The sequence below is a fragment of the Rhinatrema bivittatum genome, chromosome 2 (assembly GCF_901001135.1).
Source record: "Rhinatrema bivittatum chromosome 2, aRhiBiv1.1, whole genome shotgun sequence".
Lineage (NCBI taxonomy): Eukaryota > Metazoa > Chordata > Amphibia > Gymnophiona > Rhinatrematidae > Rhinatrema > Rhinatrema bivittatum.
This window is the reverse complement of record NC_042616.1, coordinates 7,963,519-8,034,480: the sequence shown is the minus strand read 5'-3', so window position 1 is coordinate 8,034,480 and position 70,962 is coordinate 7,963,519. Positions and strand designations below refer to the sequence as shown.

Here is a 70,962-nt window from a genome sequence, read left to right as displayed (position 1 = left end):
CAGGAACTAGCAACTAGCTTACTCAGAAGAGCTGACCTGTTGCCGAGGCGAAGAAAGGAAGTCTGGGGTGGCCTTAAATAGGCCTTGGCTGATGATGTCGGGTTTGGGGCCAGACCGAGGTTTCCCACCGTGGCCCCTTTAAATGTCGTGCACCTAAGGGGGTGGAGCCCCCCCGAAGAGATCGGTGGCATCTCCCTCGTGGTGAGGACGCTGCGGCAAGGCCATGGGTGCGGCCCACATCAGATTGGAGAAGGCAGCAGAAGAAGCCGGCGTCTGCCGGTAAGGGAAGGGGAACCTGGCTGCGGTGGCCCCAACAAATGCTTTCTCTCATACAGGCTCCAAGTCTCACATGCTCTGTCTCACACATGCTCCCATGCTCTCTCTCTCATAAAAACACACAGGCTTCTCACTCCCATACTCTCATACATTCACACATAAGCTTCTCACTCCCATACTCTCATACATGCACACACAGGTTTCTCACTCCCATGCTCCTCTCTCATACATACACACACAGGCTTCTCACTCCCATACTCTCATACATTTACACATAAGCTTCTCACTCCCATGCTCTTTCTCTCATACGCACACACACACAAGCTTCTCACTCCCCATGCTCTCTCTCATACGCACACACACAGGCTTCTCACTCCCATGCTCTCTCTCATACGCACACACACACAGGCTTCTCACTCCCGCACCTTGAATACTGTGTACAATTCTGGTCGCCGCATCTCAAAAAAGATATAATTGCGATGGAGAAGGTACAGAGAAGGGCTACCAAAATGATAAGGGGAATGGAACAACTCCCCTATGAGGAAAGACTAAAGAGATTAGGACTTTTCAGCTTGGAGAAGAGACGACTGAGGGGGGATATGATAGAGGTGTTTAAAATCATGAGAGGTCTAGAACGGGTAGATGTGAATCGGTTATTTACTCTTTCGGATAGTAGAAAGACTAGGGGACACTCCATGAAGTTAGCATGGGGCACATTTAAAACTAATCGGAGAAAGCTCTTTTTTACTCAACGTATAATTAAACTCTGGAATTTGTTGCCAGAGAATGTGGTTCGTGCAGTTAGTATAGCTGTGTTTAAAAAAGGATTGGATAAGTTCTTGGAGGAGAAGTATATTACCTGCTATTAAGTTCACTTAGAGAATAGCCACTGCCATTAGCAATGGTTACATGGAATAGACTTAGTTTTTGGGTACTTGCCAGGTTCTTATGACCTGGATTGGCCACTGTTGGAAACAGGATGCTGGGCTTGATGGACCCTTGGTCTGACCCAGTATGGCATTTTCTTATGTTCTTATGTTCTCATATGCACACACACACAGGCTTCTCACTCCCATGCTCTCTCTCTCATACGCACACACAGGCTTCTCACTCATGCTTTTTCTCTCATACACACACACGCACAGGCTTCTCACATGCTTTTTCTCTCACACACACGCGCTTCTCACTCATGCTTTTTCTCTCGTACACACACACAGGCTTCTCACTCTCATGCTCTCTCTCTCTCATACACACACAGGCTTTTCACTCTCATGCTCTCTCTCTCTCATACACACAGGTTTCTCACTCTCATGCTCTCTCTCTCATACATATATATATATCCACACACATGCACACAGAGATGCTTCTTACTCCCATTCTCTCTCTCTCATATACATACACAAATACACACTCTTTATCAGGGCCTCTCCCTCTCTTCCATGTCTCCTTGCTGCAAGGACTCTTCTCACGCCGCTCAGGATAAGCTCCGCGACGGCCTGGTGACAGCCGGGTCATGCAGGATGAGTTTCATGATGGTCCTGTATCAGGTCTCTCTTCTCAGGCACTGGGTAACTGAGTAGGTGAGCCTGAACGCAAAGTGAATGGGTCACCTGTGGCTACTCCACTAGTCAAAGGCCCAGAGACTTCCCGAGGATAGATTCAAGGGCACTATTAAAGGAATATTTGCACAGAGCAGGTTTAGAGAGGTGAGAAATTATAGGCCCAGAAGCAGATAACATCTATGAAGCCTCAGCCATTTTAGGGCAGCAGAAGAGCTGGTCATGAAAGAACTCAAGGGGGTCCTACAGTATCCAAGAGCACTCAATGTCGGTTTAGGGGTCCTTTCCAGTAGGAGGGCTGTTACAAGGAGTGGACTTTTTTTTTGGTTACATAGAAACATAGAAATGACGGCAGAAGAAGACCAAACGGCCCATCCAGTCTGCCCAGCAAGCTTCACATTTTTTCTCATACTTATCTGTTTCTCTTAGCTCTTTGGTTCTATTTCCCTTCCACCCCCACCATTAATGTAGAGAGCAGTGATGGAGCTGCAACCAAGTGAAATATCAAGCTTGATTAGTTATGGGTAGTAGGGGAAGTAACCGCCGCAATAAGCAAGCTACACCCATGCTTATTTGTTTTACCCAGACTGTGTTATTCAGCCCTTATTGGTTGTTTTTCTTCTCCCCTGCCGTTGAAGCAGGGAGCTATGCTGGATATGCGTGAAGTATCAGTTTTTCTTCTCCCCTGCCGTTGAAGCAGAGAGCTATGCTGGATATGCGTGAAGTATCAGTTTTTCTTCTCCCCTGCCGTTGAAGCAGGATATGCATTGAAAGTGAAGTATCAGGCTTATTTGGTTTGGGGTAGTAACCGCCGTAACAAGCCAGCTACTCCCCGCTTTGTGAGTGCGAATCCTTTTTTCTTCTCCCCTGCCATTGAAGCAGAGAGCTATGCTGGATATGCGTGAAGTATCAGTTTTTCTTCTCCCCTGCCGTTGAAGCAGAGAGCTATGCTGGATATGCGTGAAGTATCAGTTTTTCTTCTCCCCTGCCGTTGAAGCAGAGAGCTATGCTGGATATGCGTGAAGTATCAGTTTTTCTTCTCCCCTGCCGTTGAAGCAGAGAGCTATGCTGGATATGCGTGAAGTATCAGTTTTTTCTTCTCCCCTGCCGTTGAAGCAGAGAGCTATGCTGGATATGCGTGAAGTATCAGTTTTTCTTCTCCCCTGCCGTTGAAGCAGAGAGCTATGCTGGATATGCGTGAAGTATCAGTTTTTCTTCTCCCCTGACGTTGAAGCAGAGAGCTATGCTGGATATGCATTGAAAGTGAAGTATCAGGCTTATTTGGTTTGGGGTAGTAACCGCCGTAACAAGCCAGCTACTCCCCACTTTGTGAGTGCGAATCCTTTTTTCCACATTTCCTCTTGCTGTTGTAGCTTAGAGCGATGTTGGAGTCACAGTAACCATGTGTATGTTTATTGAATAAGGGTATTGTCTCCAGGCAGTAGCCATCATTCTGGCTAGCCACCCACTCTTTATTGACGGCCTCTTGATTTTATGGATCCACAGTGTTTATCCCACGCCCCTTTGAAGTTCTTCACAGTTCTGGTCTTCACCACTTCCTCCGGAAGGGCATTCCAGGCATGCACCACCCTCTCCGTGAAGAAATACTTCCTGACATTGGTTCTGAATCTTCCTCCCTGGAGCTTCAAATCGTGACCCCTGGTTCTGCTGATTTTTTTCCTATGGAAAAGGTTTGTCGTTGTCTTTGGATCATTAAAACCTTTCAAGTATCTGAAAGTCTGTATCATATCACCTCTGCTCCTCCTTTCCTCCAGGGTGTACATATTTAGATTCTTCAATCTCTCCTCATAAGTCATTTGATGAAGACCTTCCACCTTTTTGGTCACCCTTCTCTGGACCGCCTCCATCTTGTCTCTGTCTCTTCGGAGATACGGTCTCCAGAACTGAACACAATACTCCAGGTGAGGTCTCACCAAGGACCTGTACAAGGGGATAATCACTTCCCTTTTCTTACTCGATATTCCTCTCTCTATGCAGCCCAGCATTCTTCTGGCTTTAGCTATCGCCTTGTCACATTGTTTCGCCGACTTCAGATCATTAGACACCATCACCCCAAGGTCTCTCTCCTGCTCCGTGCACATCAGCCTTTCTCCCCCCATCGAATATAGTTCATTTGGATTTCTTCTGAGATATAGTTACTGGCTTGGACAGGAAGCTACTGGGGGATTCCTAGCTGCACAGGCCTCTGTATAGGAGATGATGTCTGGAATAACTCCCGCTCTCTGCCTCCATCCCTCGATGGAACCTACCCTCATGTCTGGACTGGTCTGGCTGCAGCCAAGAAAAGGAAATTAGCAGGTCTGGCCTGTTTTCACCATAAAGATGAAAGAAAAGAAATAGATGCCTGTAGTCTTAAAACAATCCTTTATTGCAGTGGAGACACAAGGGTAGCCCGACTCTGGCCGAGTTTCGCCGTTTCAAAACGGCTGCCTCAGGGGCTTACAATAATCTTCTTGAATTCATTAGTTATATATGGACTAAGAATATAATGTGATCATATAAAGAGCTGTATGATCTCTTATGTTGCGTCTTGAAGCATTCCCGATAGCAGAACTCCACTAGCAAAGGCAAACAGCATTTGAAATATTCAGGTGGACTGAAACGTACGCATGCACGGTCAGAGCAGAGCGAGGCTGTATTTTGTAAACTGCGCAGCTCCCATCGCACAGTTTATAAAATGCTGGGCTGCATCTCTGCGCCTCCGTTTACATGCACACAGGCAGTAATCCTCCCTGAGCCCAATTTTAGAGCGGCAGGTTCACCGCAGAAAATCAGCGGGAATGTGCCCATCCTCCTTGCCTGGCGTAGAGACGCACAGTTACGCGCAGACCCCGCATTTTACCAAGGCACAGCCGTAAATGATGTCCCTCCCTATCTCCACCCTGGGGACTTTTCTTTCAAGCATGCGAGAAACTGCTTCCGCGCCCGTACCTGGGGCGGTTTTCCAAAGGCCTCTGCCTACGTGGAGAACAGCATTTTCCGTGCACACTACTGAATACTCAGTCCATACTGTGCATTTTTTTACAACTTTATGTGCATAGCAGCCGCACAATTTTCAGCAGTCCCTCTGCTCCATACACCTTGTACCGTTGGGGGTAATATTCAGCCAGATACACCTACCTGGGTAACTTTGGCTGGATTTTCAGTAGTACAGCTGCACCACTGGGCATCCGCGAATGTCTTAAAAGATAGCCAGATAACTTTATCCAGATAACGTTAGGACTACTCGACGGCACAACCAGAGTCTATTACATTAGCCAGATAAATCTTATGGCTAACACTGATTACTTATTTATTTAATTTATTTAGAAGTTTTTATATACCGATGAACGTTGGGAACATCTCATCGGCTCACAATAAACGAAATGCAGAACAATGTGCATAAAATTAAGTAACTGAAGGATGATAAATCAAAATGTACGAGAATAAACTTCAGAAAGGTAGAATAAATATAAATGTAAAAAAGAACAATTTACAAAATATATGGCATAAAATAATTATTTACAATTTGAGACTTATAGAAGAAGTCGGGGGGGTCGGTGGGCTGTGAGGGGGATTCTTGTTTGAAGAGGCAGGTTTTCAGGTTCTGTTTACATTTTTTAGGGCACGACTTTTTTTTTTTTTTTTTTTTAATCTGGCTAGCTTAACCCTGCCCTGGAACAGCCTCCGAACACCCCAACGTGTTAACGAGTTTATCCAGCTCCACCTTAGCCAGATAAAGGGGGGGAAATACTAAAAACGGTCAGCACTCAGCTGCTGCACGCTGAGATCCCCACTTAATGGATTTTAGCAAAGACATCGGAAGAGGAAAAAACTTTCCGCTTTGTGTCTAATAGCTTCAGCCCTGGACAAAGCTGGGCGGGTGGGTGCACGCAGCAGACGATTCTGTACGTTTCCCAGGTTCCAGGGGGGCAAGAAGAAACCCAACCCTCCTTCTCATTCAACCAGCCTGCAGGTTATTTAGCTTTTTATAAATCATACGTTCAGATTTTATTTATTGATTTTTATTTACCGATATTCGTGGTAACATCATACCGGTTTACAGCATGATAATAATACATTAAAGTTAATAAAATACATCAATATTAATAAAATATACATTAGGAACATAGAAGTAAATCAAACTGCACTAAAAAATAAAAATAATTCAAATTATCCTAAAAATCCTATGCCAAGATTTCACAGCTGGTCCCACCGAATTAAATGCACACGTTTGTGAAATGGAGGACCGACAAGGGGCACAGGTGAAAGAACCAAGGGGAGTGGTGTTTTTCCAGTATTTATTTATTTATTCATTCTTTCTCATAGAGCCCTCACACAGAGAGACCCTGGCCGGCGCGGTGTGCAGCCTATCAAAACCCAGACAAAAAAAAAACAAATTAAAAAAAAAAAAAACAAAACCAAAAACTTTGTTATTTCCCAATACAAAAAAACAGCAATAAAATTGTTAACCCAATAAAAACTATTACACTTCAATCTAACATGGGAAAAGCCATGATTCCGTCCCTTTCCAAAAGAGCGGGCAATTTAACGCCATCCGCCGCTCTTTCGGCGCCGAGTTCCACAGTTCTGGTCCTATAACCGAGAAAAGGCACCTGCTGGTTGACCTTCGATACCGCCTTCAAGGTCAGTACTGTGAACAAAATCTCTGGAGCGGAGCGAAGGCATCTCCTAGGAGTATAAATTTCTACCACCCGCTGTGCGTAGTTTGCTCCCCGACTTCAGACACTTTCTACATTAAATTCATGATCTTAAATTGTACTCTTTGCTCCTCTGGAGGGCATCCATAGCTGCCGAGAGCAGCAGAATGCAAGCAGATGTCGTTCATCCACACTCAAGCTAAGCGACCCTTATGAAGAATTTAAATCCAGTTATAAATCTGTAACCAACAAGAAGCCACTGCAAAGATGGTGGATGCTTAGTGCTGGGGTGGAGCTGGCACAGCCCACAAGGCAAACCCCCTAGGCACACAGCGACAGCTGGCAAATGTACCTTGGGACGAGGCTGGTCAGGTGCTTCAGCCCCCTTGGGATCCGGGGGCCGTTGGGACTTAAGGTGGTAGTCCCTCAGGGTAAAGAGAAACAGCCCGGGGGCAAGCGCGGTCGGGACAGGCAGCAATCAATGAGGTGCCGGGTGTGCTGGCTAAAATCTCAGTCTCTCAAATCGACGGCTGCTGCTCCTCTGAATACTTGCATTGTGTCAAACACAGCTTCTTTCTGGAGTTCACAGGAGGTAATGGGTATAGGCCACGTCACAAGGTGAGCTTGCAAGTTCCTTTCACTCAGGCCAGTGGCGCCTAATACAGGGCAGACTATTCCTGATCTTCATGCATGTTATGACCGTCAGCCATGGGCGGCCATGGTTGACCCAACTCACATCCTGCCATGCCTGACCCTTTGCTCCAGGTCAACTCGCGGCTCTGGCCAGCCATTGTCGCCACGCTATTTCTGGTCCTCTCTGCTCCACATGGCGGCTGGGACACCGCCAACCCATGCTCCAACTCTGGGCCTTCCTAGGCGTGCATGCACAGCATCTGTTCTCTAGTTAACGGGCCAAAGTCGGGAACTCCTGGCTGTCCCCTATTGATGACATCATTTACCTTGAGATATATAAGCACCTCCTTTGGCCTACACAAACTGACTTGGCAATGAGTTCTCTGACCTCTGGTGTTTATTCCTGTTTCTCCAGACCCACGATTCCTGCCTTGGATCTCCACCCTCTGACCTGAACTCTAGCTCGGGTACCCATTCCTCGGGGGCCTGCTTGCACTACCATCTCCAAGACCTTGTCTCCATGCTTCCCCGTTCCTCACCAGAGGTCCTATCTGCTCACGCCCCAGCTCCTCGGGGTAACCGCTGCCTTGCCTATCAGAGATCTCGACTCTACACTTCCCCGCTCCTCAGGGCAGCATCTACGTCACTACGCCAGAGACTTCGACTCTACGCTTCCCCGCTCCTCGGGGCAGCATCTACGTCACTACGCCAGAGACTTCGACTCTACTCTTCCCCGCTCCTCGGTGCAGCCTCTACATCGCTTCACCAGAGACTTCGACTCTACGTTTCCCCGCTCCTCGGGGTAGCCCCTTCGTCACTACGCCAGAGACTTCGACTTTACGCTTCCCCGCTCCTCAGGGCAGCCCCTTCGTTACTATGCCAGAGACTTCGACTCTACGCTTCCCCGCTCCTCAGGGCAGCCCCTTCGTCACTACGCCAGAGACTTTGACTCTATGCTTTCCTACTTCTCGGGGCAGCCTCTATGTCACTACAGCAGACACTCTGTTGCTACACTTTCCCACCCCTCGGGTCAGCCCTACATTGCTTCTCCAGAGACTCTGTCTCCGCACTCCCCGTGGCTCGGGGCCTGTCCTGCACACCTGCGATCACGTGGCAGTGACGCAGGATGTCTCTTTCTTTACTGAACTATAGTTGTGGTCCCTGCTGCAGCTGGCCTTGCCTCCTGACGGTGAGAACCTGTGGTGTCCTACCCCCTCAGGTAGCATCAACCTCCACCTCGGGCCAAGAGTCCACGAAACCCACAAACCTAACACTGCAACATTTCCCTTGCTCTCCAGTTCCATTTCTTAATATTTGTTGATTTATTTCTCTCTCTCTGTGCTGCACAGAATAATCTCTTGATCCTGACATTTCCAAGAGCGATGCTGTTCTTGAGGTTTTATTCTCTACCTTTTTTGCACCAAGCTTTTCATCAACAGGAGATCACAACTTCATTCTTCAACAATTCTCTCAGGCTCGTGATCCCAGTGCTTTTCTGTTAGAGTTGTTATAGTGTTACACAGTTCCCAGTAGATGAGCGGCCACCGTTGTACCTCTCTGTATACAGGACTTCTGACGTCAGCAACTCACACCCAGTGATGTTATAGCATTACACGGTTTCCAGAGGATGAGCCATTTCACCTTGTTCTGCCTCTCTGTATACAGGGGTTATAAGATCATAAGAACATGCCATACTGGGTCAGACCAAGGATCCATCAAGCCCAGCATCCTGTTTCCAACAGTGGCCATTCCAGGCCATAACAACCTGGCAAGTACCCAAAAACTAAGTCTATCCCATGCTACTGATTCCAGTAATAGCAGTGGATATTTTCTAAGTCAACTTGATTCATAGCAGGTAATGGATTTCTCCTCCAAGAACTTATCCACTCCTTTTTTAAACAGAGCTACACTAACTGCACAAACCACATCCTCTGGCAACAAATTCCAGAGTTTAAATTGTGCATTGAGTGAAAAAGAATTTTCTCCGATTAGTCTTAAATGTGCCACATGCTAACTTCATGGAGTGCCCCCTAGTCCTTCTATTATCCGAAAGAGTAAACAACTGATTCACATTTACCCCTTCTAGATCTCTCATGATTTTAAAGACCTCTATCATATCCCCCCTTAGCCGTCTCTTCTCCAAGCAGAAAAGTCCTAACCTCTTTAGTCTTTCCTCATAGGGGAGGTGTTCCAGCCCCTTTATCATTTTGGTTGCCCTTCTCTGTACCTTCTCCATTGCAACTATATCTTTTTTGAGATGCGGCGACCAGAATTGTACACAGTATTCAAGATGCGGTCTCACCATGGAGCGATACAGAGGCATTATGACATTTTCCGTTTTATTAATCATTTCCTTTCTAATAATTCCCAATATTCTGTTTGCTTTTTTGACTGCCGCAGCACACTGAACCGACGATTTCAATGTGTCATCCACTATAACGCCTAGATCTCTTTCTTGGGTTGTAGCACCTAATATGGAACCCAACATTGTGTAATTATAGCATGGGTTATTTTTCCCTAGATGCATCACCTTGCACTTATCCACATTAAATTTCATCTGCCATTTGGATGCCCAGTTTTCCAGTCTCACAAGGTCTTCCTGCAATTTATCACAATCCGCTTGTGATTTAACTTCTCTGAATAATTTTGTATCATCTGCAAATTTGATTATCTCACTCGTCGAATTCCTTTCCAGATCATTTATTAATATATTCAAAAATACGGGTCCCAATACAGATCCCTGAGGCACTCCACTGCCCACTCCCTTCCACTGAGAAAATTGTCCATTTAATCCTACTGTTTCCTATCTTTTAGCCAGTTTGTAATCCACGAAAGGACATCACCACCTATCCCATGACTTTTTACTTTTCCTAGAAGCCTCTCATGAGGAACTTTGTCAAACGCCTTCTGAAAATCCAAATATACTACATCTACCGGTTCACCTTTATCCACATGTTTATTAACTCCTTCAAAAAAATGAAGCAGATTTGTGAGGCAAGACTTGCCTTGGGTAAAGCCATGCTGACTTTGTTCCATTAAACCATGTCTTTCTATATGTTCCGTGATTTTGATCTTTATAAAACACTTTCCACTATTTTTCCTGGCACTGAAGTCAGGCTAACTGGTCTGTAGTTTCTCGGATCGCCCCTGGAGCCCTTTTTAAATATTAGGGTTACATTTGCTATCCTCCAGTCTTCAAATACAATGGATGATTTTAATGATAGGTTACAAATTTTTACTAATAGGTCTGTAATTTCATTTTTTAGTTCCTTCAGAACTCTGGGGTGTATACCATCCGGTCCAGGTGATTTACTACTCTTCAGTTTGTCAATCAGGTCTACCACATCTTCTAGGTTCACCGTGATTTGGTTCAGTCCATCTGAATCATTACCCATGAAAACCTTCTCCGGAACGGGTATCTCCCCAACATCTTCTTCAGTGAACACCAAAGCAAAGAAATCGTTTAATCTTTCTGCGATGGCCTCATCTTCTCTAAGTGCCCCTTTAACCGATCATCAAACGGTCTGTCCAACTGATTCCCTTGCAGGCTTTCTGCTTTGGATATATTTTTAAAAGTTTTTACTGTGAGTTTTTGCCTCTATGGCCAACTTCTTTTCAAATTCTCTCTTAGCCTGTCTTATCAATGTCTTACATTTAACTTGCCAACATTTATGCATTATCCTATTTTATTCTGTTGGATCCTTCTTCCAATTTTTGAAAGAAGATCTTTTGGCTAAAATAGCTTCTTTCACCTCCCCTTTTAACCATGCCAGTAATCGTTTTGCCTTTTTTCCACCTTTATTAATGTGTGGAATACATCTGGACTGTGCTTCTAGGATGGTATTACTCGGTGCTGTTAAAGCACGTTCCAAGGTCACTTTGAGGAAGGTCAGCTTGGCACATCTTTACCAGGCTAAAGGTAAACATATACTCTGCAACCCCAGGAACCCGCCCCCTGCCTCCCTCTCTCATCCCCAAACAGTGGATTCAGAGCAGAACTGGGATATTTCAAATACAACTCGCCATATAAAAAAAGATATTCTGATTCTGGTGCTCTCTCAGTAACAGAAACACAAACTCCCTTACTACCAGGCACACTGTAAAATACAAAACCTAAAAAAAATAAATCCACTCAGCGCATGCGTAGCAAACCTTCCATCCCATTGCAACACTAACTGCAAGAACTCAAACAGCAATAGCCCTTCCTATGAAAAGGCAGCAGTGCAGCACTAATGCATATCCCACTGAGAATGAGAAAACGCAACAAAGAAGCTCGATACAAATCTTGACCTACTAATAAAATATCTCACTTCAGTCACACATACAGATCCGACCTTCCCCAATCACAGAAATTATAAATGTGGAGACAAAAACTGGAATGGAAACCTCAAAAAGCCACTCCGCGTGCAGTGCAAAACTGGAGAGCTACAAACAGAAACATCATCATTAGCCTCCAAGTTCAATTCCCTTGTTATATGTAACTTTGCTTGTCTCGGCCTTCTTGTTTGGTTACACTTGTTAATCCCCCAAGTTCCATGTAAACCGGCCTGATGTGAATCTCATTCATGAAGTCCGGTATAGAAATAGAAATAGAAATATATTAAATAAATAAATAAATAAATAAATACATCTCCTCCTACACTAAGCAAAGCGCAAAGATAGAAGAAATGCACATTTCCCAAACTGAGATATTATGGCTCTCGCACCCCGTCACTCCCCTTCCACACCTCTATCATCCTTCACTTTTCCCAAATACTCCCTTTCAATCATCCGCTCACACCCCTGCCCAGCATTCCCGACCCCCCACATCCTCTTCCCTGTGCTCCCTCTCTCCCCTGTTTGATTCTCTCTACCCCCTTCATCTCATCTCCCTCTCTGCCCAGCTAACACCACCCCCCATTTCCCACCCCTTCCTGCTCGGCAGCCCCCACATTCCCTCTCCATTCCACCTTCATCTTCCAGCACCCCCAACCTCTTTTCCCCCCACCCTCCACAGGGTGACGACATCAGCAGCAGCATCGCTCCCAGACTCAGCAGGGGAAGATTGAGTTTGCGTCCCATCAGGCCCAGAACAGCAGGCGCTGGCAATGTCTCGCTCCGATCTGGGTGAAGGAGGAAACAGCCTCCCACTGAGCCAGAAAGAAGAGAAGAAGGAAGTGAGAGGAGCCTCCCAATGTAAAAGAAGTCAACCAACTCCCACCCAGGCTGATAAGGAGGCAGCCATCTGCTGTCCTGCGACACACCACTGTGTCCCGACTCACCAGTTGATAACCACTGAGTTAAAGTATAGTTTGTCACATTTTCATAGTTTATCTTGTGCATTTCAGGGAAATGCATTATCCAGGAGTGAGAGTGCTATCAAATTCCACTTTATACTTAATCCATGCAATATTGCAGATGCATGGGGGCAGGGAGACTACAGCCAGCCATGATGGTTTTGGTGTTTTAATAAGGTCACCTTCTTTCTGAAGCTTTTCCCACATTCATTGCAGTGAAAAGGTTTAACCCTACTGTGCATTCCCTGGTGTTTTATCAGGGATGAGAAGTCTCTGCAACTCTTCTGGCATTCGCTACACTGGTAAGGGCGCTCACCGGTGTGGATTCTTAGGTGAACTTTAAGGCTAGCCTTCGTAGAAAAGCTTTTTTCACATTCAGAACAACTATGTGGCTTCTTGCCTACGTGGATCCTCCACTGTATACTCAAATATGCTTTGTTAAGAATGTTTTTATTACATTCAGTACATTTAAATTGTTTCTCTATCATATGGGCCCTCCAGTGACATTCCCGCTGAGATTTTACACCTAATTTTTCATCACACTGAGAAAAGGTATGGGGGTTTCTTCCTCATTGTTGGTGGCTGATGATGCTTTCGATAGTGAGACAGTACGAGATCCTGGCGACTGAACATTTTCCCACATTCAGGACATGGAAATGGTTTCTCTCCTGTGTGAGTTCTCTGGTGAATGTGTAGGCCTTCCTTTCTTGTGAAAGCTTTATTGCATTCTGTGCATGGAAAGGCTCTCTCTCCGGTGTGGGTTTTTTTATGCCTATTGAGCTCTCTACGATTACAGAAACGTTTCTCACATTCACTGCATGGAAAAGGTTTCTCTCCTGTGTGTGTTCTATGATGTGCTGTTAGATGCTTTTTTAAAACAAAGCATTTCCCACATTCAGTACAGTTAAATGGTCTCAAACCCATGTGGAACTTCTGGTGTTCTATTACTGAATCCTTACGAGTGAAACTTTTCCCACATTCAGAACATGGATATGGTTTCTCTCTTGTATGAATTTTCTCATGTTTTCTTAGATATTGCTTCCGTGTGAAATATTTTCCACATTCTGAGCACGAAAAGGACCTCTCTCCTGTGTGGCTTTCTTGGTGAGATAGTAAGCATGATTTATTTTCAAAGCTTTTCCCGCAGGTGTCACACAGAAAGGATTTCTTCCTGTTCCTCTTTCCCTGATGGAGTTCAGAAGTCATGTGATCACTGTTATTACTTTGGAAGGCTCTCTCTGCTCTCGGGTGTCTCTGGTGCTCAGGGATGTCTGTGAGCTCCCTGTCACTTCTCTCACACTCGGTGTTTTCATCCGATGAGTCTCTTGCAGGGTCTCTCTGCTTCTTCTCTGACTCCTGCCAAATTCTCCTCGTCTCTCTGCACTCAGGACCCTTGGAAACATTGGCATTTTTTGCATGCAGTCTCCATTTTATGGAATGTTCTCTATTCTCCTCTTTTATCATTTCCTGTGCCACCTTATTATCTGTTGGATATTAAAAAAAAAAAGGCATTAATGAAGCATTAGTGACTACAGAACGCTTCCAGTGGTCAGGAATCAAGCTTTGTCAGGACACATAGAATGACCTCATAGGATCCGTGTGAGAGAGTAAATGACCGTTTTACATTAACTTGTTCAAGACCTCTCATGATCTTAAAGACCTCTATCATATACCCCCTCAGCCGTCTCTTCTCCAAGCTGAACAGCCCTAACCTGTTTAGTCTTTCCTCATAGGGGAGCTGTTCCATCCCCTTTATCATTTTGGTTGGCCTTCTCTGTACCTTCTCCATCACAACTATATCTTTTTTGAGATGCGGCGACCAGAATTGTACACAGTATTCAAGGTGCGGTCTCACCATGGAGCGATACAGAGGCATTATGACATGCTCTGTTTTATTAACCATTCCCAACATTCTGTTTGCTTTTTTGACTGCTGCAGCACACTGAGCCGACGATTTCAATGTGTTATCCACTATGACGCCTAGATCTCTTTCTTGGGTTGTAATTTCATTGTGTAATTATAGCATGGGTTATTTTTCCCTATATGCATCACCTTGCACTTATCCACATTAAATTTCCTCTGTCATTTGGATGCCCAATTTTCCAGTCTCACAAGGTCTTCCTGCAATTTATCACAATCTGCTTGTGATTTAACTACTCTGAATAATTTTATATCATCTGCAAATTTGATTACCTCACTCGTCGTATTTCTTTCCAGATCATTTATAAATATATTGAAAAGTTGCCTATCTTAATTGATTATAAGAACATAAGAACAAAAGAAATTGCCATGCTGGGTCAGACCAAGGGTCCATCAAGCCCAGCATCCTGTTTCCAACAGAGGCCAAAACCAGGCCTCAAGAAACTGGCAATTACCCAAACACTAAGAAGATCCCATGCTACTGATGCAATTAATAGCAGTGGCTATTCCCTAAGTAAACTTGATTAATAGCAGGTAATGGACTTCTCCTCCAAGAACTTATCCAAACGTTTTTTGAACCCAGCTACACTAACTGCACTAACCACATCCTCTGGCAACAAATTCCAGAGCTTAATTGTGCGTTGAGTTTAATCGGAGAAAATTCTTTTTGTCTTAAATGTGCCCCATGCTAACTTCATGGAGTGCCCCTTAGTCCTTCTATTATTCGAAAGTGTAAATAACCGAGTCACATCTACTCGTTCAGGACCTCTCATGATCTTAAAGACCTCTATCATATCCCCCCTCAGCCGTCTCTTCTCCAAGCTGAACAGCCCTAACCTCGTCTGTTGTCAGAATGTTTCTTCTATATCAGTTACTGGATGAAAGCGACGAGTCCCTGCAATGTTCTCTTATGCTAAAGCCCAACGTTCATATCAGCCGCCTCCAGTTCTGTGTAATGAAACCTGCTGCAATGTATCAGGGGAGTCTGTGGTTCCACCCTCGTTCAGGAACCTCTAATCCCCCCTTCAGCGGGGGGGGGGGGGGGGGCACCTACCTTCTCAGCCCCAGAGAACCACTGGGCACACTCAACTGGGAAGGTGGAATTAATTCTTGGAGTCTGTGGACCCGCAAGGCCAAACTGGGATCAGGAAACCTTAAGAAAACACAAAATGTCCAAACCACATGCACCACAAGAAAAATAAAGTTTACTTCAAAATTAACTACACAGGCAAGGTCTACAAAACTTTCACAAGTCAGCCACAGCCAAATGTTGCAGGAATGAGTTAAAGTCACAAAACATCCCGTCCACACTCTCTCAAAGAGAATTTTCCCCAAAATGGATCTTCTCTTCACTTTCCCAGTCCCCAGAAGCAAGCCCAACATCTCTCGTCATCAGTCCCAGTTCTGACAGCTCGGGATTGTCTCCAGGACAACTCATCCCCCGATCTTAGATGGACCCATTTTACCCATCCCTGGAGATCACTGCTGCTGGCTGAAGAGGGTCAGTGAACCTGTGAGCTTTATTCCAAGTGCATCTTTCTGTCCCACCCACCCACATGCAAGCAGATTCTTGGATTTATATCTTCAGACGGATGGCTGGTGTTACTCTGTGCAGATGGCACCTTTCCAGGACAGAGCCCAGGTCACCTTTAATTCAGAGGCTCTTATTCCATTTAAAAGGACAAGAGACATTTTCACACACGAAACCAATCAGGGATTGATCTGAAACGAAGGAGTGACCCAACCCTTACCAACAGATTAAACGTCCTCTTGCAGACCTTTGACAAATTAACATTAAATACACCATATAAATGTAAGGGACTTTAGGTTACGCATCCTTATTCCCCTAGCAAGCTAAATTAACTAAGAGCACAACAAATTTGAGATAAAGGCAGCAGTCCAGCAGCAAGAGGGGGGCTTCCCAGTCTTTTGCATCGAGTGTCACATGTATGATTTTTTACCCACCGGTGAGAAGTTGTACATGTGCAGGCGATGCAAAGAGCTCCTGGCTCTCAGGGAACGAGTCCGATCTCTGTAGGCTACAGTGGCAGGCCTGGAGGAGCTGAGGCAGACAGAGAGGTATATAGATGAGACCTTCAGGGACATAGTAGTCAAGTCCCAACTTCAGACTGGCAGCCCTGGTGCTGCCTTGGAGGAAGAAGGTCTCATGATGGGAGAGCATCAACCTGGTGCAGCAGGAAAGGATCCTGTAGCAAGGACCTGCTCTCCAGGTGATGCATTGTCCTTTCGCACTGAGGATATCTCCCCAAGGCCTACTGCCCAGGAGGGAAGGGTTAGGTCGGCTGTCATAGTTGGTGATTCGATTATTAGGAATGTAGATAGCTGGGTGGCTGGTGGGCGTGAGGATTGCCTGGTAACAAGCCTACCTGGTGTGAAGGTGGCGGACCTCACATGTCACCTAGATAGGATTTTAGGCAGTGCTGGGGAGGAGCCGGCTGTCTTGGTACATGTGGGCACCAGTGACATAGGAAAATGAGGGAGGGAGGTTCTGGAAGCCAAATTTAGGCTCTTAGGTAGAAAGCTTAAATCCAGAACCTCCAGGGTAGCATTCTCTGAAATGCTCCCTGTTCCACGCGCAGGTAACCAGAGGCAGGCAGAGCTCCGGAGTCTCAATGCGTGGATGAGACGATGGTGCAAGGAAGAGAGATTCAGTTTTGTAAGGAACTAGGGAACCTTTTGGGGAAGGGGGAGTCTCTTCCGAAGGGATGGGCTCCACCTTAACCAGGGTGGAACCAGACTACTGGCGCTAACCTTTAAAAAAAGAGATAGAGCAGCTTTTAAACTAGAACAAAGGGGAAAGCCGACAGTCGCTCAGCAGCACATGGTTCGGAGAGAGGTATCTTTAAAGGATACTAATGATGCATTAGAATTAGGGCATCCCGACAGTGAGGTTCCAATAATTAGAAAAGTAGTCCAGGTTTCTGTAACTAAAAACTCACCTGAGCTAAAACATTCTAACTTATTCCTATCAATTAAAAAGCAGAATGAAAATACAAACAAAAAACAAACTTTGAAATGTTTGTATGCTAATGCCAGAAGTCTAAGAAGTAAGATGGGAGAATTAGAATGTATAGCAGTGAATGATGACAGACGTAATTGGCATCTCAGAGACATGGTGGAAGGAGGACAACCAATGGGACAGTGCTATACCAGGGTACAAATTATATCGCAATGATAGAGAGGAGCACTCGGGAGGAGGTGTGGCGCTTTATGTCCGGGATGGCATAGAGTCCGACAGGATAAACATCCTGCATGAGACTAAATACAAAATTGAATCTTTATGGGTAGAAATCCCTTGTGTGTCGGGGAAGACTATAGTGATAGGGGTATACTACCATCCACCTGGTCAAGATGGTGAGACGGACAGTGAAATGCTAAGAGAAATTAGGGAAGCTAACCAAATTGGTAGTGCGGTAATTAATAATAGGAGACGTCAATTACCCCAATATTGACTGGGTAAATGTATCATCGGGACACGCTAGAGAGATAACGTTCCTGGATGGAATAAATGATAGCTTTATGGAGCAATTGGTTCAGGAACCGACGAGAGAGGGAGCAATTTTAGATCTAATTCTCAGTGGAGCACAGGATTTGGTGAGAGAGGTAATGGTGGTGGGGTCACTTGGCAATAGTGATCATAATATGATCAAATTTGATTTAATGGCCGGAAGAGGAACAGTGTGCAAATCCACGACTCTCGTGCTAAACTTTCAAAAGGGAAATTTTGATAAAATGAGAAAAATTGTTAGAAAAAAAACTGAAAGGAGCAGCTACAAAGGTAAAAAGTGTGCAAGAGGTGTGGTCATTGTTAAAAAATTCCATCCTAGAAGCAGAGTCCAGATGTATTCCACACATTCAGAAAGGTGGAAAGAAAGCAAAACGATTACCGGCATGGTTAAAAGGGGAGGTGAAAGAAGCTATTTTAGCCAAAAGATCTTCATTCAAAAATTGGAAGAAGGATCGAACAGATAATGCATAAATGTTGGCAAGTTAAATGTAAGACACTGATAAGACAGGCTAAGAGAGAATTTGAAAAGAAGTTGGCTGTAGAGGCAAAAACTCACAGTAAAATCATTTTTAAATATATCCAAAGCAGAAAGTCTGCGAGGGAGTCAGTTGGATCGTTAGATGATTGAGGAGTTAAAGGGGCACTTAGAGAAGACAAGGCCATCGCGGAAAGATTAAATGATTTCTTTGCTTCGGTGTTTACTAAAGAGTATGTTGGGGAGATACCTGTACCGGAGAAGGTTTTCATGGGTAATGATCCAGATGGACTGAACCAAATCACGGTGAACCTAGAAGATGTGGTGGGCCTGATTGACAAACTGAAGAGTAGTAAATCACCTGGACCGGATGGTATACACCCCAGAGTTCTGAAGGAACTAAAAAATGAAATTTCAGACCTATTAGTAAAAATTTGTAACCTATCATTGAAATCATCCATTGTACCTGAAGACTGGAGGGTGGCTAATGTAACCCCAATATTTAAAAAGGGCTCCAGGGGTGATCCAGGAAACTACAGGCCAGTTAGCCTGACTTCAGTGCCAGGAAAAATAGTGGAAAGTGTTCTAAATATCAAAATCACAGAACATATAGAAAGACATAGTTTAATGGAACAAAGTCAGCATGGCTTTACCCAAGGCAAGTCTTGCCTCACAAATCTGCTTCACTTTTTTGAAGGAGTTAATAAAAATGTGGATAAAGGTGAACCGGTAGATGTAGTGTAATTGGATTTTCAGAAGGCATTTGACAAAGTTCCTCATGAGAGGTTTCTAGGAAAAGTAAAAAAGTCATGGGATAGGTGGTGATGTCCTTTCGTGGATTGCAAACTGGTTAAAAGACAGGAAACAGAGAGTAGGATTAAATGGACAATTTTCTCAGTGGAAGGGAGTGGGCAGTGGAGTGTCTCAGGGATCTGTATTGGGACCCTTACTTTTCAATATATTTATAAATGATCTGGAAAAAAATACGACGAGTTTGCAGATGATACAAAATTATTCAGAGTAGTTAAACCACAAGCAGATTGTTGTGGTCCCGGTCGCTAGACTTGCGACCGGGCCCTTACCTTCCTCTCTCGCCGCGGCCTGCAACGGGGTCCAGTGTTTTTCGGCCCTACCTGGCCTCTCCGCGGCAGCGTCTCCACAAGGGAGACACCGCCCATCCCAGGGGTACGCACGCGCGAGGGAGACCGTTTTAAAGACTCAACTGCAGGAAGCTCTGGCCTGCCTCCTTGATGATGTCAGACGCCGGCAAGGTATTTAAGCCCGGCGTCTGGCTAAGGATGTTGCCTAGCAACGAGGTTCTCTCCTTGGAGGCACCAGTTGCTGTGTTCCTGATCTCACTCATCTTCCAGACTCTTCTTGGCTTGTCTCCTTCGTTCCTGTTCCCGGTTCACCTCTGATACTCCATGTCTGTCGCCTGTCTCGACTCCTGCTCCGTCCTCGCTTTGGTCTCGCTATTGCCGCCTAAGTCCCAGAGGTCTGGATCCTCAAGGGCTCCTCCCGGGGGGGGGGGGATCTCAGATCTCCAGGGTGAAGATTCTGTTCCTGCGTTCATCTTGCTACTGCCTCCTGGCCTGTCTCATCTCCATGGAGCTCTCTCTTCCAACCATCTTCCTCCACCAGGTCGGCCCAAGGGTCCACTGTCCAGTCCGTAACAGTTTGCAACACAGATTGTGATAAATTGCAGGAGGACTTTGAGAAACTGGAAAATTGGGCATCCAATGGAGAAATTACTTACCTGATAATTTCGTTTTCCTTAGTGTAGACAGATGGACTCAGAACCAATGGGTACAGTGTACTCATGATAGCAGTTGGAGACGGATCAGATTTCAATCTGACGTCAGCCCCAAGTACATATACCCCTGCAGGAAGTGCAGCTCTTCAGTATTCTCCTCGAAAAGCATTGTGGATATATGTGTGACTGACTACTTGATTAACTTGAATAACTTCATAACTGGGTTAAACTTTATAACTTGGTTAACTTGATCTGGTCGAATTGGCAGTAGCTGGAGACCACCAGTGCCTTCAACCGGAAAACATAGACAACCGGCAGGGTGGGTGTCCTAAGTGAAGGAAGCAGGGCTTACCCTTGAATCATTCGAAAATTCCATGAGTAACGGCAGCCAAGGGTGGGACGCTGAGTCCATCTGTCTACACTAAGGAAAACGAAATTATCAGGTAAGTAATTTCTCCATTTCCTACCGTGTAGCAGATGGACTCAGAACCAATGGAATGTATAAAAGCTACTCCCGAACCGGGTTGGAGGCTGCCCATGACCCACTTAGAATAGTCCTTGCAATTGCCATGTCCTCCCGAGCCTGAACATCCAGGTGGTAGAACCTGGAGAAAGTGTGGATGGAGGACCATGTCGCCACCCTGCAGATCTCTGCGGTTGACAACATTCTGGTTTCTGCCCATGACACTGCCTGGGTTCTAGTAGAATGGGACTTGACTTGTAGAGGCGGCGGTTTGCCTGCTTCTACGTAGGCCGCCTTGATGACTTCTTTGATCCAGCGGGCTATGGTTGCCCGTGAGGCCGCTTCCCCTTGTCTCTTCCCGCTGTGAAGAACGAATAGGTGGTCCATTTTTCGTATGGGTTCCGACACTTCCAGGTATCTGGATAGAAGTCTGCCGATGTTGAAGTGATGTAGACTTCGAGCTTCTTTCGAATTCTTAAACTCGTCCGGCGATGGTAGCGAGATGGTTTGGTTGAGATGGAAGTGTGACACCACTTTGGGAAGGAACGAAGGAACCGTGAGTAGCTGGATGGTTCCCGGGGTGAGTCTGAGGAATGGCTCACGGCAGGACAGTGCCTGTAGTTCCGAAATGCGGCGGGCTGAACAAACTGCCAGCAGGAATGCTGTCTCCAAAGTCAATAGACGGAGAGACAGTCCGCGGAGGGGCCTGAAGGAGGCTCCTGCTAGAAAATCCAGAACCAGGTTGAGGTTCCAAAGAGGTACCGGCCACTTTAGTGGTGGGCGATGTGTTTGACTCCCCTCAGGAAGCGTGAAACGTCCGGGTGAGAGGCTATGCTGTTGCTCTCGGTGCCGTAGCATGACAATGCGGCCACCTGTACCTTGATGGAGTTGAGGGACAATCCCTTCTGTAGTCCGTTCTTTAGAAATTCCAATATCGTGGGAATTTTGACTGAGCGTGGTATGATGTCGTGGTCTTCGCACCATGCTTCAAATACTCTCTAAATCCTAATGTACGTTAAAGATGTGGAGAACTTGCGGGCTCGGAGCAGGGTGTCGATTACAGCCCCCCCGAGTATCCGTTCTCACAGGCAAGCCCTCTCAAGGGCCAGACCATAAGAGAGAATCGAGCTGGGTCCTCGTGGAGGATCGGCCCTTGTTGGAGCAGGTCTCTGTGTGGAGGCAGCGGCAGGGGGGTCCCTGCCAGTAGTTTCCTCATGTCTGCGTATCAGGGTCTTCTTGGCCGGTCTGGTGCCACCAGAAGTACTAGTCCCCTGTGTAGCTGTATCTTGTGAATGATCACGCCCAATAGGGGCCACGGCGGGAAGGCGTATAATAGAGTCCCCTGTGGCCAGGTCTGTACCAGGGCATCGATCCCTTGGGACTGAGGTTCCCGCCTGCGGCTGAAGTATCTGGGTAGTTGGGCGTTGGACCGGTTTGCCAGGAGGTCCATGTCTGGTGTTCCCCACTGGCTCACTATTTATTTATTTATTTATTTATTTTAAGTTTTTCTATACCGGCATTCGCAATAGGTATCGCATCATGTCGGTTTACAATTAACAAGTGGATAGGTAACAAAACTCGGTAAAAAACTAACATTTATCTTAATAATAATAATAATAGTTGTAGTAATAATAATGATAAAAATGATAAAAAACATTAAACAAGAGAAGGTTAAGGAATGCAGTTACAATAAAACAAGGGAGTAATACAACTTGGAGCATAGAAAAGAAGCTGGGGATTAAATAGAGAGAACGTAATGCTGCGGTCGACAGCTTCCATTCTCCTGGGTCTAGCCTTTCTCTGCTGAGGTAATCCGCCGTGATGTTGTCTTTCCCGGCGATGCGGAAGGCCGAGATCTCCTGGAGATTTACTTCCGCCCACGCCATTAGGGGGTCTATTTACAGAGACACCTGTTGGCTTCTGGTTCCCCCCTGACGGTTGATGTAGGCCACTGTTGTAGCGTTGTCTGACATTACTCTGACAGCTTTGTCTCGGAGTCTGTGACCGAACCGTAGGCAGGCTAGTCTGACTGCCCGTGTTTCTAGGCAGTTAATGTTCCATCCTGACTCTTCTGCGTTCCACTGTCCTTCGGCGGTTCGTTCCTCGCAGTGTGCTCCCCATCCTCGTAGGCTGGCATCTGTGGTGAGCAGGATCCAGGTCGGTGAGGATAGCCTCACCCCCTGGCTTAAGTGGCCGTCTTGTAGCCACCAGCGTAGTTGGGTGCGAACTCTGCCAAGGAGCTGGAGACATATGGTGTAGTTCTGGGACAGTGGATTCCAGCGCGATAGACGTGAGCGCTGTAGAGATCTCATGTGAGCTCATGCCCATGGCACTACATCCAGTGAGGATGCCATCAGACCTAGGACTTTCAGGTAAGCCCATGTTGTGGGACAAGGTTCGCTCAGCAGGATTTGTAACAGGTTCCTCAGTTTTGATCTCCTTGTGGGAGTCAGGCTGACCCTATCTTCCTTGGTGTCGAATTGGACTCCTAGGTATTCCAGAGACTGTGAGGGCTGCAGGCAACTCTTGTTTGTGTTGACCACCCATCCAAGGCTTTCCAGTAGAGTTTTGACTCTGTTGGTTGCCTGGTGACTTTCCTCTGGGGATTTTGCCCTGATCAGCCAATCGTCTAGGTAAGGGTGTACGAGAATTCCTTCCTTCCTCAGTGTTGCCGCCACCACCACTATGATCTAGGCGTCATAGTGGATAACACATTGAAATCGTCGGTTCAGTGTGCTGCGGCAGTCAAAAAAGCAAACAGAATGTTAGGAATTATTAGGAAGGGAATGGTTAATAAAACGGAAAATGTCATAATGCCTCTGTATCGCTCCATGGTGAGACCGCACCTTGAATACTGTGTACAATTTTGGTCGCCGCATCTCAAAAAAGATATAATTGTGATGGAGAAGGTACAGAGAAGGGCAACTAAAATGATAAAGGGGCTGGAACAGCTCCCCTATGAGGAAAGGCTGAAGAGGTTAGGGCTGTTCAGCTTGCAGAAGAGACGGCTGAGGGGGGATATAAAAGAGGTCTTTAAGATCATGAGAGGACTAGAACGGGTAAATGTGAATTGGTTAGTTACTCTTTCGGATAATAGAAGGACTAGGGGGCATTCCATGAAGTTAGCAAGTAGCACATTTAAAACTAATCGGAGAAAGTTCTTTTTCACTCAACGCACAATTAAACTCTGGAATTTGTTGCCAGAGGATGTGGTTAGTGCAGTTAGTATAAGAAAATTATTCCTTACCTGCTAATTTTTGTTCTTGTAGTACCATGGATCAGTCCAGACGGTGGGTTATGTCCCCCGTCCAGCAGATGGAGTCAGAACAGACTTCGAGGGGCGTAACCACATAAACCAGTACACCCTCTGCTGGAGCTCAGTATAACGTATAGCAAAGCTCGATTAGACCAAGAACAGTCTGGATCAAGTTTACTTAACCATGAATTAACCGGCGAAGATAACAATAAACAGCCAACTAGCGGCAAAACGGCCAACTTGTAGGGAGCTGTGAACATAGATAAGAAAATTGAGAGATACAGGAGACATCTACAGTAAGCAACCCGAGCAAGAGCAAAGATCCCAGAGTGGTGGGCGTCTGGACTGATCCATGGTACTACAGGAACGAAAATTAGCAGGTAAGGAATAATTTTCTTTTCCCTGTACGTACCAGGATCAGTCCAGACGGTGGGATGTACCCAAGCTTCCCTAAACCAGGTGGGTCCCTGAAAGCCCTGCTTGGAGAACCTGGTCGCCAAAGTGCCCAGTGGCTGACGATGCCAGGTGTAGTCAATAATGTCTCGAGAAAGTGTGCAGCAATTTCCATGTTGCTGCCCAGCAAATTTCCTGAGAGGAGACGGAGCGAACTTCCGCCCAGGACGCAGCCTGTGAGTGGGTCGAGTGAGCTATGACGCCGCGGGGCGGAATCCGTCCCGCTCCAATGTAAGATGCGGAAATGGCATCCTTTAACCATCGCGCAATCGTCGTCTTCGAGGCCTGTGACCCCTTCTTCAGACCTGACCAGAGCACGAACAGATGATCGGAGACCCGGAAATCATTAGTAACCTCGAGGTAGTGGAGCAACGCGCGCTTGACGTCCAAATGACTAAGGGACCTTGGTTCGTCGGGACCAAAGGCAGGAAGTTCCACCGTCTGATTCAAGTGGAAAGACGAGACCACCTTCGGGAGAAACGAAGGAACGGTGCGAAGGGAGACTCCCGAATCCGTGAATCGGAGATAAGGCTCCCTGCAGGACAATGCTTGAAGCTCCGAGATGCGCTGTGCTGAACAGATGGCTACGAGGAATATCGTCTTGAGGGTGAGGTCCTTAAGAGTCGCTCCACGGAGCAGTTCAAATGGCGAACCTGACAAGGCACGAAGCACAAGGTTGAGACTCCAGGAGGGACAGGGATCCCTTACCGGGGGTCGTATGTGCTTGACACCCTTGAGGAAACGTGCGATGTCCGGTTGAGGAAGGAGAGAGCCGTCCCTTTGAACAAGGGAATTCAGGGCCGCCACCTGGACCCGAAGGGAATTATAGGCAAGCCCCTTATCCAGGCCATCCTGAAGGAACTGGAGGTTCAGTGGCACCGACGCCTCCGTGGACCGAACCCCCTGATTGGAACACCACATCTCGAAGACCCTCCAGACTCGGACGTAAGCAACTGAAGTGGAAGATTTGCGGGCCCGCAGCATAGTCGAGACTACCGCCTCTGGGTAGCCTCTGCATCGGAGGCGACGCCGTTCAAAAGCCATGCCGCAAGACAGAAGAGTTCTGCCTGCTCAAAATATACCAGGCCCTGGTGTAACAGACGAGGGAGATGTCCCAGTCGAACCGGACCGTCTACCGCCAACTGTAGAAGGTCTGCAAACCAAGGCAGACGGGGCCACTCCGGGGCGACGAGAATCACGGCTCCCTGATGACTTTCTATTCTGCGAAGAATCTTGCCCACCATGGGCCAGGGAGGGAAGATGTAGAGCAGTCGGTGTGCCGGCCACGGAAGGACTAGGGCATCTACTCCTTCCGCGCCGCGCTCTCTCCTGCGACTGAAGAAGCGGGGGGCCTTGGTGTTGAGGGAAGTCGCCATCAAATCCAAGTGCGGCGCACCCCATCGGCGGACCAGAAGGTGCATCGCTTCGTCTGAGAGAGACCATTCTCCGGGATCCAGTTGTTGACGACTCAGGTAGTCCGCCTGAATGTTGTCCACCTCGGCGATATGTGAGGGCCGCGATCCGGACTGAGATGGATCTCCGCCCAATCCATCAGGAGCGTCGACTCGAGCGAGACATGCTTGCTCCTTGTCCCTCCTTTCCGATTGATGTAGGCCACTGTGGTGGTGTTGTCTGAGAGAATCCGTACCTCTCTGTTCCGCACCAACGGAAGGAAACGGTGGAGCACCAGACGTACTGCCCTGGTTTCCAGGCGGTTGATCGGCCACGTTGCTTCTACCGGTGACCACGTCCCCTGCGTGGCGCTTCGGTCGCAGACGGCGCCCCATCCCACGAGGCTGGCATCGGTGGTGACTACCACCCAATTGGGCACCTCTAGGGAGACGCCGCGAGCCAGGTTCGACGGAGCCAACCACCAATCCAGACTGTCCCTGGCGGTTGGTGGAAGTGGTAGGATCGCTTGATAATCCTGAGATACTGGTTTCCATCAGGAGAGGAGAGCCGCCTGTAGGGGACGCAGATGCGCAAATGCCCAGGGCACCATATCGATGGTGGAAGCCATCACGCCCAACAGCTGAAGATAATCCCAGGAGGTGGGTTCTGGCAACGCAGAAAACCGACGTACATGTTCCCGCAATGATTGAGCCTTGTTTGGGTGTAAGAACACCTTGCCCTGATGCGTGTCGAAGCTGGCCTCCAAGAAGTCCAAGCGTTGCGAGGGCACGAGGGAGCTCTTGGAGAAGTTCACCACCCAGCCCAGGGAGCGGAGAACCTGGACGACCCTGGATACAGAGGACTGCCCGTGGCTGAAAGACTTCGCACGAATCAGCCAGTCGTCCAGATAGGGATGTACAAGGATGCCCTCCTTCCTTAGGGCCGCCGCCACTACAACCATGATCTTGGTGAATGTACAAGGTGCGGTCGCCAAGCCGAACGGGAGTGCCTTGAATTGAAAGTGCTGACCCAAGATCTTGAAGCGGAGAAATCGGCGGTGAGCCGGAAGGATGGGAATGTGCAGGTAGGCTTCCGTCAAATCTAGGGAGGCAAGAAACTCTCCCTGGTGTACTGCCGCAATCACTGAGCGAAGCGTCTCCATGCGGAACCGGCTGACTTGCAGTGATTTGTTGACCTCCTTCAGATCTAGGATGTGCCGAAAGGAACCGTCCTTTTTGGGCACGACGAAGTAGATGGAATAATGGCCCAAGCCCACCTCGCCGAAGGGGACGGGAGAAATGGCTCCTATGTTCTGCAACCGATCCAGGGTTTGTTGCACTGCCGCTCTCTTGAGATCCGAGCCACAGGGGGGAGAAGAGAAACCGGTCCCTCGGAGGGCGGACAAACTCCAAGGCGTAGCCGTTCTTTATAGTGTCCAAGACCCACTGGTCCGCGGAGTTACGCACCCACTCCTCGTAGAAATCCGCAAGCCGACCCCCGATTCTGGGAGTGGGGGAGTGGGCGACTGGCATCATTGGGTAGACTTTGGTGGAGGGTTTCCCTGCCCCGATCCGTCGTGTGTGGATCTACGCCCACGAAAGGACCGCGGCCAGGACTGGGATCTGGAGGAGGCTGTCCGAGACCCAGACTGCCTTTAAGACCTGTAGCGCCGCTGCGCCCTGGCTCAGGCAAAGGACCGTGAAGGACGTTGTCTATCCTCGGGAAGCCGGTGGACTGCATTCTCCCCCAGGGACTTGATGATTTGATCCAAATCCTCTCCAAAAAGAAACTTGCCCCGGAAAGGCAGAGAGCCCAGGCTCGACTTGGAGGAGGCATCCGCCGCCCAGTTGCGCAGCCACAGTAGCCGCCGAGCCGCTACTACCGAGACCATGGACCGCGCCAGCACTCGGAAGAGGTCATTAAGAGCATCAGCCCCATAGGCTATGGTGGATTCCAGGCGATCCGCCTGGGCGGTCTCTTCGGGCAGCAGGTCCTGGGAAGTGAGGAGTTGCTGAACCCATCGAAGACTGGCCTTTTGCGCAAGCGAGCTACACATGACAGCCCGCATCCCCAGGGTGGAAACTTCAAAAACCCTTTTGAGGAAGATTTCCAGCTTGCGGTCCTGTGTATCCTGCAGGGCCGCGCTGCCCGTGACCGGAATCGTCGTCCTCTTGGTAACCGCCGAGTCCACCTTGGGAACCTTAATGAGTTCCAGGAAATCCTCCGGCAGGGGATACAATTTTTCCATGGCACGTGTGACCTTCAGAGATGCTTCAGGAGCGTCCCACTCCCTGGTGAGGAGCTGCAGAAAGGAATCATGGATGGGGAAAGCCCGAGCTCTAGGCCGGAGGGCGGCGAGGACCGGATCCCCCCTCTTGGATTAAGTGGTGACGGCGGGAGCAACTGGGGCTGGCGGATCCGGTGGAGGATCAAGATCCAGCTCCAAGAGGATCTGAGGAATAAGGTCATCCAGCTCATCTCTCTGGAAAATCCTGAGCGCGCGTGGGTCGTCACCCTCGGACTGTGCGTCCGGCTGCGCAGGATCCGGTGAGACACCCCCCCCCGTGGGTGCAGCCGCTCCCGTACCCCCCAGGGTAGTACGTATCCGAGGCAGCAATCCAGGGGCCCCCGACACCGAACCCACCAGGTCAGGGGGCGAAACAGGAAGAGCCGTAGAGACCCTAGGCGCCTTGGACGGCGGGGGGCCCGGGGGCAGACCCCCGGGGGCCCACAGACCCTGCAAATACGCGCTATGCATCAGGAGAATAAACTCCGGCGAGAACCGCGGCATGCTGGGAGGGGGCCCTGAGGAGGGAACCTCTGAGGACCCCTGGTCGGGCAGTCCCCCCTCCGGGGATAAATTCGGAGGAGAAACCTCCCGAAAATCCCTCTGCTCCTGTGCCGAGTCTGAGGCAGCATCGTGCTGCAAATGCAAAATGGCCACCGTTCCCGCCAATGGCGGCGAAGTGGCCGGCCCGCGCCACCCGGGCCGTGGGGAGGGGAGGAAAGAAAAGGTGCTGAGGGGCTGCGAGGTGCCTTCCTCACCGGGGAGGCACAGAGCACAAATCCCCTCCCGCGAGATCGTAGACCCCGGCTCGCCACAGGCCGCACACCGGGAGGGCCGCGGCACGGAGAACGCCGGGGAAGAGGACGAGAAAGCCACGGGGGGGGGGGGGCCCAGAGCACGAAACGAGTGCCGCGGGGGGGGGCCGGAACGGCCTGTGCTGCCCGCCGAAGAGGTCCCTGAACGCGAGGGAATCGCCCTCCCAACCGCAGCGACCCCAAAGAAAACTTGCCTTGGGACCGCGGGACGAAGCCGCTAACGCGGAGAGGCCGGCACCACCGGCTTCCACGAGGCACCTGCGCTCAAGAAAACCTGCAAGAAAATATCAAGAATCCTGCAAAAGAAGAAACCATCACTTACCCCGGCCAGGGAAGGAGGAGGAATCGACAGAGAAGGAGGCAGAACAGCCCTGAGCCACGCCTCCCCAAAAATTGAACAACTTTTTTTTTTTTTTTACTTTTAAAACTTGATCCAAAATGTGAGGGAGTGACAGGAGAGAAGAGAGAAAGAGAAGAATCTAAGGCCCTGCCACCCTGGGGAAGCCGCTGGTTCCCCAACTCTCATCTGCTGGAGTCAGAAAGATACTGGGCTCCAGCAGAGGGTGTACTGGTTTATGTGGTTACGCCCCTCGAAGTCTGTTCTGACTCCATCTGCTGGATGGGGGACATAACCCACCATCTGGACTGATCCTGGCACGTACAGGGAACTGGGTTTTAAAAAGGCTTGGATAAGTTCCTGGGGGAGGAGTCCATATACGCACAATTAAACTCTGGAATTTGTTGCCAGAGGATGTGGTTAGTGCAGTTAGTATAGCTGTGTTTAAAAAAGGATTGGATAAGTTCTTGGAGAAGTCCATTACCTGCTATTAAGTTCACTTAGAGAATAGCCACTGCCATTAGCAATGGTAACATGGAATAGACTTAGTTTTTGGGTACTTGCCAGGTTCTTATGGCCTGGATTGTCCTCTGTTGGAAACAGGATGCTGGGCTCGATGGACCCTTGGTCTGACCCAGTATGGCATTTTCTTATGTTCTTATGTTCTTACTTAGTTAACTCATTACATGGCAACAAAGGTAAGCAATCATAAAGACCATGAAATAGGGGGCGGATTTTAAAAGGAGCGCGAATAGCCTACTTTTGTTTGCGCTCCAGGCGCAAACAAAAGTACGCTGGATTTTAGTAGATACGCGCGGAGCCGCGCATATCTGCTAAAAACCTGGATCGGCGCGCGCAAGGCTATGGATTTTGTATAGCCGGCGCGCACCGAGCCGTGCAGCCTACCCCCGTTCCCTCCAAGGCCGCTCCGAAATCGGAGCGGCCTCGGAGGGAACTTTCCTTTGCCCTCTCCTCACCTTCCCCTCCCTTCCCCTACCTAACCCACCCGCCCGGCCCTGTCTAAACCCCCCCCTTACCTTTGTTGGGGGATTTACGCCTCCGGAGGGACACGCCCCCCGGGCCCGCCCCCGGAACGCTCCCGACACGCCCCGAAAACGCCGCGCGGTTCGGGCCCGCCCCCCCGACACGCCCCCTCCGAAAACCCCGGGACTTACGCGAGTCCCGGGGCTCTGCGCGCGCCGGTAGGCCTATGTAAAATAGGCCTACCGGCGCGCAGGGCCCTGCTCTCGTAAATCCGCCCGGTTTTGGGCGGATTTACGCGAGCAGGGCTCTGAAAATCCGCCCCTAAGAGAATAAAACACTAACTAATCATCACCCAGTGAACTCTACATTAAACGTGTCTAACCAGAGGTTAGAGCTCAAGGCTATGAAATTTGGAACCTGCGGTCCGGGATCCCTTTTCCTCTCATTATGTGATGGAGACAAAAATCACTCAGGCTTCCTGCACTCAGACTCACAGGCTGCCAGTCACACACAACCTGCTTATAAAAAGGTTTTATTATGGGGACCAACAGGACATCTGAGATCTCTGGGCTTCCTGATCTCAGCAGAAACCTGGGATAAATGCTCAGGCTGAGAAAAAGGAAAATTGGTTCTCACCTGCTAATTTTCGTTCCTGTAGTACCACGGATCAGTCCAGGACAGCTGGGTTTTGCCTCCCCACCAGCAGATGGAGACAGAAGACGACTTTGCGGACTCTGTCCTATACCCCTGAGGTGCCACCTAGTCTCTGCCAGTATGATTCAGTACCCAAGCAGAAAAACCAGATACAAAAAACCATAACTATGAACCATAAAAACACCTCCCTCGCAGAGCAGAGGATATGAAAACACTACATAAACCGTACTGAACCCGAATGTCAACAAAAATGCAGAGAATAAAACTTGCATAGAGAATGACCAGCCACCAGCCGAGCGGACTCTCCATCGTCTCCCTGGGCGGGCGTCTGGACTGATCCGTGGTACTACAGGAACGAAAATTAGCAGGTAAGAACCAATTTTCCTTTCCCTGTATGTACCCGGATCAGTCCAGGACAGCTGGGATGTTCCAAAGCTATCTTAACCTGGGTGGGACTGAGAGAGTCCCGCTCGGAGCACACTGGCCCCAAAGGAACCGGACCCTGGAGCCCGGACATCGAGCCGATAATGTCTTGCAAAGGTATGCGGAGACTGCCAGGCTGCCGCCCTACAAATTTCCTGTGGCGACACCTGCTGACACTCCTCCCAAGACGTCGACTGCGAATGAGTAGAATGAGCCTCAAGGCCAGAAGGAAGAGGACGACCCTGAACCAGATAAGCAGAGGAAATCGCCTCCTTCAACCATCGGGCAATCGTTGACTTAGATGCCTTCTGCCCTTTTCTGGGCCCACTCCAAAGTACAAAGAGGTGGTCCGAAAGCCGAAAACCGTTCGTTACCTCTAAATAGCGTAACAGAGCCCTCTTCACGTCCAACTTCTGCAACTCCTTTATTTATTTATTTATGAAACTTTTAATATACAGACATTCATAGGGCATATCATGCCGGTTTACAAATAACTGAGGCAGGTAGAAAATACAATGAACAGGGGTGGGGAGAGGGGAGCAGGCAAGAAAGTGGTGAGAGGTGGGCAGGGGAAGAGCAGCAAGAAAGGATAGGGCAGAAGGAGAGAGAGGAATAGTCAACTTGATAAATAAACTAAAAGGAACATAATTGTAACTGGGTTCTAAGATTATAAGTTAAGGCGAGGTACTTATTTACAATAAATCCATAGCATGATTAATTGATAAGGGTTAAGGCTTTGTCAGTGATAAAGGGGGGGGGAGGGAGGGCGGGGGGGGAAACTTCTTTGGAAAACAATTCAGGGGGCTGGGGGGGAAGGGGTGATTGAGGGGTAAAAGGAGGGAGGACGGTGATGGAAGGGATAGGGAGTGGGCTAGGTTTGATTGGTATCTGGGTAGGCTTGCCTGAACAGCCAGGTTTTGATGCCTTTTTTGAAAGTCTGTAAGGAAGGCTCAAGTCGTAGGTAATGGGGAAGTGAATTCCAAAGGGTGGGGCCGGCTATGGTAAATGCTCTATCTCTGGTGTTGGAGAGGTGTGCAGTTTTGAGAGGTGGGGTGTGTAGGGTGCCTGCGAGGGCATTTCTGGTGGGTCGATTGGAGGTACGGAAGTGTGGCATGTCTTTAAGCCAGGCGGAATTGTTTTTATGAAGGGTGTTGTGCAGGATGGTAAGGGTTTTATATTTAATGCGGTATGGTATGGGAAGCCAGTGCAGGTCCCTCAGTATGGGGGTTATGTGTTCAGTCTTACGGGTATTGGTGGTAATTCTTGCCATCGCATTTTGAAGGATTTGTAGGGGTTTGATAGTAGAAGCAGGGAGGCCTAACATAAGGGAGTTGCAGTAATCTAGTTTGGAAAGGATAGTGGACTGCAGGACTAAGCGGAAATCATGTGCATGAAGGAGTGGTTTCAGTTTTTTAAGTATGTGAAGTTTGTAGAAGCCTCCTTTTATAAGGGACTTGATGTGTGGTTTGAAGTTGAGGTGTTGATCAAGTAGGATTCCTAGGTCTCTAACATTAGATATAGGAGGGTGGGTTGTGGTGGGGGCAGGAACTGTGGGGCAGGAAGTGTGCTCCGGTTGATTGGAAATGACGAGGATTTCAGTTTTATCTGCATTGAGTGTCAGGTGGAGATTGGCCAAAAGGGAGTTGATAGTGGAGAGGCAGGATTCCCAGTATTGAAGGGATGCCTTGAGTGTAGTTTGAATGGGGATGATGATTTGGACATCATCAGCATACAGAAAGAAAGTCAGCCCTAGGTCGGAGAGAAGTTGGCAGAGGGGGAGAAGATAGATGTTGAAGAGTGTAGAAGAGAGGGAGGATCCTTGGGGGACGCCTTGTGTGAGTGAGATATGTGAGAGTGTTAGTAGGTGGTGAAAAGGATTGGGGGTATGCTTGGAGGAAGAGCCAGGTTTTCAGATTCTTTTTGAAAGTGGGAGTGGAGGTTTCTGTGCGTAGGTGAAGAGGCATTGAATTCCAAAGGGAGGGGCCTGCGAGGGAAAGGGCTCTATTGGTGGTGGAAATGAGTCTTGTGGATTTTATGGAAGGAGGAATAAGGGTTCCTTGGAGTGATGAACGGGTAGGTTTAGTGGAGGTACGAGGAAGGAAAGGTGGGTTTAGTCAGTTGTAATGTTCGTTGGTGATACTTTTGTGGATGAGGGTAAGCGTCTTGTAAATAATTCGTGAGTGAATGGGAAGCCAGTGGAGATCAATGAGGGTGGGGGTAATGTGGTCTTTTTTTTTTTTACATTAGTGAGGATACGAGCGGTAGCGTTTTGAAGGAGTTGAAGAGGTTTGATGTGGGTGGCAGGGAGTCCAAGAAGGAGAGAGTTACAGTAGTCAATTTTAGAGAAAATTAAGGATTGGAGTACCGTACGGAAGTCAGAGAAGTAGAGAAGGGGTTTGAGTTTTTTGAGGGTTTGAAGTTTGAAATAGCAACTGCTAAGGATGGATTTGATGTATGGTTTGAAGGTAAGTTGGTAATCAAGTATGATACCAAGGTTTCTTGTGTTAGAAAGCAAGTTGGGGGAATGGAGAGTGGAAGGAATGGGTATGGATGCATGTTTAGAGGAGATGAGGAGGAGTTCGGTTTTTTGTGGATTGAGGGCTAGGTGCATGTCAGTGAGGAGCTGGTTTATGGAGGTGAGAATAGTGTTCCATTTTTGGATTGCGATGAGTACAGAGTTTGTGAAGGGGATGAGGATTTGCACATCATCCGCGTAGATGAAGTGTGTAATACCAAGGTTGGAGAGGAGGTTTGTAAGGGGGAGCATGTAAATGTTAAATAAGGTGGAGGAAAGGGAGGAACCTTGAGGAACGCCACAGTCGAGATTGACAGGGGGGGATGTAAAGTTGTCAGTGAGGACTGTGTAGGTACGGTTTTGGAGGAAGGACTTAATCCAAGAAAGAGCAGTACCTGAGATTCCTATACTAATGAGGGTGTTGATGAGGATGTTATGATTTACAGTGTCAAAGGCAGCGGAGATGTCCAGCATGGCAATGAGATAGGAGTTGCCGGCATCCATTCCTTTGATGAGGGTATCAGTAAGGAGAGAAGTAGAGATTCAGTACTGAGGTGTTTTCGGAATCCATATTGTGTAGGTGGGAGAATGTTGGATTGTTCTAGGTGGTCAGAGAGACGGTTGTTTACTAATTTCTCCATGACTTTGGAGAGGAAAGGGAGATTGGAGATAGGACGGAGGTTGGATAGGTTGGAGGGATCAAGGGAGGGTTTTTTTTAGAATGGGTTTGACCACAGCTTGTTTGAGGGAGTTCGGGACCAGGCCATGTTCCAAGGAACAGTTCACGATTTTGGAGAGTGGAGTGGCTATTGTTTTAGGGATAGCGAGTAGTAGTTTAGTAGGTATGGTTTCCGAGGGGTGGGAGGAAGGTCTCATCTTTTTTAAAATGTTCTCTATTTCTAGAGATGAGGAGGGTTCAAAGGAAGAGAGGAGGGTGTGTGTAGGTGGGGTGGGAGGGATTATGTTGTTGGTGTTGTGGGAATTTTTGGTATTGGGGGTAAACTTGGCAGTGATGTTGGATATTTTGTTTTTAAAGAAGAGGGCGATTTCATTACATCGGGTCTGTGTGATGGGGACTTGGGGTGAAGACACGTTGGGTTTGGTCAGATTTGAGACTAGGGTGAATAGTGCTTTCGGGTTGAATTGGAGGTGGTGAATTTTCTTGGCATAGTATTCTTTTTTGGTTGTTTGAATGGCGTTTCTATATGCATGCATGAGTTGGTAATAAACGGTCTTTGTGGCAGGGGAGGGGTGTTTACGCCAGTGTCTTTCAGCTGCTCTAAGTTGGATTTTTTGGGTTTTGAGTGTTTGGGTGTACCAGGGTTTTTTTGGATGAAGTGGTTTGTGTGATTGTTTTTTGGATGATAGGGCATAAGTTGTTGGCTATGTTTTGGGTGGTTTCTGCCCAGGAGGATATAGCACTATCTGCTGTCTCCAGGTCAATGTGATTTGGAATGTTGGAGCACGCCATTTCAAGAGTGTCTATGGGGCAGGTTTTACGAAGTTGGAAGGATTTGGGTTGAGGAGGAGAGGGGGGGGGGCGGGGGTGGTAGAGAGAGGGTTGTACTGATGATGGAGTGGTCAGACCAGGGAACCGGGAGGCATGTGGGGGTGTGGATGACATTGATGAGTGAGTTAGTAAAAATAAGGTCAAGGGTGTGACCTGCTTTGTGGGTTGGGGAGTGAATAAGTTGGGTGAAGCCCATTGCATCTAGGGATGAGATGAAGGCTTCGCATGTAGGGGATTGTGGAGAGGAGTTGACGTGGAGGTTAAAGTCGCCAAGGAGTATTGTAGGGATGTTGGGGGAGAGGGAGATGGTGAGGAATTCGATGAGGGGGGAGGGGTCTTTTTCTAGTAGACCAGGAGGGGTATAGATAAGGCAGATTTGTAGGGATTGAGATTTGAAAAAACCTACTTCGTATTGATTGGGAATATTGCAGGTTTGTGATGTGAGCTTGAATTCTTTTTTGGCTATGAGGAGTAGGCCGCCACCTCTTTTCTTTTACGGGGGATAGAGAAAATGTCATAGGTTTCAGCAGGAAGTTGGTTAATGAGGGGGGTGTCACAGGGTTTAAACCAGGTTTCAGTTAATGCGAAAATTTCTGGTTTGGACTCAGTTAAAATATCGTGGAGAAGGTGTGTTTTTTGTTTCAGTGATTGGGCGTTAATGAGTAGAAGAGAGATGAGTGAGAGGGTGAGGGCTTGCGAGGTGGGGGATATGGGGAGGGGGGTCAGACGTCTTTTTGGGTGTTGTGGGGGACTGTATGAGGGGAGGAATATTTTTGAGGGGTGTCTGTATAGATAATTGGGGGGGCAGGGGCTAGCGTGTGGAGGCATTGTTGGGGAGGGTGGCAAAATTGTGAAAGTAGATACCGAAAAGCAGTTGAAAAGGTTAATGCTATTATATCAGGTTAATGCAGTTGAAAAGAGTAATGTACATCGACAAAGTAATGCAATTGTATAGAGTAGGCTGGCATTTAGGTAGATTAGGTTATGAGATGTATATATTGTACAGTATTATACACTGAGACAGTCATGTGAATGAAACACACTTACGTATGATAGGCTTGGTGAGAAAGTATAGTGTTCTGGATGAATTATCTAGAGGAGGGAGGAGATTTGCCAACAGTCCATGTGGTGCATTTCGTGAGCGTGGTTTTCCTTGGGCAGGTTCTTGTCTCCGAGATGGCAGGTGGAGGGGCTCCTGGCAAGGCACTCTTGGTATTAGTTCAGTTGCTGGGTACAAATTGGGAGGTATATTGGGGTGCTGCTCGGGGTGATACGAAGGGGCGAAACAAAGGGGCAGGCCCCTTTGTCGCGCTCCTTCGTGCGCGCGACGCCTGGGAGGGGGGTGGTTTAAAAACCCCGCCGGTCGCGCCTCTGACGTCACCGCTGCGCCGTCTTGGTGGGCGGTTCTTTTTTGTGTTGCTGGCGGTGCGGGCGAGGGCTCGTGGCCGGGATCGAGGCCGGCTGGAGGAGGATCGAAGGCCCGGATCGAGGTCGGCTGGATGCTGTAGGCAAGGGCTCGTGGCCCTGCTTGTGGTCGGCAGAAGGAGGAGGTTCGCGGCGTTGCAGGTAAGAGGAGCTGCTGGACGACGGTGAGAGGGCCGGCGATCGGCGAGGGAGCACGATCAGGGTGAGCGGAACAGAAGGCCTTACCCCGACGGGCTCCAGCGCCGGTTGCGCAGGCCAAGTTCACCGCTGGGTTCCCTCTGAGGCGCCGGAGAAGCAAGAGGAGTGAGTCGGGGAGAGCGGCGGCTTAAAAACCCCGCCGGTCGCGCCTCTGACATCACCGCTGCGCCGTCTTGGTGGGCGGTTCTTTTTTGTGTTGCTGGCGGTGCGGGCGAGGGCTCGTGGCCGGGATCGAGGCCGGCTGGAGGAGGATCGAAGGCCCGGATCGAGGTCGGCTGGATGCTGTAGGCAAGGGCTCGTGGCCCTGCTTGTGGTCGGCAGAAGGAGGAGGTTCACGGCGTTGCAGGTAAGAGGAGCTGCTGGACGACGGTGAGAGGGCCGGCGATCGGCGAGGGAGCACGATCTTTACGGAAGCCGAATTGTGAGGGGTGCAGGATATTGTGGTCCTCAAGGAAGTCAGTGAGTTGGATGTTGACTACCTTCTCGAGGATCTTGGATATGAGGGGGAGGTTGGAAATGGGTCTGTAGTTTGCTGGGGTCGTGGGATCAAGAGTGGGTTTTTTTAGGAGGGGTTTGACTACAGCTAGTTTAAGGGGGTCTGGGACTTTGCCAGAGGTAAGTGAGCAGTTAATTATGTTTGCTATGGGTTTAGCAATAGTAGAAGGTATAGAGAGGAGGAATTTAGAGGGGATTGAGTCTGCTATGTGCGAGGCCGGTCTCATCTTTTTTAGGATGGATTCTATCTCTAGGGTGGAGGTGTGTTCAAGGGACTCAAGGGAGTCGAGGAGGTGTCTAGTATTACTGGGGGGGGAGGTCTGGGGGAGGGTTTGGAGGGGAGGCGCTGAAGGATGCTGTTGATTTTGGTCTGGAAATACCTTGCGATTTCTTCGCATTTTGTGTCGGTATTTCCTTCGTGGGAGAAGGGAGTGGGGGATTTAGTAAGATCAGCAACATAGGAGAATAGGGCTTTAGGGTTGAATTGGTAGCAGTGAATTTTGGAGGAATAGAAGTCACGTTTGGCTTGGAGGGTGGCTTGGCGGTAGTTGTGTATGGTCTGTTTGTATATAGCTTTATGAGTAGAAGAGGGTTGTCTGCGCCAGATGCGTTCCTTGGATCTGAGGTCCTGCTTTGCCTTTTTTAACTGGTTGGTATACCAGGGTTGTTTTTCTCTCGATGAAAGGGGGATTTCTTTGTGTACAGTTGGACAGAGTTCGTCAGCTATAGTGGTTGTGATGTTATTCCATGATTGTAAGGCTGTATCTGGATTGGAGAGGTCAAGGTTCTTGGTTGCTTTTTCAAGTGCAAGGGCGAGTTCTTCTGAGGGGCATGTTTTGCGAAAGGATATGGTTTTGTTCTGTGATTGAGATGTATTGGTAGCGAGGCTGGTAGAGAGGGAGGCATTGATAATGAAGTGGTCTGACCAAGGGATGGGGGTGGTGGAGGGGGTGTTGGAAGCTGAGATGAAGGAGTTAATGAAGAGGAGGTCAAGGGTATGACCAGCTCTGTGTGTGGGTGTGGTGATGAGCTGTCTATAATCTAGGGCTTTGAGAGTGGTCAGTAAGGTGTCACATGCTGAGGTGATTGGGCTGGCGTCTATGTGGAGATTGAAGTCGCCAAGTATGATGGATGGGCGATCGGGTTTAAGGTTGTCAACGATAAATTCTATGAGGGGGGATGGGTCATGGTCAAGTATGCCAGGGGGGGCATAGATGAGACATACCTGTAGGGTGGTGGATTTGAAGAGTCCTATTTCTAGTTTGTGAAGGGGTTGGGTCGGTTGGAGTTTTAGGTTAAGATATTTTTTAGCTGCTAGGAGTAAACCACCGCCTCTTTTTTTGGGTCTTGGGATGGAGAAGATATCGTAGGCTTGTTGTGGGAGTTGGTTTAGGAAAACCTGGTCAGTGTCTTTTAACCAGGTTTCCGTGATGGCACATAGGTCTAGGCTGTTGTCAGAGAGGATGTCGTAGAGGATAGGCGCTTTTTTGAGGATAGATTGGGAGTTGAATAATGAAATGGCTAGTGTTGCTAGGCCTAGGAGTTGTGTGAGGGGTGTGATCAAAATGGGGATTAAGGATTTCTGGTGGTTGCAAGGATGGGTTTGGGAAAGGGTGGTTTTGCGTAGGGTGGGGTGGTGAATAATGGGAATTGTGGAGTGGCACATGTTGGATTGTAGGTAGGTAGGGGGCAGGGAAGGAAGAGATGGTGCAGTGGGCTGCTGTAAGTCCACACAGAGGGAATGAGGGTGGGATTTAGAAACAGGGTGGAGAAGTTATACAGTTATACATTTATACAGTTACATGTGACATAGTGTGGTACGGTTATAAGGTTTAACTGGGGTATGTACTTGCAATAGAACTTCTCTTGTATAAATAGGAAGCTGCAAGAGAGAAACATTAATGGGGATTATACAGTTGGAGGATTGCACAATTGGAGTAAACACTTAGAATGCTTTCAATATACCATTGATATGAAGGAGAGAAGCTGGATCAAGCATGTACGGCATTTGGATCAATCGGCAGTATTTTGGTAGATGATGAGTGGGTTGCAGGGCGGTAAAGTTAAGGGGGAGGGCGGGTGAAAGGCAGGGGGGAGCGACAGGGAGGATACAGTCACAAAGTTGTCACACAAAGGGGCACACTAAGGGGCAGGCCCCTTAGTCGCGCTCCTTCGGCGCGAGACGCCAGGGGCTTGCCTGCTTCTTTTAAACGTCTTTCTGTGCCGGATGTGAGGCACCAGGAGTGGGCGGTTCTTCTGCGGCAATATGGGTCTCGCGCTGGAGCACAGGAGCAGGAGGCCGAGGGCAGCAAGTCAGCGTGCGGCGGTAGAAAGCGGCAAAGAGGGAGAGCCCAGGTCCCGGCCTTACTTTTAAATGGCTGGGAAGCCCGCCCCCGATGAGGTCAGTGCCGTGTTGCGTTTCCTTCTGGGTAGGGGAGGTGGTGCGGCTCCGAAACGTCCGTGCGGCCTGTAGAGGAGCTCCGGACCCCGATATGGGTCTCGCGCTGGAGCGCGGGAGCAGGAGGCCGAGGGCAGCAAGACTGCCACTAGAAAAACTGCCACTAGAAAAACTCCTTTGCCTCTGGCGAAGAAGAATCCACCCCCGCAAAGGAAGGAAGTTCCACCGACTGAGTCACATGAAAAGAGGACACCACCTTCGAGAGAAAAGAGGGGAACGGTTCTCAGGGAGACTCCCGCCTCGGAAATCCTCAAGAAGGGCTCCCTGCACGACAAGGCCTGAGGCTCGGACACCCATCTAGCGGAAGAAACTGCCACTAGAAAAACCGTCTTCAAGGTCAGATCCTTCAACGTCACCCGACGCAATGGGTCAAAAGGAGCCGAACAAAGCGCCTTGAGTACCAGGGTCAACCGCCAAGAAGAACAAGGACTCCCGACCGGAGGGCGAAGGTGCTTAACGCCCCGCAAAAAATGAACCACATCCGGGTGAGAGGCAAGAGGCACTCCCTGCACCTTCCCTCGAAAACTGCCCAGAGCCGCCACCTGCACCTGCAGCGAATTGAATGCCAACCCCTTGGCTAGCCCTGCCTGTAAGAAATCCAGAACCTCTGGAATAGACGCCCTGGCGGGCTGGACACTGTGGTCGATACACAAGGCCTCAAAGACTCTCCATACTCGGACATATGCCATAGACGTAGAAGTCTTGCGGGAACGTAAGAACGTGGCCACCACTGCATCAGAGTAACCCTTACTCTTCAACCGACGCCTTTCGAAAGCCATGCCGCTAGACAAAAGCGATCTGCCTCTGTGAAACAGACGGGCCCCTGCCGCAGAAGCGTGGGAGACGGATGAAACCTCAGTGGACCGTCCACTGCCAGAGCCAAAAGATCCGCGAACCACGGACACCTTGGCCACTCCGGGGCCACTAGAATCACCTTTCCGGCGTGCCTTTCGATGCGGCGCAGGACTTTGCCCACCAACGGCCATGGGGGAAACACGTACAGGAGAATGCCCCTGGGCCAGGGGAGGACCAGGGCGTCCACCCCCTCCGCCCCCGGTTCCCGCCGATGACTGAAGAACCGGGGGGCCTTGGCGTTGCGGTGAGTCGCCATCAGATCCATGGCCGACGTGGACCACCGGTTGCACAGACGATGAAAGGCGTCGGAGAGCTCCCACTCTCCGGGATCCAGTTGGTGGCGACTGAGGAAATCCGCTTGGACATTGTCCACGCCGGCAATGTGAGACGCCGCTATCCGGTAAAGATGCGCCTCCGCCCAGCGGAGCAAAAGCTGTGCCTCCGCCGCCACCGGACGGCTCCTGGTGCCACCCTGACGATTGATGTATGCTACTGTCGTCGCATTGTCGGAGAGCACCCTCACCGACTTGCCCTCCACCAAAGGTAGGAGGGCCTGAAGCGCAAAGCGAACCGCTCTGGTCTCTAAGCGATTGATCGACCAGGAGGCCTCCTGCCTGGTCCACTGACCCTGGACCGACGTATCCCGACAGACCGCTCCCCATCCGGAGAGGCTGGCATCCGTGGTCACTACTGTCCAGCAGGATGTCTCCAGGTCCATCCCCTGACGCAAGTTGTGCGGAGAAAGCCACCACTGCAGACTGGAACGCACCGCCCTCGACAGTGGAAGGACAGTGTCGTAAAGATGCGAGCGAGGCTTCCAGCGGGACAACAAATCTGAGTGATGAGGACGCATATGTGCAAATGCCCATGGCACGAGATCGATGGTCGAGGCCATGAAGCCCAGGACCTGCAAATTATCCCAGGCCGTAGGATGAGAGAGAGATTGGAATTCCGTCACCTGTTGCATGAGCTTCCAGACTCTTTCCTCCGTCAGAAAGACCTTCCCTAAGACCGTATCAAAACGAGCCCCTAGGAATACCAAGTTCTGAGAGGGGGGTCAGATGGCTCTTTGCGGGCTTTGACCACCCATCCCAAGGAGCCCAACTTCCAGAGGACCCGTTGTACCGCGTCCCTGCAGAGACTTTCCGACTTCGCTCGAACCAACCAATTGTCCAGGTACGGATGGACCAAGATCCCCTCCCGTCGCAATGCGGCCACAACCCCCTGTTACCGGAATAGTGGTCCTTTTGGTAACCGCGGCAACTGCGGAATCAATCTTGGGAAGCCTGAGGAGCTCCAACGCGTCCTCCGGGAGCCGGTACAATTTTTCCATCGCTTGGCCGACCTTTAAACCTAGCTCCGGATTTTCCCATTCCTTATACAATAAGTCCGTGACAGACCAGTGAGAGGAACGAGCCGGACCTCAGAGACCCACCATGACGGGGTCCATAGATCCAACCCTGGAATCCTCAGGGGGGACTTCCATAGCGAGCTCCTCTAGAATTACCGGTATCAGCAGCCCTAGCTCATCTCTTCGAAACAGGCGCACCACCTTGGGATCATCGCCGTCAGTCGCCTGGACCGTCCCCGGCTTGGCCGGCTGAGGATGAAGCTCAGGATCCTCTTCCTGTCCGTCGCCAGCCGGTATCGGGGGCGCTGGATCGTCGTCCAATGAGTCCGATTGAGAAGACAACGTCAGCTTTTCCCGAGAATGGAGAGGACGCTTCGGCTTGGGGGCATCCGCCCCCTCCGACTGCCTGGACCGTTTCCGTGAAGAAGACTCCCGGGGCAACCTGGAGCGCGACCTCCGTCCAGATCTGCGAGCCTTGAAGAACTTGCGCATCATATCCACAAAGTGGGAGGAGAACGAGGAAGAAGAACCATCCGACTCCAGATCCTCATATGAGGAACCCCTGGTTGGAGCTATCGGCCCCATGCCCCCACCAGGAGCAGCCGGCCTCGGGGAGAGCGGAGGAGGAGAAGAACCATCAGCCAGCGCTGTCTTTTCCTGGTCCCGGAAGGTTGCTAACAGAGCCTCCGGGGCTCCCGACGCGATCTGGAGCCTTGCCCAGGCTCCTTTCCAAGTAAATCCCGGGAGGAGCCTTCCCCCCCGGAGAGACAGGCCGTGCAGACCCGGGCTCGATTTGTTGAGTACCCGAAAAAAGAACCGTGGCGTTCGGCGCAATTTCCCGGTAAGTAGGCCGCACCACGCGGCAAATCCCCGGGCTCGATTTTTTGCGTATCCGAAAAAAGAACCGCGGATTTCCCGGTTCCCCTGGGCCGAAAAAACTGCAAAAAAGCAGCGAAAAAGGAGCGAACAGCCGGTCGGCGGAGACCCTAACTCCAGGCAAGTTTTAAAAACGAAGTTTTAAAAAATTGAAAACTTTACCTTAAACTGAAGAAAACGGCAGGCTGGACGAGGATGAGTGGCCGAGACACCCGGCATCACCCCGAACCACGACAGAAGTAGGGTCCCCAACCCTCTGCTCTGCAGCCTCTAATACCAGGGGGGATGGTCCCACCAGGACCTGACAACCCCCTGGGAGGCTCGATGCTGCACTGCCTTTTTTTTTTTTTAATTGGAAGGAACCCTACCAAGATCCCTAACCTGAAGAACAACGGCAGCACTAAGCTAAAGAACCAAATCCCTAACTTTGCACCACCGAGAGACACTAGGCTTTGCACCTCCACCATCTGCTGGAGACAGAAGAATACTGGCAGACACTAGGTGGCATCTCAGGGGTATAGGACAGAGTCCGCAAAGTCTTCTTCTGTCTCCATCTGCTGGTGGGGAGGCAAAACCCATCTGTCCTGGACTGATCTGGGTACGTACAGGGAAGTCACAAACGACCTTCAGTGAATCAGCCCCTGGGTCTGCTAAAGATTCAGATCACGCAATCCTTACCCAGGGAGATGAGGGTCTCATAGTTCTCCTTCATCACCTCCCTGTAAAGCTCCTTCTGCCCTTCATCTAAATACTCCCACTCCTCCTGGGAGAAAGAGACAGCGATGTCCTCAAACGTCACCGGCACCTGAAACACAAACCAGAAACACTCACCGACACGGAGAGGGTCAGTGTGCATTAGATCTCAGCTGGATTTATCCTCCTAGTATACCATCATGGTGAACCACACTAAATAAAGTGCAGAAAAGAAGAAATGAAGGAGAGAGAAGAATGTAAAGAAATCACAGGTAGCAAAAAGTGAAAATGATAAAGCCACAGAAGCTGCTGCTGTGAGGGAAGGAGAACCATGAAGAAGAGCCTGAGGGGCTGCAGGAAATGAATTTAATGTGTGGACTGGGGCTGAATGGTAACACCTGGTACTGCATCCCTTGCCCACCTCCTGCCAGTCTCCTACCTGCTGAGCAGAAAGCCCTGCAGCCATTCTCCTGCCCCTTCTCCAGAGCAGGATTTCCAGCCCCGGCTCCCTCCCTGCACGGTCCCTGGGGTGGGGGATGGGATCAGTCCCAGGCTGCATCCCCTGCCCCCTTCCTGCCAGTCTCCTACCTGCTGAGCAGAAAGCCCTGCAGCCATTCTCCTGCCCCTTCTCCAGAGCAGGATTTCCAGCCCCGGCTCCCTCCCTGCACGGTCCCTGGGGTGGGGGATGGGAGCAGTCCCAGGCAGCGTCCCCTGCCCCCCTCCTGCCAGTCTCCTACCTGCTGAGCAGAAAGCCCTGCAGCCATTCTCCTGCCCCTTCTCCAGAGCAGGATTTCCAGCCCTGGCTCCCTCCCTGCACCGTCCCTGGGGTGGGGGATGGGATCAGTCCCAGGCTGCATCCCCTGCCCCCCTCCTGCCAGTCTCCTACCTGCTGAGCAGAAAGCCCTGCAGCCATTCTCCTGCCCCTTCTCCAGAGCAGGATTTCCAGCCCCGGCTCCCTCCCTGCACGGTCCCTGGGGTGGGAGGGGATGGGATCAGTCCCAGGCTGCATCCCCTGCCCCCCTCCTGCCAGTCTCCTACCTGCTGAGCAGAAAGCCCTGCAGCCATTCTCCTGCCCCTTCTCCAGAGCAGGATTTCCAGCCCCGGCTCCCTCCCTGCACCGTCCCTGGGGTGGGGGATGGGATCAGTCCCAGGCTGCATCCCCTGCCCCCCTCCTGCCAGTCTCCTACCTGCTGAGCAGAAAGCCCTGCAGCCATTCTCCTGCCCCTTCTCCAGAGCAGGATTTCCAGCCCCTGCTCCCTCCCTGCCCGGTCCCTGGGGTGGGGACGAGTTTGGGCTCTGCTGGGTGAAGCCGCTCAGCTTTTCCCTTAATGGTGAAGGAGAAAGAGAAAAAGAGGAAGAAGAGAGAGCTTATTCACTTCCTCCTCCTCGCCCCACCTCCAAGACGATTGTGACCAATCAGAGCCAGAGGGGCGGTACTTTTCCCTCTCTCTGTTCAGTGTGACCAATCAGAGTCCAAAGGACAGAATCAGCTTCTTCTGTCTCTGCCCACACACAGACTGAGCCAGAGGGGCGTGGTTTTCTCGGCAATCGGCTCGCAGGAAGATAATGACCAATCAGTGCCGGAGGGGCGGGGTTTACTCCTTCCCCACTCTCAGGAGGATTCTGACAGTTGTGACAGTGGGGGCAAGAACTTCCTGCCCCAAAGAGATTGCGGGACCTGCTCCTATCTGCACCCTGAAAAGAAACATTTGACCAATCAGCGGCAGAGGGCTGAGTGCCCGCCCCCTGCCCGGTGAGAGCGCAGATTCAAACTCCGATAACTTTATTGGCAGGACAATCCTGCATCTGTTGCCATAGTAACGCAGAGAAGCCTTGCAATAAAAAGGAGAAGCCCGGGAAAGAATTAGAAATTCTGCCCGCGGGGAGTGAGGGGCCGCGCCGACGCCGGGAGCTCCCTCCCTCCGTCCCCGGGAAAGAATTAGAAAATCTGCCCGCAGGGAGCGAGGGGCCACGCTGATGCCGGGAGCTCCCTCAGGGTTCAGAGACCCTCAGGATGCACTGAGCCCTGCATTAAGCCTGAAACTCGGTGCCAGTGCGGGAGGTAAAATCAAACTCCCAAGGCTCTGCTAATGCAGGGGCGGTTACAAACTGCCCCCACATTATAACTCGGGGCACGGGGGTTGTGAGCTAACGGTGCTATTACTGTTGGATTCGTGGACCCTTGGGCCGATCGGAGTCGGAGGAAGAACTGCTGGATGTGGTTGCAGTAGCGACCCCGACCGGGAGGCGGCGAGGACAGGCTGGTGGCTGGCCGACGGTGGAACTCTGGGAGCCCTATGCGACCAAGGGCTTTGGCAAGGAGAGAGGTGAAGATGGTGCTGGCACTGTGTCGAGAGAACCTTCGCCCTGGAAGCCGATCCTCCCCCGAGAGGAGCTCGTAGGAGTTCGGCCGCTGGGACTTAGGAGATTCACCCTGGAAGCCGGAGTCTCCCCAGGAGGAGCCCGTAGAGACCCGGCCGCTGGGACTTAGGAGGGCCCGCGGGGGCCTGGTCAGCTGTAGTCCAAGGTTGAGTGCCGACAGGTCGTTGCTCGCCAGTCCAGAGCCAGGAACCAAAGGATCACCGTAACCCAGTCCTAGGTCAGGAGCCAGAGAATCAAAGTAAGCCGGTCCGGGGTCAGAAGCCAGAGGGTCAACGAAAGCCGGTCCGGGGTCAGAAGCCAGAGAATCAACGAAAGCCGGTCCGGGGTCAGAAGCCAGAGAATCAACGTAGCCGGTCCGAGGTCAGAAGCCAGAGAAAACCAAATGCCAGTCCGGGGTCAGGAGCCAAGAATGAACGAGAGCCAATCCGAGTCAGGAACCAAGAGGAACACCGCAGTCAGGAACAGCAACTGGAGACAGGAACAAACCTGGGAACCTCGTTGCAAGGCGACGTTCAGGTACAGCTGCAGGGCTAAAGTACCCTGGAGGCGTCTGATGTCATCAGGGGGCGTCCCCAAGGTTTCCCGCGCTGGCCCCTTTAAATTATTGAGTGAGACGCGCGCACGCGTCTAGGGGGCGGGGCTTAGCGCCGCGAGGCGCCGGCTGCTCCAGCGAGGCAGGGAAGCGGCAGCAGAAGCAGCTGTAGGCCCGGGCGAGCTGGGGAGACGCCGGGCCTGCGGCCGCCGGCGTCCCTGGGGGCCCGGGGAGCGCGGGAGCCGCGCCAACCCGCGAGCAGGTGAGTGGCGATTCCGGGGGCGACCCGGAATCGCAACAGTACCCCCCCTCCTACGCCCCCTCCCGGGGGGCCGTGGTTTATCCGGATGTGCCAAATGAAATTGATGAAGGAGCGCCTTGTTGAGAATGTGGGCGGAGGGCTCCCACGAGTTCTCTTCAGGGCCATAACCCTCCCAGGACAGGAGGTATTCCCACCGATGACGGCGGAACCGGACATCCAGCACCTCTTTAACCGTGTACGTGACCCCAGGATCCGCAGTGACAGCCGTAGGTCGCGGTGGCAAAGGATGAAAGCGGGAGAGGACCACCGGCTTCAGGAGGGAGACATGGAAGACGTCATGTATGCGAAGGGTGGAGGGGAGGCGTAGGCGGTAGGAAACCGCGCCAACACGTTCAGCCACCTGAAAGGGCCCAATGTAACGAGGCGCAAGCCTCATGGACGGGAGCCGGAGCTGGATGTTCCTAGTACTGAGCCAAACTCTGGAACCGGGCAGAAACACGGGAGCGGGTCGCCGAGACTTGTCTGCGTACGCCTTGAAGCGTGCGGCGGTGTGGCGGAGCTTCTCTTGCGTGGAGAGCCAAAGCTGTTGAATTTGGCTGGCCGTCAGTTGCGCTGCTGGCGAGGGGGTAGGAACAGACAGCGGGAGAGGTGGCTTGGGGACCCTCCCATATACCATCTTGAAGGGAGACTGTTGCGTGGCGGAGTGTCGATGGCGGTTGTACGAGAACTCCGCCCACGGAAGAAGAGTAGCCCAATTGTCCTGCTGTTCCCTTACGAAGGCTCGAAGGAACGTCTTCAGGGTTCGGTTCGTGCGCTCCACTTGGCCGTTGCCCTGGGGGTGAAACGCCGTGGTCAAGTCTAATTGAACCCCAAATTTCTGACAAAGTGCCCACCAGTATTTCGCCGTAAATTGGGGCCCCCGGTCAGAAGCGATGTGCTGCGGTAAGCCATGCAGGCGGAAGATATGTCGGATGAACAACTCCGCTAACTCCGGGGCTATAGGCAACTTGACTAGGGGCACGAAATGGGCCATCTTTGAGAAGCAGTCAATGGTGACCCAAACCACCGTTTTCCCCTGGGACGGCGGCAGCTCTACCACAAAGTCCGTGGAAATGTGCATCCAGGGTTCCGTAGGTATCGAGAGAGGTTGGAGGAGACCCCAGGGACGTCCTGGTAACGGCTTTTGCTGTGCGCACGTGGGACACGACTGAACATACAGGTGGACGTCCTCCTTCACTCGTGGCCACCAATAGAACTCGGTTAGAAGCTCCAGAGTCCGAGAGATCCCAGGGTGGCCCGCTGTCAGCGAGTCGTGCGCCCAAGCTAGCACCTTCTCCCTCGAGCGGAGAGGAACCACCGTCCTACCACCGGGTACTAGTTCGGTGGCTGCCAACTGGACCTTTGCCGGATCCAAGACGTACTGAGGAGGTTCAGAAGAATCTTCTATTTCTGTAGTGCGTGAGAGAGCATCCGCCTTGATATTCTTTGACGCCGGTCGGTACCGGAGAGAGAAGTCGAACCGGCTAAAAAAGAGGGACCAGCGCGCCTGCCTGGGGTTGAGCCTTTGTGCTTGGGATAGATACGCCAGGTTCTTGTGATCAGTATATACCACGATTGGGTGTTGAGCCCCCTCCAACCACTGGCGCCATTCCTCGAAGGCCAGCTTAATGGCCAGTAGCTCCTTGTCCCCGATACCATAGTTCCTTTCGGCAGGCGAGAATTTCCGGGAGAAATAGGAACATGGCCGGGCTTTACCCTCTCTAGAAATCTGGGACAGGACGGCCCCTACGGCCACACTAGAGGCATCCACCTCTACCACGAACGGGCGTGCGGGATCCGGGTGTCGGAGGCAAGTGTCCTGAAGGAAGGCTTCCTTTAGGGTCTGAAAGGCCTGTATGGCGGCTGGAGGCCAATTTCGGGCATCAGCGCCCTTGCGTGTGAGGGCCGTAAGGGGAGCCACCAAGCTGGAATACTGCGGGATGAAGTGGCGGTAAAAGTTGGCGAAACCCAAGAAGCGCTGGAGAGCCTTTACTCCCATGGGTTGGGGCCACTTCCGGATAGCTGCGACTTTCTCGGGGTCCATACGGAAACCAGTCGAGGAGATGATGTACCCTAGGAAGGGCAAGGATTCCTTTTCGAACTGGCATTTCTCCAGCTTGGCATACAGCCGGTTCTCTCGTAACTTCAGCAGCACCTGGCGTACGTGTTGGCGATGTTCCTCCAGGTTCTGTGAAAAGATTAGGACGTCGTCCAGGTAGACAATTACTGAGGTATATAGTAGATCGCGCAACACCTCATTCATTAAATTCTGAAACACGGCCGGGGCGTTGCAGAGACCAAACGGCATGACGAGGTACTCATAATGACCATCCCTGGTGTTGAAGGCGGTCTTCCACTCGTCTCCCGGTCGAATTCGTACGAGGTTGTACGCCCCTCTAAGGTCCAATTTGGAGAAGATGCGGGACCCCTGCAAGCGATCCAGGAGTTCTGGAATGAGGGGTAACGGATAGCGGTCTCGTCGGGTGATCTGATTCAGGCCCCGGTAGTCTATACAGGGCCGAAGAGACCCATCCTTCTTGGCTACAAAGAAGAAGCCGGCCCCAGCCGGGGATTTCGACGGTCGTATGAATCCTCGGTCTAAATTCTCCTTGATGTAGGCAGACATGGCCTTGGTCTCAGGCAAGGACAGGGGGTAAACTCTACCCCGAGGAGGTGTGGTATCCGGCAGCAAATCAATCGCACAGTCGAAAGGGCGATGTTCCGGTAGCAACTCAGCCTTTTCTTTAGAGAAGACATCTTTGAAGGCCTGGTACGGAGGTGGTACTGTCAGCGGGGCTGTAAGAAGTGGAAGCGTCTGAAGCGGACAAGCAGGAAGGCAACTGTGGAAGCAGGCTGGTCCCCAAGACGTAATCTGAAGCGAGTGCCAGTCTATTACTGGCGAGTGTTTTCTTAGCCAGGGCAGTCCGAGGATGAGGGGGTGAATAGATCTCTCCAAGATGAGAAAAGAGATCTCCTCCTTATGAAGGAGCCCGACCTGCAGCTGAAGAGGACTCGTACGAGTAGTGATGGAGCCAGGAAGGGGAACCCCTTGGATGGATGATACTCGCAACGGGGGCTCCTGAGGCAAGACTTTGAGGTGTAATTGTTGTACCAGGTCCCGAAGGATAAAATTCCCCCCAGAACCCGAGTCAATTAAGGCCTGGGTGTCGAAACCTCCTCCCGGGAGTGAGAGTTTAGCTGGAACCGTGCATGGGGAGTCTGGAGAGATACTGCCTAGAGTCAACTCCCCCCTCGACTCTAGGTTCTGGCGTTTCCCGGACGCTCGGTGCAGCGCGCCAGGAAATGCCCGTTACCACCGCAGTAAAGACATAACCCCTGGGAACGTCGACGCCTTCTTTCCTCAGCCGAGAGGGGACCCCGACCCAGCTGCATGGGTTCTTCAGACGGAGAGGCAGCGGCCGCGGTCGGGGAGGCTCGACCCCGGGGTGGCGTGGTTCGACGGGCGGACAGCCCCTGGGTGGACCTTCGCTCTCGGAACTGACGCTGGATACGCCGATCCACGCGTCCAGCCAGCTCGATGAGTTCCTGTAAATCGTCCGGAAGGTCCCGGGCCGCCAGTTCATCCTGGAGGCGAGGGGACAGGCCCTCCAGAAAAATCCCATGTAAACTATCTTCGCCCCAGGCCAGCTCGGTGGCCAGAGTCTGGAATTCCATCACAAATTCCTCCAGGGGGCGATTACCTTGCTTCAACTGGAGTAGCTCCGAGGCGGCGGTAGAGGCTCGGGATGGTTCATCAAAGATCCTCCGGAATGCTTTGACAAATTGCACAAGATTATTTAAGCGAGAATCTTGGCGCTCCCAGAGGGAGGAAGCCCAAGTCAACGGTTTCCCATCCAGGAGGGAAATGATGTAGGTCGTCTTTGCTCGGTCCGTGGTGAATTGCGTGGGCAGGAGGTCGAAACGAATGTAACAATGATTAAGGAATCCCCGACATGCCTTGGGGTTTCCCGAGTACCTGGGAGGTGTTGGCATCTGTACCGGGACAGGAGAACCATGGTTGACCTGAGACGTGGAGGCTGCGGGGTGAGCCGCGGAGGTCCCATCTACGCGATCCGCCAGGCGTTGTACGGCAGTCATCAACGTATCAAGACAGGACTGCTGTTTCTGTAGCTTCTGGGCGATACCCGGAATGGCTTTTAGGCCGGCGAGGTCCGCCGGGTCCATGGCCTTGCAATCTGTTGGATTCGTGGACCCTTGGGCCGATCGGAGTCGGAGGAAGAACTGCTGGATGTGGTTGCAGTAGCGACCCCGACCGGGAGGCGGCGAGGACAGGCTGGTGGCTGGCCGACGGTGGAACTCTGGGAGCCCTATGCGACCAAGGGCTTTGGCAAGGAGAGAGGTGAAGATGGTGCTGGCACTGTGTTGAGAGAACCTTCGCCCTGGAAGCCGATCCTCCCCCGAGAGGAGCTCGTAGGAGTTCGGCCGCTGGGACTTAGGAGATTCACCCTGGAAGCCGGAGTCTCCCCAGGAGGAGCCCGTAGAGACCCGGCCGCTGGGACTTAGGAGGGCCCGCGGGGGCCTGGTCAGCTGTAGTCCAAGGTTGAGTGCCGACAGGTCGTTGCTCGCCAGTCCAGAGCCAGGAACCAAAGGATCACCGTAACCCAGTCCTAGGTCAGGAGCCAGAGAATCAAAGTAAGCCGGTCCGGGGTCAGAAGCCAGAGGGTCAACGAAAGCCGGTCCGGGGTCAGAAGCCAGAGAATCAACGAAAGCCGGTCCGGGGTCAGAAGCCAGAGAATCAACGTAGCCGGTCCGAGGTCAGAAGCCAGAGAAAACCAAATGCCAGTCCGGGGTCAGGAGCCAAGAATGAACGAGAGCCAATCCGAGTCAGGAACCAAGAGGAACACTGCAGTCAGGAACAGCAACTGGAGACAGGAACAAACCTGGGAACCTCGTTGCAAGGCGACGTTCAGGTACAGCTGCAGGGCTAAAGTACCCTGGAGGCGTCTGATGTCATCAGGGGGCGTCCCCAAGGTTTCCCGCGCTGGCCCCTTTAAATTATTGAGTGAGACGCGCGCACGCGTCTAGGGGGCGGGGCTTAGCGCCGCGAGGCGCCGGCTGCTCCGGCGAGGCAGGGAAGCGGCAGCAGAAGCAGCTGTAGGCCGGGGCGAGCTGGGGAGACGCCGGGCCGGCGGCCGCCAGCGTCCCTGGGGGCCCGGGGAGCGCGGGAGCCGCGCCAACCCGCGAGCAGGTGAGTGGCGATTCCGGGGGCGACCCGCAACAATTACAGATGGCAGTAAATGTAGAAACAGAGCTGGATTTTTTTATTCTCTTCTATTCTAATTTCTGTTAAATAGACTTTTAGTTAGAAGCTGTAGAAGGCTGAGCTGCAGCCCCCAACCACACAGCACTATATATTATACTGAGGCTGGCACATATAGTTACAGACAGGGACAGGAATGTGTAAGGATGTTTCCCTGCACGTACCGGATCAGTCCAGACTCCTGCGTTTTGCCTCCGCGCCAGCAGATGGAGACAGAGCAAGATTTGACTGGCTCTGCCGTATATACCAGAGTGCCACCCACAGCCTGCCAGTATTACTCTGTCTCCAGCAGATGCCACGGGTGCAACACTCACAGTCTCTGCTGATTCTTTAGTAAAATAATAATAAGGAATAGAAGTAGTCAGGGTTTAGTTTGGTTAATTAAGTTTGGTTTATAAAAAAAAAAAAATATATATCAGATCAAGGCGAGCAGCTGGCTGAAGGTCTCAGGCCTCCCAGGGGGTTGGCAGGTCCTGAGGGGACCATCCCCACTGGTTCTGCAGGCAGCTGCAGCTCAGGGTCGAGAGCCCTACCTTTGCCACAGCACAGCCCAGCTTGGGTTGATTCCGGGGAGCCCGGATCACGCACCCCAGCCAGACCGCGTCAGCACCCGACCAAGGACGGCAGAACAGGTTGGAGTACATTTAAAAAAATAAATACGAGTGAAGTAGCAAGGCTCTCGTCTTTTCTGCTGCCGCAGTCGGGAAGCATTCGCTCTGTTGTCCCCCCCCGGTCTCAAAAAAAAAAAAAAGTTAAATTTTTTGCTTTACCGGCCTTTTCATGCCGCGCAGTCCGCTTTGCAGTGCGTGCAGCTCGGGGCGCGTGCGCCTCTCGAGGGATGGGCTGTGCTCAGCCTGCATCCCCGGAGGGGAGGGAACGTCGGGGTTTGTCGAAGTTGTGCGGCGGCGGTCGGTGGCGATCGCGTTCGGGGAGCTGCCGACGTCTGTTTGCAAGGCCCTTACCGCTGAGCGCGGGAAAAGGCGCCATTTTGGCTCCACTGTTTTCGCAGATCAGCTCGCGGTGGGGGACGGGAATCCCCCTCCTCCCCTCTCTCCTCAGCAGCCAGCCCCGAGGCCGGTTTCTTCCATGGAGGTAGCTGCTGTGGGGCAAGATGTGAATGATACCACGGATTCTGAGGGGTCTTGTTCTTTTTCTTCGGATTTTATTCTGGCCATGCATAGGGCTTTCAAGGCGCGAAAGGCATCTAAATGTTCCGCTGCCAAGTCCGGAAACGCCTCAGGGCCGTTTTCTCTGGAACAAAAGAGACACCGGTCGGCGGACCATGGGGGTCTTACAAAGCGAAGCGGCCCCCATGATCCATTCCACCACCAGAGGATTCGGATACAGCCTCTGACTCCCCGGATCAGGAGGATCCAGACATTCTGGCCCTGCCCCCGGGGGGGGGGGGGGGGTAGAGGGCGACGGTGTTCAGCAGCAGGGGGCTGATAAGCAGGGCCACATCACCGAGGGCGATGATCCGAAGGTGGTCCGCTTGTTCCGAAGGGAGGAACTTGGGCCTCTCATTCCTGCCATTTTGGGAGAGTTAGGGATTGAGGCGCCTCCTGCAGAGTCTCACTTAGGGTCTATGGACCCGGTATTGTTGGGCCTAAGGGGTCCCCCTACAGCTTTTCCCTTTCATTTTTCTGCTACAGACCTGCTTTTCAGGGAATGGGTTACCCCAGATCTGGGGTTGAAGGTCTCAAAGGCAATGGATAAGCTTTATCCACTGCCGGAAGAGGCTCTGGAGGTTCTCCGAGTTCCGAAGGTGGACGCTGCAGTTTCTGCAGTCACGAAAAAGACTACTATTCCAGTTACCGGGGCCATAGCTCTCAAGGACCTACAAGATCGTAAGCTGGAACTGCAGCTAAAGAAGATCTTTGAGGTCTCAGCGCTGGGAGTCACGGCGGCGATGTGTAACAATTTTGCTCTGAGAGCAGGACTACGTTGTGTGCAGCAGCTCCTAGCCCACGAGGGCCTTTCGGAGGAAGAAGCCCAACAGGCTGGCCGCCTGGAGGAGGTGGTGACTTATGGTTCAGATGGCTCTGCATGATCTTTTGTGCACTTCCACTTGGTACATGGTCTTGGCGAGGAGATTATTGTGGTTACGGAACTGGTCTGCGGATGGGTCCTCCAAATCCCGTTTGGTTCTTTACCATTTAAGGGCAAGCTGCTATTTGGCAAGGAACTTGAAGACATGATTCAATCTTTTGGCGAGAATAAAGTTCACCATCTGCCAGAAGAAAGGCCATGGTCCAGAGAAGCCTTTTCTTCCCGATCCCGATTTCGTCTGCCTTGTGCACCCACTTCTTCCTTTCGCCAGAATTCGGGCAAGCAGCAGACCTGGTCACAGCCCTTTCGAGGACGGCGTTTTGGCAGACCTGGGGCTTCCCAGGCAACCTCAGGTGGTAAACCTGCACAATGATGGCCTGCCGGTCCATTCCTCGGTACCACAAGTAGGAGGCAAACTGACTGTTTTACGAGGAATGGGCCACAGCCACAGCGGACCAGTGGGTGCTGTCGGTGATAAAACACGGCTACGCTTTAGATTTTGAACGGCAGCCCAGCCTGTGGTTTCTGGTCTCTCCATGTGGATATGCCGAAAAACGTCAGGCAGTAAAGCAGACCTTAAACCATCTTCTTGATCTGGGAGCGATTGTTCCAATTCCTTCCCGCGAACAGTGGAGGGGCCGGTACTCCATATACTTCGTCGTTCCAAAAAAGGAGGGTTCTTTCCGGCCCATCCTAGATTTAAAGAGAGTCAACAGATGCCTTCGGATCCCCCACTTTCGCATGGAGACATTGCGATCGGTCATCGCTTCTGTTCGACCAGGAGAATTCCTGGCATTTTTGGACCTGACGGAGGCGTATTTACACATAGGAATCAGGGCGGACTATCAAACTTTTCTAAGATTTTTCGTCTTGGGAAAATACTACCAGTTTCAGGCTCTGCCCTTCGGTCTTGTGACGGCTCCCAGAACGTTCACCAAAATCATGGTGGTGGCGGCAGCACAACTACGCCGGGAGGGCTTATTGGTGCATCCGTACTTGGATGATTGGTTGATTCGGGCGACGTCCGAAACCCTGTGTCAATCAGCGATCCTCCGATTGCTGCAGTTGTTGAAGTCTTTCGGTTGGGTGGTCAACTTGGCCAAGAGTCACCTCATTTCATCTCAATCGTTGGAATTTTTGGGAGCTTTGTTCTACACCTATCAGGGAAGAGTTTTTCTTACGTTGGCCCGAAGTCTCAAACTGGAGAGACAATTAAGGACTTAGCTAATGAAACAGCCGCTGACTGTCTAGGATTACTCGCAGGTCCTAGGTTCCATGACTTCGACGCTGGAACCGGTCCCGTGGGCGTTCGCGCACATGCGGCCCTTGCAATCAGCATTGCTTTCCCGGTGGAGTCCAATTTCCGAACAGTTCCACCTCCCTCTGTCGTTGACTGAGTCCGCCCTGTCCAGCCAGCTTGGTGGCTGTGCTTAGACAATCTGTGCCGTGGCGTTCCCTTGATGGTTCCGGACTAGACTGTGGTTACCACGGATGCCAGCCTTTCAGGGTGGGGAGCAGTTTGTTTGAGGAAGTCCGTGCAGGGGCTTTGGTCTCCGGTGGAGTCTCGGTGGTCGATCAATCGTCTGGAGACCAGGGCGGTGCGACTGGCGTTGCAAGCCTTCCTCCCTCTCATCCAGGGGAAGTCAGTTAGGCTTTTGTCCGACAACGTGACCACAGTGGCCTACATCAATTGTCAGGGCGGGACCAAGAGTCGTCCAGTAGCCTTGGAAGCTCGACTGTTGGTCCATTGGGCGGAGCAGAACCTAGCCTGCTTAGCTGCGTCCCACATAGCAGGGGTTGACAATGTACACGCGGATTTTCTGAGCCGAAATCAGCTCAACCCCGGAGAATGGGAACTTGCAGACAGGGCTTTTCAACTCATCTGCGACAGATGGGGTACGCAGTGCTTGGATCTAATGGCGACATTCAAGAATGCCAAGGCTCCGCGCTTCTTTGCACGTCGCAGGGACACGGGGGCAGAGGGCGTGGATGCTCTTGCGCTGTCTTGGCCAATGACAATTTTATTGTATGTGTTTCCCCCTTGGCCCCTTATCGGAAAAGTGCTTCAACGAATAGAGCATCACCCGGCGGATGTGATCCTGATGGCTCCCAAGTGGCCCCGTCGACCGTGGTTCACGGATCTGGTCAACCTCGCGGTGGAGGGACCGCGGCAATTTCTGTTCCTTCTGAACCTTCTTTACCAGGGGCCCATTTGTTTTGATCAGGTAGATCGCTTTTGTCTAGCGGCATGGCATTTGAGAGGCGGCATCTAAAAGGCAAAGGTTACTCGGACATGGTGGTGACTACTCTCCTGAGATCACGCAAAGCATTGACTTTGCTATCTTACATGCGAGTTTGGAAGATTTTTGAGTCATGGTGCATTGACCGTAGGATTGCTCCCACTCGAGCGTTCATGTCCAGTATCCTGGGTTTTCTGCAGGCGGATTAGCGAAAGGTTTGTCCTGTAGCTCCTTGAGGGTGCAGGTGGCAGCCCTAGGCTGTTTACGCAGCACCATAGACGGGGTGACTCTGGCGGCAAATCCCGACGTTTCTCATTTTCTTAGAAGGGCAAAATATTTACGTCCCCCAGTGAGTTCTCCATGTCCATCCTGGAATTTGAATGTGGTTCTTAAGGCTCTTTGTGCGCCCCCGTTTGAGCCATTGAAGATAGCTACTTTGAAAGACCTAACATTGAAGGTGGTGTTTCTGGTGGCAATTTCCTCGGCGCGGCGAGTTTCTGAATTACAGGCGTTATCATGCCGGGAACCCTTCTTGAAGATTTCTGATTCGGGGGTAAGTTTGCAGACGGTACCATCCTTTCTTCCAAAGGTGGTTTACTCCTTTCCTTTGAATCAGTCGGTGGAACTCCCATCGTTTTCCGATCTGGATAGATCGGATCCTCTTTCAAAGAATTTGAGAAAGTTGGATGTCCGCAGGGCGCTGCTACGTTATCTGGAGGTTATCAACACTTTTCGAATCTCGGATCATCTCTTTGTTCTCTGGAATGGTCCAAAGCGGGGTAATATGGCGTCCAAGACCACGATTGCCTGGTGGCTGAAAGAGGCCATAAATTCTGCATATTTGCTTTGTGGTCAGCCTTACCGGTAGGGCTTAAGGCACATTCCACGCACTCCCAGGCGGCTTCCTGGGCAGAGTGTCAGCAGATTTCCCCGCAGGAAATTTGCAGGGCAGCAACTTGGAAGACGTTGCATACTTTTGCTTGACATTATAGGCTAGATGTCCAGGATCTGAGGGGAGGAAATTTCAGAGCAGGTGTGTTGCGAGTGGAACTCTCCGGATCCCATCCCCATTAAGTACAAGCTCTGGTACATCCCAGGAGTCTGGACCGATCCGGTACGTACAGGTAAAAGAAAATTAGGTCTTACCTTTGATCATTTTCGTTCCTGTAGTACCAAGGATCAGTCCACAGTCCCGCCCACTGAGTGCGTAAGGATAAGGGAGAGTCCGCTGCTTCTGCTTCTGTTTGTTGTTCTTAGAACTGCGGGTTTCATACGTTTTTACCCTCTTTTAACAGGTCTGGTTTATTTTTGGAGTCAGTGATCCGTTTTTAAGTTTTGATTCATGTATATAGTTAGTTTGTTGGGGCTTCATTCTGCTTGACATTACGTAATACTGGAAGACTGTGGGTGGCACCCTGGTATATACGGCAGAGCCAGTCAAATCTTGCTCTGTCTCTACCTGCTGGTGCGGAGGCAAAACCCAGGAGTCTGGACTGATCCTTGGTACTACAGGAACGAAAATTATCAAAGGTAAGACCTAATTTTGTTATCTCCTCCCACATCCCTCCCTGAACCTGTAAGAAACATACAAATTTCCCTTCTGGGAATAATTAGTCAGTGAACTACAAAATATCAGTGAAAGAAGTTTCCCTTTATTCACGCACCTGCAAGGACGGGTGCTTAATACAGACACGTAGTAGGCACAAATTACATTGATCTGCATACATGGTTATATTCCCTTTCTCCTTCCTGTTATCTGATCTCTGCGGTTAGCATCTCAGCACTTTTCCCCTTTCTTAGTCCTGTCTTGCCCCCATGACAGACTCTTCCTTGTTTGCTTATTTCGCTAAATGTTTGTGCAAGAGAGGGGGTGTGGGTGGGTCTCTGCCCTTTCTGCATTGTGTGTTCTCGTTTCTCTGTGGGATGAAAGAAAAGAAATAGATGCCTGTAGTCTTAAAACAATCCTTTATTGCAGTGGAGACACAAGGGTAGCCCGACTCTGGCCGAATTTCGCCGTTTCAAAACGGCTGCCTCAGGGGCTTACAATAATATAGAAACATAGAAATGACGGCAGAAGAAGACCAAATGGCCCATCCAGTCTGCCCAGCAAGCTTCACACATTTTTTCTCTCATACTTATCTGTTTCTCTTAGCTCTTGGTTCTATTTCCCTTCCACCCCCACCTTTAATGTAGAGAGCAGTGATGGAGCTGCATCCAAGTGAAATATCTAGCTTGATTCGTTAGGGGTAGTAGCCGCCGCAATAAGCAAGCTACACCCATGCTTATTTGTTTTACCCAGACTATGTTATTCAGCCCTTATTGGTTGTTTTTCTTCTCCCCTGCCGTTGAAGCAGGGAGCTATGCTGGATCTGCGTGAAGTATCAGTCTTCTCCCATGCTGTTGAAGCAGAGAGCCATGCTGGATGTGCATCGAAAGTGAAGTATCAGGCACATTTGGTTTGGGGTAGTAACCGCCGTAACAAGCCAGCTACTCCCCGCTTTGTGAGTGCGAACCCTCTTTTCTTCTCCCCTGCCGTTGAAGCAGAGAGCTCTGCTGGATGTGTGAAGTATCAGTTTTTCTTCTCCCCTGCCGTTGAATCAGAGAACTATGCTGTATATGCATTGAAAGTGAAGTATCAGGCTTTTTTGATTTGGGGTAGTAACCGCCGTAACAAGCCAGCTACTCCCCTCTTTGTGAGTGCAAATCCTTTTTTCCACATTTCCTCTTGTTGTTGAAGCTTAGAGCGATGTTGGAGTCACAGTAAGCATGTGTATGTTTATTTAATAAGGGTATTGACTCCAGGCAGTAGCCATCATTCTGGCGAGTCACCCACTCTTCATTGGCAGCATCTTGACTTTATGGATCCACAGTGTTTATCCCACGCCCCTTTCAAGTCCTTCACAGTTCTGGTCTTCACCACATCCTCCGGAAGGGCATTCCAGGCATCCACCACCCTCTCCGTGAAGAAATACTTCCTGACATTGGTTCTGAATCTTCCTCCCTGGAGCTTCAAATCGTGACCCCTGGTTCTGCTGATTTTTTTCCTATGGAAAAGGTTTGTCGTTGTCTTTTGATCATTAACACCTTTCAAGTATCTGAAAGTCTGTATCATATCACCTCTGCTCCTCCTTTCCTCCAGGGTGTACATATTTAGATTCTTCAATCTCTCCTCGTACGTCATCCGATGAAGATCCTCCACCTTCCTGGTCGCCCTTCTCTGTACCGCCTCCATCTTGTCTTTGTCTTTTTGAAGATACGGTCTCCAGAACTGAACACAGTACTCCAGGTGAGGCCTCACCAAGGACCTGTACAAGGGAATAATCACTTCCCTTTTCTTACTCGATATTCCTCTCTCTATGCAGCCCAACATTCTTCTGGCTTTAGCTATCGCCTTGTCGCATTGTTTCGCCGACTTCAGATCATTAGACACCATCACCCCAAGGTCCCTCTCCTGCTCCGTGCACATCAGCCTTTCCCCCCCCATCGAATACAGTTCATTCGGATTTCCACTCCCCATATGCATGACTTTGCACTTCTTGGCATTGAATCTCAGCTGCCATATCTTCGACCACTCTTCCAGTTTCCTTAGATCTCGTCTCATTCTCTCCACTCCTTCCGGCGTGTCCATTCTGTTGCAGATCTTTGTGTCATCCGCAAAAAGACAAACCTTACCTTCTATCCCGTCCGCAATGTCGCTCACAAAGATATTGAACAGGACCGGTCCCAACACCGATCCTTGCGGTACACCACTTAAAACCGCTCTCTCTTCAGAGAAGGTTCCATTTACCATCACACATTGTCTTCTGTCCGTCAACCAATTTGCAATCCAGGTCACCACCTCGGCACTCACTCCCAAGCTTCTCGTTTTATTCACCAGTCTCCTGTGCGGAACCGTATCAAAAGCTTTGCTGAAATCCAAGTATATGATATCGAGCGCTCTTCCTCGATCCAATTCCTTGGTTACCCAGTCAAAAAAGTCAATCAGGTTTGTCTGACAGGATCTTCCTCTGGTGAATCCATGCTGCCTCTGGTCCATCAATTCTCCTGACTGTAGATAGTTCACTATTCTCTCTTTCAACAGTGACTCCATTACTTTTCCCACCACCGAAGTGAGGCTAACCGGTCTGTAGTTACCAGCCTCCTCTCTGTTCCCACTCTTGTGAAGCGGGACCACCACCGCTCTTCTCCAATCACTCGGCACCACTCCCGTTTCTAGGGATCTATTGAACAGGTCGCACAGCGGTCCTGCCAGCACATCTCTGAGCTCCCTCAGTATCCTTGGATGAATCCCATCAGGCCCCATGGCTTTGTCCACTTTCAGATTCTTTAGCTCTTCCCATACATTATCTACTGTAAATGGATTTTCCTCTGTTCCACTTCCCTCCCGTTTCTTGTTGTGTAGAGATGGTCCTTCTCCAGGGTCTTCTTTAGTGAACACAGAGCTGAAGAATTTGTTTAATATTTCTGCCATTTCTTCGTCTCTCTCCACACATTGATCATTTCCACCTTTCAATTTCACTATACCACTTTGGACTTTTCTCTTTTCGCTGATGTATCTGAAAAATGTTTTGTCACCATATTTTATCTCCTTGGCAATCCTCTCTTCCGCTTGACTTTTTGCCAACTTGATTAATTTCTTAGTCTCCCTCAGTTGAATCAGATATTCTTCTTTGTGCTCCTCCCTTTGGGATCTTTTGTATTTCTTGTATGCAGTTCTTTTAGCTTTAATTTTGTCAGCCACCTCCTTTGAGAACCAGATAGGTTCATTTTTCTTTTGCTTTTCTTTACATTTCTAACATATAGAGCAGTTGCCTTGGCGATTGCTCCTTTTAGATTGGTCCACTGCTGATCCACATCTCTCTCATTTCCCATCCATTTAGTTCTTCCTCTAGGTACTTCCCCATTTCCTCAAAGTCTGTGTTTTTGAACTGTAAAACTCTGGTCTTTGTGCTTCTTTTCCATATTCTTTTAGTGATATTAAACCATACCGTTTGATGATCACTGGTGCTGAGGTGGGCGCCCACCTTGACATCAGAGACGATATCTCCATTATTGAGCACTAAGTCGAGAATAGTTCCTTCTCTCGTGGGTTCCAATACCATTTGTTTGAACAAAGATACTTGCATGGCATCCACTATTGCTCTACTGTTTTTAGATTCTGCAGATGGGATTTTCCAGTCTACATCTGGCATATTAAAGTCACCAACGATCATCACTTCCCCTTTCTTACCTATCTTATGGATGTCTTCAACCAGATCTCTGTCCAGCTCTTCCTTTTGGTTTGGAGGCCTGTAAACCACTCCAATATAAATGGATGCTCCATCATCTGTTTTTAGGTCGACCCATAGTGCTTCTTCCTTGCCCCAACTTCCTTGCAGCTCAGATGCTTGGATATTATTTCTGACATAAAGAGCCACACCTCCCCCTTTTCTATCCACTCTGTCCTTCCTTAACAAGTTATAGCCTGGTATTGCCGTATCCCAATCATGAGATTCTGTGAACCATGTCTCTGTGATAGCAACGATGTCCAGTTCTGCCTCTGTCATTAGGGCCTGCAGATCTGGGATTTTATTTCCCAAACTATGAGCATTTGTAGTCATAGCTTTCCAGGTACTCTCTTTACGGTTATTGCTTTTCCTGTACTCCTTATGAGACTTTAGTTGAGATTTGTTATTCACTTTACTCTTTCCTTTTGCAGTTGTACCATTGATGACAGAGTTATCCATCTCAATTAGCTTTTTCTTTTGGTTATGGATTCATTAGTTTGAATTCATTAGTTATATATCGACTAAGAATATAGTGTGATCATATAAAGAGCTGTATATGATCACACTATATTCTTAGTCGATATATAACTAATGAATTCAAGAAGATTATTGTAAGCCCCTGAGGCAGCCGTTTTGAAACGGCGAAACTCGGCCAGAGTCGGGCTACCCTTGTGTCTCCACTGCAATAAAGGATTGTTTTAAGACTACAGGCATCTATTTCTTTTCTTTCATCCTGACGGCTATTATAGATCACCTTCCTTCGTGCTTTTTGGGTCCTCGTTTCTCTGTGTTCAGCAAGAACACAGGGAGGTTTCTTAGGTTAGTGGTTTGACTTTTAATCAACTCTGCTTACAGCCTAAGGGGGGGGGGGGGTGTCACACTCTTATATTCCCTTCCACTATCTTCTGCTAGAATGAGACCTATTTACCGTTGGCCTACTTTCCAACGGATACCAAACTTGTGGTTTTACTATCTGCTTGCACAGCTCGCCTGTCAATTCCTGTTTTAAATGTCAGAAGCAAAAATGATCTCTAAAAACAAAGATTAACTCTTAAGGGAGCATTAAATTAATAACAATTCTTTATACTATGCTTAGCAAAGCAACAAGGGGGCTTTCCAGATTTTTAGCAGCTTCTTTTAATAATTAGCAGTATGAAGTAGTCTCTCTCATACACACACACACACACACGAGCTTCTCACTCTCATGCTCTGTTTCTCTCATATATACACACACGGGCTTCTCACTCTCGTGCTCTCTCATACATACACACACCAGCTTCTCACTCCCATGCTCTCTCTCATACATACACACACCAGCATCTCACTCCCATGCTCTCTCTCATACACACGCACACCAGCTTCTCACTCTCATGCTCTGTTTCTCTCATATATACACACACGGGCTTCTCACTCTCGTGCTCTCTCATACATACACACACCAGCTTCTCACTCCCGTGCTCTCTCATACATACAGACACCAGCTTCTCACTCCCATGCTCTCACATACATACACACACACCAGCTTCTCACTCCCATGCCCTCTCTTATACATACACACACACGAGCTTCTCACTCCCATGCCCTCTCTCATACATACACACACCAGCTTCTCACTCCCATGCTCTCTCTCATGCATACACACACCAGCTTCTCACTCCCATGCTCTCTCATGCATACACACACCAGCTTCTCACTCCCATGCTCATACATACACACACACACCCACCAGCTTCTCACTCCCATGCCCTCTCTCATACATACACACACACCAGCGTCTCACTCCCATGCTCTCTCTCACACACCAGCTTCTCACTCCCATGCTCTCCATCGTACACACACACAGACACACACACGTACGGCTTCTCACTTCCATGCTCTCTCTCATACACACCGGCTTCTCACTTCCATGCTTTTTCACACACATGCACACAGAGATGCTTCTTACTCCCATTCTCTCTCATACATACACACACACATTTCTCACTCCCATGCTCTCTCTCATACATACACACTGTTATTATTTGTGATATCTGTGGGTGAATACTTGGACCAGTGGCAGATGACCACACCCATGGGGGAAGAGCCCGAGGGGCCACTGGTCAGGCTCAGGGCTTGGAGACAGACACACAATAGATCTTTTATTGAACAGTTTTATAAACCACCAGAGGTGACAGTAGTGAACTGGAAGAGACCGGTTGGGCTGTAGTCCCTCAGTACTGGAACAGCAATCCCAGGTAGCACAGCTGTAGAGAAACTGATATAGTGAGCAGGCAGAATATGCAGAGTTCCGAAACAGAACCACGTTGGTAACACTCACATAATAGTTCTTTGTAGTAGCTCTGGAGCTGGAATGAAGTAGGCCCTCGAGGAGCGAGTACCTGGTTCCAGGGAAAGCTCTGAGAGAGGGTTGGTAACTCACTGGTGTTGTAGACAGCAGTGACTTCCTGGCAGAAGTAGTATTCGGTAGCAGGTCCGGGAAAGTGGGCCCTCGAGGAGCGAGTACCGGTTCCAGACTGCGACCTGAAAAGTAAAAGAGAGAGTGAGGCACCCGAGGAGCGGGTACCCTTCGTAAAGTCCAAGGAGGCAGAGTAGCAAGGTATGCGGAGAGCGAATCCCATCCGCAGCGATACCTGGAGGAAGCTAGGGTTAGTAAACCTGTACGTAAACCGTTGCTAACTCGAATAGTTAGCGAATTGCGAGACCTTTTGTATACAGTGGTGATGATGATGTCATCTCATGGGGTCACCCCTGAGGTTCGCGTCACTGCTGGTACTTGAGTTGGGGCCGCGCCGCGTGCATGCCCTTAGGCTTCAGGAGAACATGGCAGATTGCAGCATCTAGCCGGTCCGGGAATGCCGGAGGAAAGCGGCAGGATGATGCCGCGGCAGCCAACCTCCGGGTAATTATAGACCAGTGAGCCTGACTTCAGTGCCGGGAAAAATAGTGGAAACTATTCTCAAGATCAAAATTGTAGAGCATATAGAAAGACATGATTTAATGGGACACAGTCAACATGGATTTACCCAAGGGAAGTCTTGCCTAACAAGTCTGCTTCATTTTTTTGAAGGGGTTAATAAACATGTGCATAAAGGTGAACCGGTAGATGTAGTGTATTTGGATTTTCAGAAGGCGTTTGACAAAGTCCCTCATGAGAGGCTTCTACGAAAACTAAAAAGTCATGGGATAGGAGGCGATGTCCTTTCGTGGATTACAAACTGGTTAAAAGACAGGAAACGGAGAGTAGGATTAAATGGTCAATATTCTCAGTGGAAAAGGGTAAACAGTGGAGTACCTCAGGGATCTGTATTGGGACCGGTGCTTTTCAATATATATATATATATAAATGATCTGGAAAGGAATACGAGTGAGGTTATCAAATTTGCAGATGATACAAAATTATTCAGAGTAGTTAAATCACAGGCAGACTGTGATACATTACAGGAGGACCTTGCAAGACTGGAAGATTGGGCATCCAAATGGCAGATGAAATTTAATGTGGACAAGTGCAAGGTGATGCACATAGGGAAAAATAACCCTTGCTGTAGTTACACGATGTTAGGTTCCATGTTAGGAGCTACCACCCAGGAAAAAGATCTAGGCATCATAGTGGATAATACTTTAAAATCGTCGGCTCAGTGTGCTGCAGCAGTCAAAAAAGCAAATAGAATGTTAGGAATTATTAGGAAGGGAATGGTTAATAGAACGGAAAATGTCATAATGCCTCTGTATCGCTCCATGGTGAGACCGCACCTTGAATACTGTGTACAATTCTGGTCGCCACATCTCAAAAAAGATATAGTTGCGATGGAGAAGGTACAGAGAAGGGCAACCAAAATGATAAAGGGGATGGAACAGCTCCCCTTTGAGGAAAGGCTGAAGAGGTTAGGGCTGTTCAGCTTGGAGAAGAGACGGCTGAGGGGGGATATGATAGAGGTCTTTAAGATCATGAGAGGTCTTGAACGAGTAGATGTGACTCGGTTATTTACACTTTCGAATAATAGAAGGACTAGGTGGCATTCCATGAAGTTAGCAAGTAACACATTTAAGACTAATCGGAGAAAATTCTTTTTCACTCAACGCACAATAAAGCTCTGGAATTTGTTGCCAGAGAAGGTAGTTAGTGCAGTTAGTGTAGCTGGGTTCAAAAAAGGTTTGGATAAGTTCTTGCAGGAGAAGTCCATTAATGGCTATTAATCAATTATACTTAGGGAATAGCCACTGCTATTAATTGCATCAGTAGCATGGGTTCTTCTTCGTGTTTGGGTAATTGCCAGGTTCTTGTGGCCTGGTTTTTGACCTCTGTTGGAAACAGGATGCTGGGCTTGATGGACCCTTGGTCTGTCCCAGCATGGCAATTTCTTATGTTCTTATGTTCTAACCCAAGAGGGAGTCGCCAAAGAAGTAAGGTGGGCGGAGTGGAGACGTCGGGCAGCGACAGTCGCAACAGTACCCCCCTTCAAAGGGCGATCTCTTCGGGTACCAGGCTTGGGTTTTGAAGGATGCGCGATGTGGAACTGACGAAGCATCTCTTTGTCCAGGATATTAGTCTGAGGCTCCCAAGAGTTTTCTTCGGGGCCAAAACCTTCCCATGATAGGAGGTATTCAAAAGTATTGCCTCGTTTACGAACATCCAAAATCTCTTTGACTTTGTATTCTAAGTCGTCTTCTGCATTGAGGACTGGTGGGTCAGGAGTTTTGGAAGAAAATTCGCTGAGTATGAGCGCTTTCAGAAGTAAATGTGGAAAGCGTTATGGATGTTGAGACCAGGTGGTAGCTTCAGACGGTAGGTGATTTTACCAATGTGTTGAAGGACAGTGAATGGTCCCACATAACGAAGAGCAAACCGAGAGGAGGGTAGTTCAAGTCTGAGGTGCTTGGTTGACAACCAGACCTTACCCATCTGACTTGAAGACTGGAGCTTGCGAATGGTGCGCATCGCAGTACTTCTCAGCATGGTCACTCACTTTGATTAGCATGTCCTTAGTCTGAACCCACAGATTATGGATATCATCAGCAGTGTTTTGAGCTGCTGGGGACGTCACTGAGAGCTTCAGTGGAAGTGGCAGTGTTGGGGAACATCCAAAAACCACTTCAAAAGGTGACAATCCAGTAGATGTTGCTGGATGAGAGTTGATGGCGAATTCAGCCCATGGAAGCAATTCGGTCCAGCTATTCTGTCGGGACGTGACATATGCTCGAATAAACTGCTTCAGTGTTCGATTCATCCGTTCTGTCTGGCCATTCGACTGCGGATGGTAGGCTGAGGTGTAATCTAGAGAGATGTCGAACAACTTGCACAAGGCCCTCCAGAATCGTGCAGTGAACTGGGACCCACGGTCGGATACGATGTGAGATGCTAGGCCGTGGAGGCGGAATACGTGCGTAATGAAGAGCTTAGCAAGCTCCAAGGCTGAGGGGTATGCCAGGGAGCGCCACGAAGTGTGCCATCTTACCAAATCGGTCCACTGTTACCCAGATGGTGTTCATTCCTCCGGAAGTAGTTAAAGGATTTGCATTCACAAAAAAGCAGGGAGTAGCTTGCTTGTTACAGCGGTTACTACCCCAAACCAAATAAGCCTGATACTTCACTTTCAATGCATATCCAGCATAGCTCTCTGCTTCAACGGCAGAGGAGAAAGACTGATACTTCACACATATCCAGCATAGCTCTCTGCTTCAACGCAGGGGGAATGAAGAAAAGTGGATCTATATACAGACAACAACCAAAAAGGACTGAATTACATAATCTGGGAAAACAAGCATGGGTGTAGCTTGCTTACTGCGGCGGTTACTACCCTTAACTAATTAAGCTAAATATTTCACTTAGATGCAGTTCCAACACTGCTCTCTGCATTAATGGTGGGGGTGGAAGGGAAATAGAACCAAAAGGTTACTAAGAGCCAAGAGTAACAGATAAGTATGATAAAAAAAAAAGTGTGAAGCTTGCTGGGCAGACTGGATGGGCCGTTTGGTCTTCTTCTGCCATCATTTCTATGTTTCTATGTAAATCAACTACAAAGTCTGTAGCGATGTGGACCAGGGCCGCTCTGGAACTGGCAGTGGTTGCATCTGACCCCATGGCTATCCAGAAGCAGGTTTGTTCTTAGCACAACTGGTGCAGGATGCCACATAGGAATAGGTATCCTTTTTGATGGTAGGCCACCAATATAGCTTCTGTATCTTGAGCAGGGTACGGCGTTGGCCAGGATGGCCAGCCAGCTTGGAATCATGCGCCCAGAAAAGCACTTTCTTCCTGAGTCTTTTTGGAACGATAGTCTTACCAACGGGCACAGACTGAGTGGAAGCCAAGAGGATTTTCTTCGGGTCAATTATATGCTGTGGCTCATCAGGTACGTCTTCCGACAAGAAAGAGCGGGACAGTGCATCTGCTCTGGTGTTTCTATCTCCAGGACGGTACTTGAGCACAAAATCGAAATGAGTGAAAAAGAGGGACCATCTGGCCTATCTGTAATTCAGACGTTGTGCATGGCGGAGATACACTAGGTTTTATGATCCCTGAATATGGTTATTTGATGTTGAGCGCTTTCGAGCCAAGGCCGCCATTCCTCGAATGCGAGCTTTATTGCCAGGAGCTCCTTAAGAACATAAGAAATTGCCATGCTGGGTCAGACCAAGGGTCCATCAAGCCCAGCATCCTGTTTCCAACAGAGGCCAAAACCAGGCCACAAGAACCTGGCAATTACCCAAACACTAAGAAGATCCCATGCTACTGATGCAATTAATAGCAGTGGCTATTCCCTAAGTAAAATTGATTAATAGCCATTAATGGACTTCTCCTCCAAGAACTTATCCAAAACTTTTTTGAACCCAGCTACACTAACCACATCCTCTGGCAACAAATTCCAGAGCTTTATTGTGCGTTGAGTGAAAAAGAATTTTCTCCGATTAGTCTTAAATATGCTACTTGCTAACTTCATGGAATGCCCCCTAGTCCTTCTATTATTCGAAAGTGAAAATGTTGAGATTACTTACCTGATAATCTCGTTTTCCTTAGTGTAGACAGATGGACTCAGAACAAATAGGTATAGTGTGCTCGTGCTAGCAGTTTGAGACGGATCTGACGTCAGCACGGGTACATATACCCCCACAGGAAGTGAAGCTCTTCAGTAATCTTCCTTGCAAAAGCTGTTATGGATATATGTGTACTGACGCTCAATGAAATAGTGAAAACAGGATTCCCCTGACCGATTGATAGTAGCTGGAGACCGCCAGCATTCCCAACCGGAAGGCGTCGACACCTGGCAGAGTGGATGCACTCATGTACGAAGTGATAAGGCTTACCTTGACTCGGTGAAACCAATGTATATAGGCAGCTGGGTGGGATGCTGAGTCCATCTGTCTACACTAAGGAAAACGAGATTATCAGGTAAGTAATCTCAACATTTCCTGTCGTGTAGCCAGATGGACTCAGAACAAATGGGATGTACAAAAGCTTTACTCCCGGACTGGGCGGGAGGCTGCCTGAGGACCGTGTAAAACTGCCCTTGCGAATGCTGTGTCCTCTCTGGCCTGGACATCCAGATGGAAGAACCTGGAAAAGGTGTGGAGGGAGGACCACGTCGCCGCTTTACATAGTTCTGCAGGCAACAGCATCCTAGATTCCGCCCAAGATGCTGCTTGGGCTCTGGTAGAATGAGCCTTGACTTGTAAAGGCGGTGACTTCCCGGCCTCCACGTAGGCCGCTCTGATGACTTCTTTAATCCAGCGGGTGATGGTGGGCCGAGAGGCCGCTTCTCCTTGTTTCTTCCCGCTGTGAAGGACGAACAGATGGTCAGTCTTTCGAACTGTTGCTGTCATTTCCAGATATCTGGGCAGCAATTTGCCAATGTCGAGATGGCGTAGCAAATGCCCTTCTTCTGATTTCTTCAAGCCTGCCGTAGTTGGCAAGGATATGGTCTGGTTGAGATGAAATAGTGAGACTACCTTAGGCAAGAAGGATGGAACTGTGCGAAGATGGATAGCCTCAGGAGTGAGTCTGAGAAAAGGATCCCGGCAAGACAGTGCTTGTAGCTCCGAGATGCGGCGTGCTGAACATACAGCCAGGAAGAACACCATCTTCAAAGTGAGAGAACGTAGAGACAGGCCCCGAAGGGGTCGGAAGGTGGATCCCGTGAGGAAATCCAAAACTAAATTGAGGTTCCACAAAGGCACTGGCCACTTCAGTGGCGGACGAATGTGCTTGACTCCTTTCAGGAAGCGAGAAACATCTGGATGCTTGGCAATGGTCTTGCCATCCCTCCTGGGACCATAGCAAGTCAGCGCAGCCACCTGAACCTTGATGGAGCTGAGGGAGAGACCCTTCTGAAGCCCATCCTGCAGGAAATCCAGAACCATAGAGATGGTAGTCGCATGGGGATTGGTGCCATGAGCATCGCACCAGGCTTCAAACACTCTCCAAATCCTGACTTAGGTGAGGGATGTGGAGAACTTGCGGGCTCGGAGGAGTGTGTCTATCACTGGCAACGAGTAACCTCTCTTCTTCAGTCTAGCCCTCTCAATGGCCAGACCGTAAGAGAGAATTGAGCCAGATCCTCTTGAAGGATGGGACCTTGACGGAGCAGGTCCCTGAGCGGAGGCAGGGGAAGGGGCTCCCCTGCCAGTAGTCTTCTCATGTCCGCATACAGACATGCTTGCTCGCTCATTCACTCTCTCTCTCCCCCACCCTGGGAACTCGCGGCAGCAGCAGCCTCCTCCCAACACTAACCTCTTCATTTTCAGCCCTCGCGGAGGCAGAGTCCCATCAGCCGCGGTTGAAGCTCTTCATTTTCCTCCGAGCCGCGCTGCAGTCTTCTTTTCTTCGGGCCGATGCCGAGCGCACTAGCGTGGCCTCTTCTTGCCATGCTCGCACCAGATACTCTCCACTTCCTCTTCCGGGCCGCGGGGGGGGGGGGCCCTGTGTGTGTGTGAGAGAATGCATATATGTGAATGATTGAGAGCCTGTACATGTGAAAGAGAGTATGTGTGTGATTGAGAGCCTGCCTGTGAGAGAGAGAGAGCATGAAAAGAAAATTATTACTTACCTGCTAATTTTCGTTCCTGTAGTACCATGGATCAGTCCAGACCGTGGGTTATGTCCCCAATCCAGCAGATGGAGTCAGCCCAAAGCTTTGAGGGGGCGTCACCATAAGTCCTACTACCCCCTCTGCAGGAGTTCAGTATCGAGTATATCAAAGCCCGAGTAAACAGAAACCCCCGAATTGGATCAAGTTTAAACAAGACGGCAACAATAAGCCGCTGATTCTAAATAGAGAAACTGGAACCATCCCACCAACGGGTGGGAGGTCATGAGTATAGCGTGTCAACCCCCAAGAGAACGGTGACAAACAGTGAAAACTGGGAACACGTGAAAAACAGCAGTAAAGACACT

At 50.1% G+C, this 70,962-nt stretch overlaps 1 protein-coding gene across 2 annotated transcripts; it reads right to left on the bottom strand.

The window, feature by feature from the left end:
- Nucleotides 1–12,260: 12,260 nt before the first annotated feature.
- LOC115083480 (oocyte zinc finger protein XlCOF26-like) lies at nucleotides 12,261–44,859 on the bottom strand. Of its 2 annotated transcripts, XM_029587334.1 has the most exons (3): nucleotides 44,710–44,859; nucleotides 43,508–43,634; nucleotides 12,261–13,889 (listed from the first exon to the last, which is right to left on the bottom strand). In XM_029587334.1, exons 1-3 carry the CDS (start codon nucleotides 44,734–44,736, stop codon nucleotides 12,943–12,945), a joined length of 1,101 nt encoding a protein of 366 aa, XP_029443194.1. In that variant the 5' UTR covers nucleotides 44,737–44,859; the 3' UTR covers nucleotides 12,261–12,942. The 2 variants fall into 2 exon arrangements, with proteins under 2 accessions (XP_029443194.1, XP_029443195.1); XM_029587335.1 differs by lacking the exons at nucleotides 43,508–43,634; nucleotides 44,710–44,859 and adding an exon at nucleotides 43,661–43,933.
- Nucleotides 44,860–70,962: the final 26,103 nt, after the last annotated feature.

Coding starts and splice junctions, on each gene's coding strand:
- LOC115083480 (XM_029587334.1), bottom strand. CDS start 44,736: ATGGCTGCAGGGCTTTCTGCTCAGCAG. Junction 43,635..44,709: donor CAGGGCTTTCTGCTCAGCAG/GTAGGAGACTGG, acceptor TTTGTGTTTCAG/GTGCCGGTGACGTTTGAGGA. Junction 13,890..43,507: donor TGAGACCCTCATCTCCCTGG/GTAAGGATTGCG, acceptor AATATCCAACAG/ATAATAAGGTGGCACAGGAA.